The 72,089-nt window shown below is 44.3% G+C and overlaps 2 protein-coding genes, 1 long non-coding RNA gene, 1 other non-coding gene and 4 pseudogenes across 4 annotated transcripts; 4 read left to right on the top strand and 4 right to left on the bottom strand.

The window, feature by feature from the left end:
• The window catches only part of LOC109746346 (wall-associated receptor kinase 1-like), a 4,770-nt pseudogene extending 612 nt beyond the window's left edge, over window positions 1–4,158 (top strand).
• Window positions 4,159–17,594: 13,436 nt separating this feature from the next.
• On the top strand, window positions 17,595–18,485 carry LOC141026253 (uncharacterized). The gene has a single exon (XM_073502265.1). It carries the CDS (start codon window positions 17,595–17,597, stop codon window positions 18,483–18,485), a length of 891 nt encoding a protein of 296 aa, XP_073358366.1.
• A 6,904-nt stretch (window positions 18,486–25,389) lies between these two features.
• On the top strand, window positions 25,390–25,531 carry LOC120967627 (small nucleolar RNA Z247). Its single transcript, XR_005761353.1, has one exon. It is a non-coding gene; the product is annotated as a small nucleolar RNA Z247 (small nucleolar RNA).
• A 17,458-nt stretch (window positions 25,532–42,989) lies between these two features.
• LOC109776166 (uncharacterized) lies at window positions 42,990–46,183 on the top strand. Its single transcript, XM_040393177.3, has 3 exons — window positions 42,990–43,821; window positions 44,553–45,094; window positions 45,193–46,183. Exons 1-3 carry the CDS (start codon window positions 43,113–43,115, stop codon window positions 45,925–45,927), a joined length of 1,986 nt encoding a protein of 661 aa, XP_040249111.1. The 5' UTR covers window positions 42,990–43,112; the 3' UTR covers window positions 45,928–46,183.
• A 137-nt stretch (window positions 46,184–46,320) lies between these two features.
• LOC109776165 (uncharacterized) lies at window positions 46,321–49,903 on the bottom strand (annotated as a pseudogene).
• A 2,892-nt stretch (window positions 49,904–52,795) lies between these two features.
• On the bottom strand, window positions 52,796–55,505 carry LOC141026333 (uncharacterized). Its single transcript, XR_012188285.1, has 3 exons — window positions 53,766–55,505; window positions 53,295–53,688; window positions 52,796–53,071 (listed from the first exon to the last, which is right to left on the bottom strand). It is a non-coding gene; the product is annotated as an uncharacterized lncRNA (long non-coding RNA).
• Window positions 55,506–59,084: 3,579 nt separating this feature from the next.
• On the bottom strand, window positions 59,085–61,854 carry LOC141026332 (uncharacterized; annotated as a pseudogene).
• Window positions 61,855–65,397: 3,543 nt separating this feature from the next.
• On the bottom strand, window positions 65,398–67,815 carry LOC109776160 (uncharacterized; annotated as a pseudogene).
• Between the last annotated feature and the right edge of the window lie 4,274 nt (window positions 67,816–72,089).

Raw genomic sequence — 72,089 nt, 5'->3', positions numbered from 1 at the left:
GTACATTGCCATTCATGGGGTGAGAAAATCTTCCTGACCCTATGCTCCAGCCATGTAGACCCCATCATGAAAAGGTCTCTATCCTTCAGCCCCTGTAGAATAGTCCAAGTACGGAGTCATCACGTACATGCATGGATAACCTGCACAGGAGATGAAACACATTTATTGTTAAAAACCACATCATTTCTGTTAAGTCACAATGCCCAGCATAAGGCAGCCGCCCTCACAAAAATATGTGTCGAAAATTATTTATCAATATCCCGCAACCAATTACTACCTCTGTCCTAGTTTATTGGCCCCCCTCGCATTTTGTGTCAAAATTTGACCTTAAATTTGACTAATAAAATGTTAATGCATATAACCAAAAATAATATCATTGGGAACTATGTTCAAATACAAATCCAACAATATAATTCTTGGTGACATGCATTATTATTTTCTTAGTTAAATTTATGGTCAAATTTTGACACTAAATACTAAAAAGACCAATAAACCAGAACAGAGCTAGTACCTAACATGTTACGTGCACTACATGAGGATACAGATTTGAAGCTACTTGAACTGTGTCACACGGCACAACCGAACTTACACTAAAATATAAGTGTTTAATAGAATCATCATGCTGGCAAAAGACAAGATGTCTTGCTATCTTGCCAGTTGCATCGTGCCAAGTTATCTCCAATTATGTGTATAATGATTTACTATGTGGTAATTAATTAATGATTTTTGACACGGTGCTGTAATTAATTAATGTTGCTTTCTATTGGATCGTAAATTAATGCAGCCAGAGTGGAGTCAAGTTTGGAATAGATCACTGGATAATACGGCGTTTGAGCTCATCGATATATCCATTGCAAATGGTGAGGCGCGAGCCTATGGCGCGGTATCATCTGTCTGCAGCCAAAATCGAAACGATTACATAAGCAATAATCAAATGATGCATTTGGGCAACAAGATAAGTCCGTTCCTCCTGTCGACAGAGCGCAATGTTCTCATCGGCGTCGGCTGGAGAGTCCAGATTAGGGTCTATAGCCATCTATGGTCGCCGTCAGTACCTGGCAACTCACAGAAGGAATTAATGCTCTCCTGCATTTCAGATCTCATGGAGCCGCAGTTCCTCGCGTTCGCGACGGGGCTGCTGTGAAGCTGCCTTGCCGGAAGCGCTTCCCATCACCGTGCTTGGTCTGGCGTTCACTGTGAGCCAAACAAACACGTTGTTTAAGACCAACCCGTGCTCCTACGCCATGGTGGTGGAGAGCTTATGGTACAACTTCTCCACGCCAGACATGTATGGCTACGAGGTCCTACCCAATAGATACCCGAGGGGCGTCCCTTTCGTGATCGATTTCTCCATCCCGAACGGTTCATGTCCGGCGAAAGGCCAACCGCCACCTCCAGACTACGCCTGCGTCAGCGGCAACAGCTCCTGTGCCAACGCGACTAGTGGCCAGGGGTATGTCTGCAAATGCTTGGACCATTACGATGGCAACCCTTACATCGTCAATGGATGCCAAGGTGGGATTATTTTTTTCAGTTTGCACATCCAGACTCTCTCTTTTAATTTTACGCCACAATAGCTCATATAGAAACTCCATCTTAATTTCATTCCTTTGTATTTCTCCTTTTCAGACATCAATGAGTGCAAGCTCCGCGATTTGTATCCTTGCTCCGCTGACGGGGTATGCAAAAATAGGTTAGGAGGCTATGATTGTCCATGTAAACCAGGAATGAAAGGCGACGGCATTAAAGGAACCTGCGCAGATAAATTCCCCATAGCAGCACGGGTGATTTTGGGTAAGCACAACTTTAGGCTATGACTGTTTTTGTTGTTTTATATACTCATATCTAGCAAATAGTACAGGATCTGAATCTACCCTTTCTTCCTCTCTGTTTGTAGTTCGTGCATAATTGTGTTGTTATATCTACTTAATGTTGCTTAATCAGCATGCGTCCCCTCAGACATATTCCCGGATAACTAGCAGAACAGGGTAGGTATCGTCTATCTGGTGGTGGTAGTGGGGGTTTCTACTAGTACGTCCGGAAAAGGCCAAAAAAGAACAAAATTGTTGCCGTGGCAGGGATGCAACATAATGTTTATTTTCACTTTATATTTTTCTTCTTATACCTAGTACCCTCCAGGCCTCTACTAAGCCTGACCTACTAAGATATGACAATCTGGAACAGTGGTAAAGCTAAACAGATGGTTAACTGGTGCCAACAATTTTGGAGAGGCCCGGAACTCAGACTTCCAAATACGAAGGTCTTAATACACCCAGAACTAAACTCATGGGTGTTTTCTAGATCTCCTCGTCGGTACATATAAGCGTGGTGATGGTTTTACTGGGTGCTGCGTGAATATGATTGGTTTTTTATTTATGAGGCGGAAGGGGGTAGGGATGGGTGTTTATTGTGGCAAGTATGAGTCAGAATGGTGGAAAGAGAAAAACAAACTCCTGGATGTAAGCCTCGGGTGTTCTCAGATTTGGGTTCTACTCAGCTATCACACACGGTTCCTCACACTAAGCCATATGTGATAGTCTTGTACTCCCTCCGTCCCATAATGTAAGACGCTTTTTGACACTATTATAGTGTTAAAAAACATCTTACATTATGAGACGGATGGAGTATTATTAGTGACCAATAAAGTCAGACGGTTCACAAAATCATTTGTGATAATGTTTTGTTTCCCACACGGATGTCTTTGAAAAGGGCTCATGCTCATGTCTGACACTAATGACAAATCAATGATATTAATCAGCGTGTGGGCAAATTCCCAACATGGAAACTCGGCACAAATCCCTATGTACCATTCGATAGTCAATATTGGGTCTTGGGGTGTAGCCACGTACCCCTGAGCAAGAAAATACATGCTATCGTGGAAAAAAGCAAAGCAAGTTAACAGAAGAGTTGTTCCCTTCTTATATTTCTTCTGCACACAGAATACTTATTAGAAATTCAGTTATATGAAATCTTTTTATTTATGTGTCCATGTAGGTGGAATAGGTGGTGTTTTTGTCATTGCAGCAATATCATTGCTTATTCTTCTTCACAAAGAGAAAAAGAAAACTAGAGAATTTTATGAGAAGAACGGTGGGCGAACATTAGAGAAGGCAAATTTCATAAAACTGTTTGAGAAGGAGAAGCTCAAGCCAATTTTGAAGAGTAGCAATTTTATTGGAAAAGGTGCCTTCGGTGAAGTTTACAAGGGCCTTCTTGATAATGAACAAGTCGCTGTTAAGAAACCTATTACTGGTAGTGTGCTGGAGAATGAACAATTTGCAAATGAAGTCATCATTCAATCTCAAATCATCCACAAGAACATCGTTAGGCTTGTGGGTTGTTGCCTAGAAGTTGATGCCCCGATTCTAGTCTATGAGTTTCTCTGCAATGGTAGCCTCGATGACATTCTTCATGACAACAGGAAGGTGCCTCTGAACTTGGGTGTGCGTTTAAGTATTGCCGCAGAATCAGCTGATGGTCTGGTTTATATGCACTCAAAAACCAGTACCAAGATCCTACATGGTGATGTTAAACCAGCAAATATACTTTTGGATGATAAGTTTGTGCCAAAGATCTCGGATTTTGGCATATCAAGGTTGATTGCGAGAGACATACAACATACTGGATCTATCATTGGTGACATGAGTTATATGGATCCAGTATATCTGCAAACAGGGCTACTAACAGAAAAAAGTGATGTCTACAGTTTTGGAGTTGTCATCTTGGAGCTTATTAGTAGGAAGAAAGCCACACATTCCGACGGCGGTAGCTTAGTAAACAATTTCCTTGAAGCTTACAAGAAAGAGAAGAAAGCAACTCCATTATTTGACGAGGAAATTGCGGTAACAGAAGACTTGAAGATTCTTGATAGCTTGGCCTCTATCGCTGTGGAATGTCTTAACCTTGATGTGGATCAAAGACCATGGATGACAGACGTAGCAGAGCGTCTTATCATACTGGATCGATCCCGTAAGTCACAATTTACGCTGCATGTTCCAGTTTGAAAAACATGTGTACATGTATGGGGTAGGGAAAAAAAAGGCAACTATGAATGGGGCAACGTCTATCTTATTGCTGTTGTGAACAAAATCATAGTAATGTATCTCTTTGTGTAACTGTGTGTTTCAAGTTACCAAATGTATGAGCTAGTTAATTAAACACTTCTGCAGCTGTTTATTATAAGCAACTGAAACTGAAATACTGAATGCACCCCGTACATCGACAGCATCCTAACATCCTGGTATATATGTGCTGACAAAGTAACTTAGTACATGGAAGTTTCTCTTTTTTGTTTCTCTCAAATAAAAAACATATAGACTTCAAATTTGGCTCAATAAACTTTGGAACTACAATGTGTGAAAAAAGTTTCAGATTTTTTGGATCATAATAAATATGTAAAATGTGATTTGTCGGTTAAAACATACTACATCTGTTTAGAGCAACTCTAGCAGACCCCGCATCCGCCCCCGACCTGCAAAATAACCGTCAAAATGCGGGTACGGGCCGGAAAACCTGCCCGACCAGAACCCGCATCCCGTCCCGGCCCGCAAAAAATTTTAAGCGGCGCGGCAAAATCCCGACACCAACCCGGGAAAACGCGGGTTTCCCCCTCGCGGCTGCGGTGCCCTGCATCCAAAATCCCGACATTTCAGCCCCGCGCGCTTTCCCTCCTCCTTCTGCCGCCGCCCGCCCTTGCTTCCGCCCCGCCCGCCGCCGGCGATTCCGACCATATCTGCGGGCGGAATCGCGCCGAGGGGCCGCCCCACACCCTCCCGCGCCGAGCCGCTACCCCGACCCCCCGGATCCGGCTAGAAGAGCCGCCCCTCGTCGTCGCCGCCGCCGGGGATCGGCCACCGTCGATCGCGCCCCCTCGTCGCCGCCTGGGATCACCAGCCACCGGTTAGTCCTTTTTTTGTGAATCACTACTAGAAAAAGGCCTGTTAGTGGCGCACCTATTTTGGCCATTAATGGCGCATTACAGGTGCGCCACTATCATCACGCCATTAGTAAGTAATACTAATGGCGCACCCCTGGTGCGCCATTAGTATTGCAGGTAACTGTGGTGCACCTTGTAGTGCGCCATTACTATTGCTACAGGTGCGCCACTAGTAACTTTTTTTTGAAATTTTTTGATTTTTTTTCTGAATTTCGAGGCGGGAAAATAGTAGTGGCGCACTGTCTAACCCCCACCGTGCGCCATTGCTATTTTTGAATTTTGAATTTGGATCTGGATCGCGATTTTTTTGCTCGTTTTTTTTGCATGATATTTTTCCAAATTTTGTTCTCGTTTTTGGATCTTGTATGTTCTTTTGCCGTGTTCTTTGCCGGAGAGGAGTTCGCCGGAGAGGAGGGCCGAGGTCACCGGAGAGGAGGAGGAGGAGGTCACCGGAGAGGAGCTCGCCTACATCGCCGGAGAGGAGGAGGAGGTCGTCGGAGAGTAGTTCACCGGAGCACCGGAGAGGAGGAAGGAGAAACCATGAGGGGAGGGGAGGAGAGGAGGGAGGAGGAGCTCACCGGAGAGGAGGGAGGAGGAGATCACCGGAGAGGAGGGAGGAGGAGGTCGCCGGAGAGGAGAAGGAGGTGGTCGCCGGAGAGGAGGAGGGGAGTATGGTGGAGGAGAGAAGGGGAGATGGAGTGAAGGAGAGGAGGAGATGGAGTGGAGGAGAGGTGGAGTGGAGGAGAACAATGAAGAGGTAAGGAGGAGAGGACCCTGCCCAGCCATATATACGGCATCGTAATGGCGCACCGTCGGCAGGTGCGCCATTACTAATTTTTTTTTTATTTTTTTGATTTATTTTGAATTTTGAAGGCGGGGAGATAGTAATGGCCCACCGTGGGCCGGTGCGCCATTACGAACTTTTTTTTTTTTTTTTTGATATAGTTTGAATTTTGAAGGCGGGAAGATAGCAATGGCGCACCATGGGCAGGTGCGCCATTACTGAGTTTGATTGTTTTTGAATTTTTTTGCCTCTCCAGATCTTAAAAGCCCCGTAACTTTTTTTCTGCTAGGCTTTTGTGGATTTTGAAAATCTTGAACAGGGTTCCCCCAGTTCAATTCAGATGTAACTTTTCGAGTAGATGATTTTTCATATAAAAAACTTTTTCATCGGAGTTCGTATGCAAAAGTTATGCCCATTTTACAAATTCTCGAGAAATTTTGCAAAAAAGTAGAAAATTCATGTTTGTAAATTTTGCTAACAACTAGACCACATATCACATGGGAATCTTATTTTCTTTTATTTTTTTGACATTTCTATCATTTTCTTTTATTTTTATTTTTAAACTGAAAAGGCGGTCCAAGGGGGGTGCATTTGCTGAATTTTTTGTATGGCTCAGATAGTAATGGCGCACCATGTAGTATTGTTTAGGGATATATACAATATGAGAACTACGTGTAGAATGACACTTGTAGAACCATGCTTAAGAGGCTTCTGTAAAAATGACAACGTTTTGAACCACAATGCCTTCTCCCTCTTGTTTGCAGAACCTTGCATAAGAAGAATGTAAGTTTTAACCAATTGTCGCTTTATTATTTAGTGACCAACATCTGCATCCATCATGTTTTTCCTAATTTGTTCAGCACTACAAATTTTTTCTCATCAGTTCAATATATATTTTCCTTTTCTAAACTATTCAATGTACTGATTATACATTTTAAAATTTCTTTTTCTATATATTTCATTGCATACATGTGTCTTTGCACTTATCGTTGTGTCCATACAAATTATGTAATGATTTGCACTATTTTATAACTCTCACCTTTTGTATCATTGTGGTAGCTGAATTTGAGATTTACACATATATATTTTCATGCAACAGAAACAACCGAGTCTTCTATTCTTGAAACCGATATTTTCGTATACTATACTATTCAATCTGCAAGTTGAACCAACTGAAATGACGATTATTCTGCATCCTGATATGAACTTCACAGACACATAGACATGTTCTGTGGACAGACGTCTAATAATTTATTTATTTTTTGAATACGACGTCTAATCATTAACAGTTGTCCAGAAGTACTAAACCAAAGCGAATAAAAAATTGCACAGAAGAGAAGATGATATTCATCATGCAACATGGTTGTCCAGGCCTATGTCGTTATGCTAGAATATTCTTTCCTGAATCCATTTGCCCATTAATTCGGGAGGAGGTGATTGCGTTCGGTGGGATACCGGATCCGATGTCTGAGGGACGACGGGTAAGTGCCCGTCTCCAGACACAGCCGGAAGTGGACGACATTCAGCAGCGATGTGCCATGAGGGTGTAGGAGATATGCCCTAGAGGCAATAATAAATAATATTATTTATCTCCGAGTTCATAATTATGTTTATGTTCCATGCTATAACTGCAATGATTCTCGAGTCTACAATATCCACGAGGCTCGGAGGAAGACTCAAATGCACGTGTGGAATAATAAACGGTAAGAAGTATTCCTAGTCTGGCCTCTAAGACTAGCTCAAGTGTTGCATGATGATTCTGTTTTCCTAGTCATGGGCATGTCTATGCCAGCAACTTTGAGGGCACAATGTTAAGAGAACATTTGTGTTGAATCGACCCGGATTGACGTTATGCTATGAGATTCATTCGTCACAAGTTTATTGGTACATAACACAGAGATGGTTAACGTTTGCATGATTCCTTAGACCATGAGAGTATCGAGTTTCTTCATGCTTGCTTCATGAACTTTGGGGTTTGTTAAACGTCATCCGTAAATGGATGGCTATTACGGCGGCTTACGGGTTCATGGAAAAGTGTGTCAAGTAACTTGATAGCTCAAGATTGAGATTTGCTCCTCCGACGATGGAGAGATATCTCTGGGCCCTCTCGGTGTTACGGTATCCATCATCGTCTGGCCAGACACTTTGTGATTTGATCACGGGGATGCCGGAACACGATAACGAGAAAAGAGAACAATACCGGTAACGAGGTAACTAGCATAGTGGACAAGTTGTTGATCCACGGGAATGCCAACATGTCTCACCTCGGGTATTTGTAACATATCGCGAAGCAACAGGAATAGCACACGGCAACTGGAGGTTCACTCGAATATTTATTCGTGTGGGTATAGGGGTCAATATGGGTGTCCACGGCTCCGATGTTGATCATTGATCGGAAGGGGTTCCGTGTCATGTCTATACTTCACCGAACCTATAGGGTCACACGCTTAAGGGTCATCTATCTGCTGAATACTAGACAGGGAGTCTGAGAGAAAATCACCGAAAAAGTTTCGGACACCGAAAAGTTTCGGACAGCGGAATCGTACCGCAGAGAGAGGTCATCGGATAAGTTTCGATGATACCGAAAAGTTGTTTCGGGATACACCATTAAGTCAAATTGGTTTCGGCACATGCCTGATAATTCTTGGAGGATGCCAGAATCATTCTGGAAGCTTTTTGGAATTTTCTAAGATAAAAACCGGAAATGTTCCGGAGCTGCCGGAGCCACTTCAGATGCGTTTCGCAGATGAAAATCACTAAAACCGGAATTGTTTCGGAACGCGTTGAAAACCATTTTAGTGGGTACTGGAAATGTTCTTAGCCCACATAAATATTTTCAGTTCGATCAGACGCTGAAAAATGTCGTCGTGAATAGTGAAAATCAGCTTTATGGTTACTTTATGGAAAGCCACCTTTTGGGGCTTTGCTCCAAAAGATTTTGGGGATGACATGGATGGATAGGAGCCATTTTTGGGCCCCTCATGGGGGTGTGGCTGGCCACATGGGGTATCCCCCTTGGGGACCCTCTTGTTCCTTGGTTTCACTCCTAGGTCCTTGTGGAAGGACTTCATTCATGTGCATTTTGGGTTTTTTGTGAAACTACCCTACCCCCTTGGGATTTCCTATAAATAGAGGTGGAGGGGCAGCCCTCCACACTCATCCCTCGCTCTCATACACATGCCATGCATTATCTGGCTTCTTTTCTCCCTCCCACGAAAAGAGTTTCGTAGAGCCGTAAGGCTGTCTGGGTTCCGGCAGGAACTAGTTCTGGACGGCGAAGCCCTGCCGGATAGATGACACCGTATGTGTGCAACTCTGTAGAGAGATCGTAGTTTCGGTCTTAGTTCGTGAGTGCCTCCCGAAGGGCTGTCCGTGTGACCGTCCGAGTTTCGAAGGTCCTCCCGAAGGGCTGTCCGAGTGACCGTTCGAGTTTCGAAGGTCCTCCCGAAGGGCTGTCCGCGACACCGTCCGGGGGGCTGTTTGACCGCCTCCTGGAGGGCTGTCAGAGGAGCAGATGAGGGTATACATCCTCGCGGTTGGGAGGTTGTAAATCCTAGCTGCGGGGATCTGCACCGCCGATCGTCATCGACTCTACTTCCCGCTGCGCTACGAGTCGGCAACGAAAAAGATCAAACCATGTATGCAGTCTCCATAGTGGTCCTGGGCTAGTGCGTAGGTCGGAAATTTTTTGTTTTCTGCTGCGTTCCCCGTCAGTGGCATCAAGAGCCGTGCTATGCGTAGATGCAGGTTTCGATCTAGAATACATGGAGATGTATGGGTATTGCATAATATAATTAGGTAGTGGATGAGATCTATTGCTGAAAATTATTTATGCGGGTGACAGATGAAATCTGTTACCCGAGGTTCTTCTTGCTTCCCTAGAATTTGCGTTTGCTCAATCTCGAGACAGCATGGTGGAATTTGACAAAGTTCTGGCAATCCGTGATCCTGATTGATCATGGAAGTGCTATCAGTTCTTTGGGTTCTGCCGTAGTCAAAAGAAAGATGAAATTCGCAGATGAAAGGGCATTGCAGATATGATCTGCATGGGGGTCATGCGTATGACGAAGTTTAGTATGGGGCTCGAGATTTAATTATCCCGTGTTTCATACACCCCGAGATGTTAATCTAGCAACTTGAATAATCATACTTGATGATAAAACATTGGTCGCTGCGGTTTAAGTCAAAACCTTAGAAGCCACGTAAAATAAATTTTGCATAAACCGATTAGAGGCGTCTAACTTGGTTTTGCAGGATGTGCATATGATGTGGTATAGCAGTGCTCATACTAATTCGATTATGTATGAGATGACTATATGATGTAATTTGATTAACATGACCTGCGTGTCATGATTCGGCATGATGGTTGGAGCCATATGATTGCACTTTAATGACCTGCGTGTCAACCTTGTTGTAATGCATTATTTTGTTAGCTATAGAGATAGCAATATTATCTGGTGCATCGACAAGGTGGTGGCAATCTTCGCGAAGGTGAACACCGACGCGAATGCCGAAGACGAAGAAATGAAAGACTTCTCCGTCAGAAAGGGCTATACCATATCATGCTATTATGAATTGCCTGAGATGTTTATCCCTTATGATGCACCCTTCTTGATTGCGCGGTAGTCGCTTTTATTAGGGTGATCTCTCACTTAAAATACCAAGTAGTTAGTGTTCTCCCAAGTGTAGCACCGTCACGGCACCTATCTTTTCGGGGTGCGCCGTGTCACACGGGTACGAACGATTAGAGAAGTGTGAGGCGGGTGAGTTGATACCTCGCAGCGAGATCACTTGGTTGTCTTGACGTTCAGGCATGACCGTCATGAGCTCGGAACACACGCATCGAAAGATGAACAAGAGTCACATAGAGATGTGATTGGCAAGTTGGCCTACCAGTTGAGATTTTTCGTCATTAGTGGTGTTACACCAATGGCGAACAATTGAAATGTGGGTCTTGTATCACTCACAATCAATTTTGAGAGATATTGATTTGAGTGGGAGCGCACTGTTGAATTAACATGTTTAATTTCTTAGTGCAATTAATTATGAACATTGTCTAAGTGTTATATGCAAAATAGTTGTAGAATAATGGCTCGCGTTTCCACCTTCCCTGTTAAAATTGAATAGCTGTTAAATATCTGGTTAAAACTTTACGATTGGTAGCGTAATATGAGGATTGTCCTCAAAAGTGCCGAGAAGGACTTTGCCCTATCGCATGCTTTCCGTATCCTCCCGCTAATGCTATGGATCATGTGACTCTCGTCCTTTGATCCAAAAGCTAGAATTCTGTTATGCTCAAGTGGAATATGTTTGCTTCCATGAAACCCACACTTCGAAAGTTGGGATAGTTATATGATATTCATGGAACTGAAAATTATTTTCAGATACAAACAAAGCAATGTTTGTTTGCAAGTATTAGTAAAAGTGTTTACTATGCATTTGACTGTTGGGAAAGGGATCCAGAAGAACGCCTGTCATATAATGAAAGGTGAATAAAACAACAACTTAAAGAGAAAGGAAGTGTCCAAAGGGTGTTAGTATGACTTACGCGCCTAGGAAGTCCGGGGCTAATGCCACTCTTAAGTTGGGTGCTTCTTCTGAGAGTAGGAGAAATACTAAAAGTTAAACTGCTAGAAGTATAAAGGCAAAAGGAAAGAAGACTGAAATATCCAGCTCATGTATGAATGTCATACAAGTTTTTGATGTATAGAAGGCTGGTCAAAGATATAGTTCTTGCGAATTATGGTTAAACATGTTAATCACTAATTCTTGGGTATTGTGAGTTCATCACAAAAATGCCCGCTCGATTGCATTCTGTTGCAACTCGATGTAAGAACTACTATGGCCTGAAAGACTAGCTAGAAATGAGGTTAAGGTATACACAGGGAACATAGTAAATGTTACTATACCTTCCATCGGTGTATTGCCGTCTGTATTTATTTTCATAATTCATTTAGAGTTTTACAAACTCTATCCCATTTCATAAGGCATCTTGCAAGAAGGTTGTTCATAAGAGAACTTTTTATGTTCGATGTTATGAATAACACAAGGGCCATACTTTCATTATGAATGAGATGTATGTTATGAATATTGATAATAATACAATACCTCTGGGTTTACTTTCATAATTCATTTTAGAGTTTCATACACTCTAGCCCATTGCACAATGTTTGTTGCAAAAGAGTTGTTCATAAAAAGAACAATTGTTGTTAAGTATTATGAATAACATAAGGGCCATACTTCCATCATCGATGGGACGTATGTTATGAATATTGAGGGTAATATGATACATCCATAACACTGACGCTAAATGTCGCAAGACTAAAAGAATACCACACAAGTGTGGCACTACATTTGGTCACATTGGAGAAACCCGCATGGAAAATTCCATTATGATGGATTTTGAAGTCTTTTTGATTTTGAATCATCTGACACTTGCAACTTTCCTCCGAAATGTGAAGTGACTAAAATACCGTTCACAGGCCATAAGGAACAAACAACAAACTTATTAGTGATCATACATTTGATGTGTGTAGTCCGATAAGTGTTGTTAGTGGTGGATTTATTTATCTTCAGAAATGACTAAAGTAGATATATGAATATTTACTTGATGAGACGTAAGTCTGGATCTTTTGAAATCATTCGAAAGGTTCTCAAAAATGAAGTAGAAGTTATTGTAACAAGAAAATTATGTTTCTGCAATTTGATTGCACAAAGGAATATTTGAGTTACATGTTTAGCGAATGTCTGATGAGTTGTGAAAGGGGTTTCATAAACTTGCACCTCCCGGAACACCACTGCAAGTGGAAAGTCCGTGGAGATGTAATCAAACCATTTATGACATGGTAAGGTCAAAGATGACATAAATAAATTTGCCATTATCCCTTTTAAAGTGATGCTTTAGAGACTGCGGCTTTTACACTGAAAAGAGCTACATCGGGTCTGTTGAAATGAAGCCATGGTATGGTATGCCCAACCATGTTATATCTTTTCTTAACATTTGGAATATGGGGCTCGTGTAAAAGGTTACAAACCTATTCCAAATCAGACAAGTGCTACTTTGTAGGTTATACCAAAATGTTGGGTATTCCTCCCTCACTATACCGAGGCAAATAGTTTTGCCGCGAAACGGTGTGCTTTTAAAGAGAATGGTTCTTTCTAAAAGGTGAGTGGGAGAATAGTGCAACTCGACGAGATAAACAGTATCTTCATCAGACCAAAGGAAAGAGACCTTGGAAGAAATTCCAGAGTTTCCTACTGCGACTGATACAGAAGTCTCTACAATAAAATGTATGAACTTCGGTCGAACTTGCAGCTGAACCACGTAGGCAAGGCTCGTGCAAACCTCTCAGGTGCGCAAACGAGATATTGTTGTTAGACAACATTATACCTACGATACACAAGGAAGCGTTGATGGGCCCTGACTCCGGAATTGGCTAAATTCCAATACAACCCGAGTTAGTTTCCATATAAGTGATTCAAGATTAAAACCTTGATACACCTTTCGGAAGACTTAGAGTCTAACGAATATTTATGGAACTTAAAACTGATACGGATAAAATGTTTTATCCATAAAGCTCGACTTGTTGAAATAATACGATGAGGTTGTTTTCATCGTAGCGATGCTTAAAGTCGGTTCGGGTTGAACTAGCAATTAATACATATTTCAATCATGAGATATGAAACGTGGATGATAAAAGGATTTCCATCTGATGGAAATGAAAGCTAGGACTTGTATATGATACAGTCCAAAGTAATTTGTCGATCCAGAGGATGCTAGTAGGTATGCAAACTTCAGAGTTCCAGCAATGGACAGAAGAAAGCAAAATGGAGTTGGAATCTTCGTGTTTTGATGAAATGGTCAAAGGGGTTTTGATTTCATCAATGGGTAACGAAGATGCTTGTAATTCAAGAAAGTAAGTGGGAGCGTAATAATATTTCTAAAAACCTTATGTGCTTGGCACATTGGTAATTGGAAATAAATTTCTTGACACAAATTAGGACTTCATTTGAAAATAGTTTTTCGATGAAGTGCTTAGGCTAAATAGCCTCAATATTAGGCATGATGATCTATGGAGATAGATTTACCTAATGGGGCTAAGCAATGAATACATATTGACAAGATGCTAAAACCTTTTAGCATTTAAAACGCCAAGGAGTGATTCTTGCCAAAGTCACATGGAAAGAGTTTTTGCAAGACTCGGTGTCCCAAAACACTGATGAGTAAAATACATGATGCAAATTCCACACACTTTTGTGTTTGGATTAATCATGTATTCCATGGTATGTAAAACAACCAGACATGTCCGATACTCCCAAGGTGTTGCGAGTATGGATACCAAAGTGATCAAATTACTGATCATGGGACAACAGTGAAAGATGTCACAGAGTACTAGAGTAAGTACTGATGACATGGTTTTCTCGCAAGCAGAGATCATGAAGAGTTCGTTGTAAAATGTTACATCGATAGAGTCTTCATCTTTTCTCCATGCGATTTTCGATTTAAATTAAGGGTTTTGTGTAACACACAATGTGGTGGCACAGTTAGTTGGAATTTGTTCAAACTAGTTACTGTGGCGAATTCTATAACAAGGGCTAAGTATGTTGACGCTTTAGAAGCGACAAAGAAGATGTTGAATCATATAGTTCATTCATGAACTTAGTATAGTTCCAAGATGGCTTTTGACAATGGGACACTACTGCAGGTAGTTGCTCCATAACTCAGTCTGAGGAATCCAGGTTCGACCTGTGATTCACATACATACAAAGCCAAGTCCACACAAAATATGAATTTTGTGAAAACGTGAAAACGCGAGGACATGCAAAGATACACACGGAACTGAAGTCGTCAGATCCGTTGGACATCAGGCTATACCACAAGCGAAGCATATTTACACCGGTGTGCCACAGGTGTGAAGTGCATTAGCATAAGCTAGATTATTGACTCTAGTGCAAGTGGGAGTCTGTAGGAGATATGCCCTAGAGGCAATAATAAATAATATTATTTATCTCCGAGTTCATAATTATGTTTATGTTCCATGCTATAACTGCAATGGTTCTCGAGTCTACAATATCCACGAGGCTCGGAGGAAGACTCAAATGCACGTGTGGAATAATAAACGGTAAGAAGTATTCCTAGTCTGGCCTCTAAGACTAGCTCAAGTGTTGCATGATGATTCTGTTTTCCTGGTCATGGGCATGTCTATGCCAGCAACTTTGAGGGCACAATGTTAAGAGAACATTTGTGTTGAATCGACCCGGATTGACGTTATGCTATGAGATTCATTCGTCACAAGTTTATTGGTACATAACACAGAGATGGTTAACGTTTGCATGATTCCTTAGACCATGAGAGTATCGAGTTTCTTCATGCTTGCTTCATGAACTTTGGGGTTTGTTAAACGTCATCCGTAAATGGATGGCTATTACGGCGGCTTACGGGTTCATGGAAAAGTGTGTCAAGTAACTTGATAGCTCAAGATTGAGATTTGCTCCTCCGACGATGGAGAGATATCTCTGGGCCCTCTCGGTGTTACGGTATCCATCATCGTCTGGCCAGACACTTTGTGATTTGATCACGGGGATGCCGGAACACGATAACGAGAAAAGAGAACAATACCGGTAACGAGGTAACTAGCATAGTGGACAAGTTGTTGATCCACGGGAATGCCAACATGTCTCACCTCGGGTATTTGTAACATATCGCGAAGCAACAGGAATAGCACACGGCAACTGGAGGTTCACTCGAATATTTATTCGTGTGGGTATAGGGGTCAATATGGGTGTCCACGGCTCCGATGTTGATCATTGATCGGAAGGGGTTCCGGGTCATGTCTATACTTCACCGAACCTATAGGGTCACACGCTTAAGGGTCATCTATCTGCTGAATACTAGACAGGGAGTCTGAGAGAAAATCACCGAAAAAGTTTCGGACACCGAAAAGTTTCGGACAGCGGAATCGTACCGCAGAGAGAGGTCATCGGATAAGTTTCGATGATACCGAAAAGTTGTTTCGGGATACACCATTAAGTCAAATTGGTTTCGGCACATGCCTGATAATTCTTGGAGGATGCCAGAATCATTCTGGAAGCTTTTTGGAATTTTCTAAGATAAAAACCGGAAATGTTCCGGAGCTGCCGGAGCCACTTCAGATGCGTTTCGCAGATGAAAATCACTAAAACCGGAATTGTTTCGGAACGCGTTGAAAACCATTTTAGTGGGTACTGGAAATGTTCTTAGCCCACATAAATATTTTCAGTTCGATCAGACGCTGAAAAATGTCGTCGTGAATAGTGAAAATCAGCTTTATGGTTACTTTATGGAAAGCCACCTTTTGGGGCTTTGCTCCAAAAGATCTTGGGGATGACATGGATGGATAGGAGCCATTTTTGGGCCCCTCATGGGGGTGTGGCCGGCCACATGGGGTATCCCCCCTTGGGGACCCTCTTGTTCCTTGGTTTCACTCCTAGGTCCTTGTGGAAGGACTTCATTCATGTGCATTTTGCATTTTTTGTGAAACTACCCTACCCCCTTGGGATTTCCTATAAATAGAGGTGGAGGGGCAGCCCTCCACACTCATCCCTTGCTCTCATACACATGCCATGCATTATCTGGCTTCTTCTCTCCCTCCCACGAAAAGAGTTTCGTAGAGCCGTAAGGCTGTCTGGGTTCCGGCAGGAACTAGTTCTGGACGGCGAAGCCCTGCCGGATAGATGACACCGTATGTGTGCAACTCTGTAGAGAGATCGTAGTTTCGGTCTTAGTTCGTGAGTGCCTCCCGAAGGGCTGTCCGTGTGACCGTCCGAGTTTCGAAGGTCCTCCCGAAGGGCTGTCCGAGTGACCGTTCGAGTTTCGAAGGTCCTCCCGAAGGGCTGTCCGCGACACCGTCCGGGGGGCTGTTCGACCGCCTCCTGGAGGGCTGTCTGAGGAGCAGATGAGGGTATACATCCTCGCGGTTGGGAGGTTGTAAATCCTAGCTGCGGGGATCTGCACCGCCGATCGTCATCGACTCTACTTCCCGCTGCGCTACGAGTCGGTAACGAAAAAGATCAAACCATGTATGCAGTCTCCATAGTGGTCCTGGGCTAGTGTGTAGGTCGGAAATTTTTTGTTTTCTGCTGCGTTCCCCTTCAGAGGGTGGCTAAGCTTCAGGATGCTGCACTCTCTACTGGTATGTCCGTCAACATATCTAACTCTTTATTGCATTTTTCTAATGAGGAGATTATAAATAATGCAAACCAATTGGGAGTTTCTCTCGGGGCTACAGATAGTGAGATTTCCAGTTCGGTGAATGATTTGTTAGATTTGGAGGCGGAGCGTGCCTTAGAAACTATTCGTAATCTTGTAGCGGTTAAACCCATGAATGACAATGAAATTGATGCATTAGGGGTTAGCGTGCTCAACAATATGTGTGTGGATTTAGCACCATCCAATCATGAGTCAGAGCACGATGATATGCCCATAGAGAATGCAGTTGTTTGTTCCGCTGAGCCCGGTTATGAGGATCGGGAGTCAGGACCTAGCAAACCCAAGCGTAAGTGGAAACGGAAAATTTACCCTGATTCTGCAGTTCGTAGGAGTGCTAGGATTCGGACTACTAAAAAATTTCATGATGAATGATGAAAGGAATCTTTTGGAATAGCAGAGGTCTGAAAGACTTGGCTAAAAGAAGGTTTCTTGCTGAGGCTTCTCTGGAGCATCGTTTAGATTGTATTGCTCTATCGGAAACTGGTAGAGATAACTTTGTGCCCCAGTTCCTTTCCTCTCTTGCGGGTGGTGTTGATTTTGATTGGCATTGCCTCCCTCCGCGAGGAAGATCGGGTGGTATCTTGCTGGGTGTGAGATGCGATTCGCTTGAAGTCCGGAGTGTAGTCATGGGCGACTTCGCGGTTAAGTTTCGAGTCAGGTCTAAGGTTGATGGTTTCAACTGGGCGTTAGTGGCGGTTTATGGTGCCGCACAGCCCGAGCTTAAACCGGATTTTTTAGCGGATCTTGTTCGGATTTGTGGGTCCGAGCAGCTTCCAATCTTAGTTGGGGGAGATTTCAACATCATTAGGAGGAGAGAGGAGAAGAATAATGATAACTTTGACGGCAGATGGTCGTTCATGTTCAATACTATTATTGAAAGCCTGGATCTGAGGGAGATACAGCTTTCTGGTAGAAAGTTCACCTGGGCTAACTCTTTGCCCAACCCGACGTACGAAAAGCTTGATCGTGTTCTTGCGAGTGTGGAGTGGGAACAGAAGTTCCCGCTTGTGACGGTTCAAGCTCTTTCCTGGGGTTTTTCCGATCACACACCCCTGTTCGTTGACTCAGGGGAGCCGAACCACGTGGGAAATAAAAACACCTTTTCTTTTGAGATGGCCTGGTTCGAACACGAAGGGTTCCTAGACCTGATCGCTCGGGAATGGGCGAAGGGTGTAGGCGGTAGGACCGCGGTCGAGCGTTGGCAAAATAAGATTAGGAGTTTGAGAAGCTTCTTACCGGGTTGGGCTAAGCACCTTAGTGGGATATATAAGATTGAGAAGGACAGGCTTCTCTCTCTTATACAGAATCTGGACGTCAAGGCCGAATCCACGATTTTGATGCCTGCTGAGCTCCAGGTTAAAACTGAAGCAGAGAAGAGGTTGAAAGAACTTCTCCGTGAAGAAGAATTGAAGTGGGCTTTGCGGGCTAAGGTTCGCAAAGTGGTCCAAGGGGACGCAAATACTCAATTCTTTCATCTGATTGCTAATGGTAAGCACAGAAAGAAGAGAATATTCTAGCTTGAACAAGATGAGGGCACTATTTTAGGACAGGATAACCTAAAAACATATATAACCGAATATTATAGGCAGTTATTTGGACCTCCGGAGGATAGCTGTGTATCTCTCGATGAGTCCAGAACTGAGGATGTGCCTCAACTTTCGGCTGCTGAAAATGATATTCTGGTTGCCCCGTTTTCGGAGAAGGAGGTGTTTGATGCTATAGCACAGTTGAAAAATAATAAGGCTCCCGGACCGGATGGATTTCCGGTAGAGTTCTACAAGAAGTGCTGGCATATTATTAAGGGGGATTTTCTACCTATGTTTCAGGATCTGTTCTCTGGACAGCTTCAATTATTTCACTTGAATTTTGGAACTATCACACTGCTTCCTAAGAAGATGGATGCTGTGAGAATTGAGCAGTTCAGGCCGATTTGCCTACTCAATGTTAGTTTTAAAATATTCACCAAGGTCGGGACTAATAGGCTCACACAGATTGCGCATTCTGTGGTGCAGCACTCCCAAACTGCCTTCATGCCGGACAGGAACATCCTTGAAGGGGTGGTCGTCCTTCATGAAACGCTCCATGAAATCCACTCCAAGAAGTTAGATGGTGTCATTTTTAAGGTGGATTTCGAGAAAGCGTATGATAAGGTTAAATGGCCATTTCTCCAGCAGGCATTGCGTATGAAAGGTTTTGATGAAGCCTGGCAACGCCAGGTTGAATCATTTACGCAAAAAGGGAGTGTGGGAATTAAAGTGAATGACGATATTGGTCATTACTTCCAGACACATAAAGGCCTTAGACAAGGAGATCCGATGTCCCCTATCTTGTTTAACATTGTGGTTGATATGTTAGCCATCTTGATAGGTAGGGCTAAGGAGAATGGTCAAGTGGGTGGCTTGGTACCTCATCTGGTTGATGAAGGTGTATCCATCCTTCAGTACGCTGATGATACAATCATCTTTATGGAGCATGACCTGGCCAAGGCGAGAAATATGAAGCTGGTGTTATGCCTCTTCGAACAATTGACCGGGTTAAAAATTAACTTTCATAAGAGCGAGCTGTTCTGCTTTGGTAGAGCCAAAGACGAACAGGAGGCTTATAGGCAATTGTTTGGGTGCGACTTGGGGTAATTACCTTTATCTTACCTAGCTATTCCAATCCACCATAGAAAGCTGACCAATAGAGAATGGAAGTGCATCGAAGACCGGTTTGAGAAGAAACTGAGTTGCTGGAAGGGCAAGCTCATGTCATATGGAGGCCGATTAATTCTGATTAATTCGGTGCTCACGAGTATGCCTATGTTTCTCTTATCGTTCTTTCAAGTCCCAGTAGGTGTTAGGAAAAGACTGGACTTTTATCGATCGCGTTTCTTCTGGCAGGGTGATGATCTAAAAAGAAAATACAGACTTGCAAAATGGGATATCATCTGTAGACCGAAGGACCAAGGGGGTCTTGGTATTGAGAATCTTGAAGTTAAGAACAGATGTCTTCTTAGCACGTGGCTGTGGAAGCTTTCTTTTGCGACTGATGCCATGTGGGCACAAATCCTTTGCAGCAAGTACCTACAGACAAAGTCCTTATCCCAGGTAACAGTCAGGCCAACTGACTCGCCTTTCTGGAAAGGCCTGATGAAAGTCAAACAATCTTTGTTTAATAGGACAAAGGTTGTCATTGGCAACGGCGCTAGTACACGCTTCTGGGAGGATACTTGGCTCGGCGAGACACCCTTGGCCATTCAATATCCGTCTTTATATCGCATTGTTCAACGACGTGAGGTTTTCGTTGCTACGGTGTTTCAATCCATCCCCCTTAATATTCAGTTCAGACGGTCGTTAGTGGGCAATCGTTGCGAAGATTGGCTCCGTCTAGTTCGGAGACTAATGGATGTCCATCTTTCTCAACAACCCGATGAATTACGCTGGAAACTGACTAGGTCTGGAGTATTCACGGTTAAATCAATGTATATTGATGTAATTAATTCGAGCTCCATTCCTACCTCCAAACATGTTTGGGCTGTCAAAGTTCCCTTGAAGATAAAAGTGTTTATGTGGTTCGTCCATAAACAGGTTATTTTAACCAAGGATAACTTGATTAAGCGTAATTGGACAGGACCTACGAGGTGTAGCTTCTGTGATCGGGACGAGACGATCAAGCATCTCTTTTTTGATTGCCCGTTTGCCAGAGTACTTTGGCGGACGGTTCACATTGCTTTTAATATTACTCCACCGAATTCTGTCACTACGTTATTTGGGATATGGCTCACTGGGATTGAGCCTGAATTAGCGAGACATATTCGTGTTGGAGTTTGCGCTTTGTTGTGGACTATCTGGACTTGCAGAAATGATTTGGTTTTTAACAGAACATCACGTATTCACTTTTTGCAGGTTATTTTCCGAGCCACGGCCGTGATCCGTTCATGGTCGCTACTCACTCCGATGGAGGCCAGGGAGCATTTGGTTACTGGATCTATCCGCTGGGAGATGGTAGCTCGGGATATCTTCAACCGGTTTGGATGGCGGTCATGTAATAGGATAGGAAATTAGTTTACCTATCTATCTTTAGCCAGCCGGTTGTGGCGTCTTATCTTGGCTAGTCTGTGTGTCCAGCCTCTGTAGCTCTGTGTGAGCTGCCTTTTTATTACTTTTCAGTCGGAGACTTTGGAACCTTGTTGGAACCTTTTATTTCTTTAATAAGATGGCCGTATGCATCACTCTGATGCAGAGGCCGGGGAGATCCCCCTTTCGAAAAAAAAAATTGCCCATTAATTTAGTTATGTTCTGAAATGTACTCAAGGTACCTCATCGTGTTCTATGTATTTGCTAGGATACAATACTCTCTAAATATATTTGTAATCCTTTATCGTTATTTCAGCAAATGCCTTTGTTTTAAGCACAGAAACTTGGCATGATTCTTTCTGTTCGGGAAGTTTCAGAGGAGAAACTTAAGAGTTAAAGTGAAATAAGATAGAGAAAGAAATGAAAAGCAAGTTTCCTAGAATGTAACTTAAGAATAGGTTACCACAAAGAAAAACATCAAATGGAAGAAGAACCGGTGCGGCTGGAAGTGGAACAATGTAATTGCAGTGGTATATGTAACTAAAAAAATTCAAAATAGAACGAGGATTATGTGCAAGATGTCATAATCTGTCATACCGCAGTAAGGACATGAAATAAAGAGTCGATGAATTTGCAATCGAAAGAACCATGACAATGCAACATAACAGGAAGATGATAATAGTTGGATGGATGTAAAACGAGTTGAGAAACAAGACGATGAAAGGAGTGGAAGGAAGGAAGCATATGACAGGAAAGGCAAGAGTATTGCATCGTGACAATGCAGCACATCGACCAAGAGAGAAGGTGAACATGAATAATGGATAAAAAGCCGAACGAACAGAAGCACCGGCTGAGAAGAAAAGGGGAAGATGAACAGAACATACAGAAAAGCGACATATAATTAAGAACGGTTGCACGAAGTATTACAACAAGTATATTGCACCGTATTCACAGGACAACTAGTTTTGATCTATTTTTCTTCCAATAAATGCGAAAGTAAGTTTGGGAGCACGCCGCACATGGACGACTGCACGCAAATTGGGCGCCTGTAACCTTTGCTTTAACCTAGTGCGGTCGCTTCCTGTGTCTCTGATCTCGCTGTCGTCCGACCGGCGTGATTCAATGCTGATTTGACAAGAGGGTAAGTGCTAGCTCCCCTACCCGGGAGCGCTGCACACTGAGGCCAGCTAGCTAGCTGTGGTAACAGTAAGTCCTCGTCGTCGTCGTCAAGTCGTCTGTGCATACCGACCGAGGCTGGCGCTTGCACGGAGGGACGGACGGACATGTGTCGGCCGGTGTGCAGCGATCGTTTCAAACTAACATCAGGATGCAGCGGCCAACCGCAACGCATCTGCGCCTGGGGCCTACGCGGCTCGCTTGGGCCGTGCATTGATGTGTGTCCAAGCGAGTGCAGCCAACAGGCGAGCTATAGCTATAGGGTGGTGCAGGGCCAAGTCAAATCGTCTGCCATGAACAGCAGCGAAAAGAAAGGCTTTATTACTTAAAAGTATTACACTCTGCCTTTGCATAATTAAAATGCACATAGCCAAATAAGGTTTCTCACACAAATGTAAAAAAAGCGAAATATAAAGAAACATGTAGAGTACGTATAACACCTAAAGTGGAGAGACCAATCCTAAGATAATGCTGCCACCCATATTGGGTAAAAGTATCCCTCATCATAGCCTCAAATCGTGTACACACCTTCATAAACAGGTCTCGATTCTCCAGGCGTTGTAGAGAGAACCATAAGCGAAAAGTCTGGTACATCTGTTGATAACCTGCAACAGAGAAATACTTTTATCGTTAAAAACCTTATCATTTCTACATAGCTAAAGCAACCAAATAATGGCAAGCGCTCTCATCCTGAGAAGAGTTCTAAATCTGTGATCAATCTCATGTAACCAGTTGCCAAATACATTAGTAACGCTATATAGAGAGGATACAAGCCAGACCCTATTTGGATGACTGATCATATACAACAAGCCAATTTACATTGGAAAAATAAATGTTTTATTGTCTCCTCATGATGACAAAAGACACATCATAATATGATTATTTTTAATAAAAATAACTCCGCGATGAAGATACCATTTCATGAACAACCTTACATGTAGTGCAAAGGTGCAGGCTGAGCACGAGGCAGCAGCAAGCCGTGTCGCCTCTGGGTCCGTTCCGCCAGAGAAGAACCAAAGTGTGCCGTGTTCACACCTCCTCTGCTCCTCACTCACACCCATCTCTGCCCTGGACTCTTGAGCGCACCGCGAACGACTGGTTATCTGCTCTCCTACGTTCCCCATCGTTTTAGCTAGCTCAGCTCCACTGCCCTAAACCCAACCAAACCCATCCATCGACGCCCCGCAAGCTGTTTTAGCCCTCTGTTATTCCCCTCACTAGATCACCTCTTGTGTGAACGTTCTTGCTCCAGCCAAATCCACCCATCCTGTGTGTACGAGAGAACATCGTCAGGACTAGTAGCTCCCGCGTCGCCCGCAACTGGCGACACGGGGGAAACCCTTGTCGCCGTCGACAGCCTTCCACCACCAGCGCCGGCCCCCTCGCATTGCGCCCGGGGATGGCGGCGGCGCGGCGGGTTCGACCTTCCCCTCGCCCTAGACCGACTCCTCTAGATATAGCAGGTCGCAAAATTCCCAAAGGAGGACTCTATAGCAACCAGGTAGTATACATGGACACTTATTTTATTTAATAAATTGGTGGAGGTCAATGAGAACAATTAAGATCTGCATCATTCAACCTTTATTTATTCTGATATTGCAGAATAGTGGAACCAAAATACGTGACATGCCCAAATTTGTTGGTGCTAAAAGGACATTGGTCGTCAGGATTGCTATGAAGAAATTGATGAAACGCGTAAAATGGATCGAGTAAAAGAGGGGACACAAAGTTTGTGTATTGGCTCGGTCCTAATTGCTACCGTGACGTTTGGTGCAAGTTTCGCCATGCCTGGATCGGAGGTTATAGAGCTGATGATCATACTAATGGAGGCACACCAACACTTGCTGGAAGGTATGCTTTCGATGCATTCACGGTGGCCAATGCACTTGCCTTTGCTTCGTCCGTCATGGCTACAATTTCTCTCACTTTTTCTGGATCACGGATGATACACTCTCGTAGCCGAGCGGTGCACTTACGTGCAGCCTACTTGCTCATGTTAGTATCAGTTACAAGCTTGGTAGCTGCCTTTGCACTTGGTACTTATGCGATGTTAAACCCTAGCCGCCACCGCCGCTTCTGCAACGCGCCGCCCCCGGGGCGGTCGATCTTCATGATTGCCACCAGGGGCCGCGCTGCCCGTACCTACGATTTGTCCGTCGGTCGTGTTGATCGGCTGTCTTAGAGAGCCTTTTCCCCGATCGTTTGATAGGGTTTTTCTCGTGCAGGTCGTCTTTATCGGCGCTCATTTTTGGTTTTGCAGTCTAACTTGATTTGCGTCGCCCACGGCCGCCCGTCGACCCTCGCACGCCTCTACTCCAATACTGGCGCGACTACCCGGCCTCTTCAACGACTAAGCGGCCTCGTGCGACACGGCAGCCTGACGGCTGTCGTCCACGCATCCGTTTGCCCGCTGTCGCCTGTTAGAAAGTATTGTACTTTGGGTATAGGGTATTGTATAAACCGTACTCACCCGTAGGTAGGGCTAGATTGCGTGTGTGTTTTTGTTGTAATCTGGTAGTTAGGTTGTTAGGGTTTCTCCTCATATCTTGTATAGTTTCTTGAGGATCAATCCATGACCTAACTACCGTATCTTTGTAACCTGTCCTTCACTATATAACACGCAGCGCATCCCTGCCAGAGGCATACGCTTCCACGCAAACTTTCATGGTATTCAGAGCCTAATTCCTCTACCGCATCCAACCTAGTAGTCATGGCTAGCTCCAGCACCGCCGCCGCCGCTCCATACGCCCTCATCCCCATTGCTGACAAGCTTCACCGCGGCAACTATCTCGTTTGGCGCGCGCAGGCCTTAGCCACCATCCGCGGAGCCCAACTGATCGACCACCTCAACCCCGATCACCCGTTCCCGGAGCCCAAGCTTGCCGACAAGGACGGCAAGCCCACTGATGTGCCAAATCCGGCGCATCACATCGCTCTGGCGCAAGACTCCCAGGTGCTGAGTTTTATCTTCAATTCAATCTCTGCTCCTGTGATCATCCAAGTCGCCCACTGCACCAAGGCCGCCGCGGCATGGACCGCGATCAGGGAGATGTTTCTCTCCCAAACGCAGGCCAACATCGTCAACACGCGGATCGCCCTCTCCACCACCAAAAAGGGCACCGCGACCATCGCCGAATACATCGGGCGCATGAAGGCGCTAGGCGAAGAGATGGCTTCAGTAGGGAAGCCGCTCGACGATGATGACATGGTCTCCTACATCCTCGCCGGACTCGACTTCGACTACATCTCGTTCGTCTCGTCCATCTGCGCTGCAAGAACCGAGCCCGTCAAGGTAGCTGAACTTTATTCCCAGCTGATCGTTTTTGAAAAGCGTCTTGCCATGTTTGAAGGAGGAAACCAGTCCTCTCAGTCCTCGGCCAACACCGTGTCCTGTGGCCGTGGTGGCTACGGTCGCAGAGGCGGCCGTGGCAATGGTGGCCGTGGCAACGGAGGAGGTGGCCGCGGCAATGGAGGCCGTGGCAATGGAGGCGGTGGCCGCGGCAATGGAGGCCGTGGCAACGGCAACGGAGGAGGCAACGATCTTCCTGAGGTTGTCTGCCAGATCTGCAAGAAACCAAACCACACCACCGTCGAGTGCTACCGCTGCTTCGATATCTCCTTCGCCAAGAATGAAAAGAGTGCAGGATCAGCCACCAACTCGTCCTATGGAGTGGACACAAATTGGTACCTCGACACGGGGGCCACAGATCACATCACCAGCGAGCTCGACAAGCTGACCGTCCGCAGTAAGTCCACTGACAACAATACCTTTCTTGAAGTTCACCCACATTTCTTTTTCCTTAAGGAACAAGGAACGAGGAAAACCCTTCTCCACTGTAGGTGTAGACATGGTCTCTACCCCCTATCATCGGCTCCGTTGAGTTCAAGCAAATAGGCGTTTGGTGTCAATAAAGTGTCCACGGACAGGTGGCACAGTCGGCTAGGGCATCCTTCATCCACTATCGTTTGTCATGTCCTTAGCCACAACAACATTCCCTTTTCTAGTAGTGAGTTGAATAAAGAGGGTGTTTGTGATGCTTGCCAATTGGGCAAGAGTCATCAACTTCCCTGCCCAAATTCGTTCAGTGTATCTAAAGCTCCCTTAGAGCAAATTTTCTCCGATGTATGGGGGCCTGCCCGTGATCCTATCAATAGAAAAAACTACTATGTGTCTTTTATTGATGATTATAGCAAATTCACATGGATCTATCTTCTCAAGCACAGATCTGAAGTTTTTAAGATATTCCATGAATTTCAAGCGTTAGTTGAAAGATGTTCAATAGAAAAATTATCACCATGCAAACAGACTGGGGAGGCGAATATGAACGCCTAAACACCTTTTTTCGCCGACTAGGAATTACCCACCATGTCTCCTGTCCACATGCTCATCAGCAGAATGGATCAGCCGAAAGAAAACATCGTCACATTGTAGACGTGGGACTTTCCCTCTTGGCTCATGCCTCTATGCTCCTCAAATTTTGGGATGAGGCATTTCTCTCTGTCACATATCTGATAAATCGCACACCCAGCAAGGTGATCAACTATGAAACTCCCCTGGGCCGTTTGTTTCATGAACAACCAAACTATCATTCACTTAGAGTCTTTGGATGTGCTTGTTGGCCAAATCTCCGCCCATATAATTCTAGAAAATTAGAATTCAGATCCAAACAATGTGTTTTCCTCGGATACAGTAACCTTCACAAAGGCTTCAAGTACCTTGATGTTGCTGCCGGCCGAGTTTATATATCTCGTGATGTTATCTTTGATGAGACGGTTTTTCCGTTCAAAGCACTCAATCCAAATGCAGACACCCCTCTTCGCTCTGAAGTTTTGTTGCTTCCTGAAACTACTCCCTCCGAGCCTATTGATCACGGGGAAGAACGTGTATTTGATCAACATGCTAAATTTCCTTCTAATCCTGGTGAAAATCCAGCTCCTATGTATCATTTCATGCAGCCAAAACAAGGCAAAAATGCCACGGAGCACGAAGCTGATCCAGGTGCTATCAGCGCCGATCCCGAGGTTGATCCTGGCGCTGATTCTGGCGCAGGTGGCGCAGGTGCAGGCAGCCCAGGCGAATCTGCCCCGGGTGAGCGCACTCCACCCAGAGAACGACGCGTGGGTGCGTCGGGCGCTGGTTTCCCAGGTGGGCCAACCGCTGGTGCGCGGGACCAGCCGACCCTCGCGTTGCACGCCGCCTCTCGATCGCAGCCAGGTGGCCCAACCTGGCGTGGGAGCATCGGATGGCGTAGAAGTGATGAGACAGGATGGCGGGTCCCCTGCTGCTGGCAGCGGGATCGATATGGGATCTCGCACCGCTGACGACAGGATCGAAGTGGGTCTCGTGCGGTGTGTCTCCTTCTGCCGGATCCTCTGCGCTGGATCCTCATCCAGCTCCTGATGTGCCGACTCGGAGAACACGATCAGAACATGGTATTGTAAAACCACAAGTTCGTACAGATGGTACGGTCAGGTATGACAAGCTTATGGTTCGGTTTGGGGGTTTAATGACCACTGGTGAACCAAGTAGTCTACATGAAGCTTTAAATGATACAAAGTGGAAAATGGCTATGAATGATGAGTATGGTGCTCTTATTAAAAATAAGACATGGCACCTAGTCCCACCAACACAAAACAAAAATGTTATTGATTGCAAGTGGGTTTACCGTATTAAGAGAAAGGCAGATGGTCAAGTTGATAGGTATAAGGCAAGGCTGGTAGCAAAGGGGTTTAAACTGAGATACGGTATAGACTATGAAGATACCTTTACTCCCTTTGTGAAAGCAGCTACTATCAGACTTGTTCTTTCTGTTGCAGTATCAAGAAACTGGAGTTTGAGGCAATTGGATGTTCAGAATGCGTTCCTCCATGGCGTTCTAGAGGAAGAGGTCTATATGAGGCAACCACCTGGTTATGAGGTAAAAGGCAAGGAAAATTATCTTTGCAAACTTGATAAGGCCCTATATGGATTAAAACAAGCACCTCGGGCTTGGCACTCCAAGTTAAGTGAAAAACTTCAAACACTTGGTTTCAAATCATCCAAGGGAGATACTTCCTTGTTCTTTTATAGGAGAGGAAATATCACTATTTTTATGTTGGTCTATGTTGATGATATCATTGTCGCTAGCTCATCACAAGATGCAACCGTAGCATTGTTGGTAGATCTTAAGAAGGATTTTGCCTTGAAAGATTTAGGTGATCTACACTACTTCTTGGGAATTGAAGTCAGAAAAGTAAAAGATGGAATACTTCTCACCCAAGAAAAATATGTTTTAGACATGCTTAAGCATGCAAGAATGGTAAATTGCAAGGTTTCAAACATGCCTCTCTCTACATCAAAAAAACTGTCAAGAGAAGGAGAACCATTGGGGGCCGAGGAGTCAACCAAATACAGGAGTATGGTAGGTGCTTTGCAGTATATAACACTGACAAGACCTGACATTTGTTTTCTTGTCAACAAGGTATGTCAGTACTTGCATTCTCCTACTTCTCATCATATGACAGCAGTTAAGAGAATTTTGAGGTACCTCAGAGGTACTATGAGTACAGGTCTAAAATTTACAAAGTCAGCTTCCAATATTGTTAGTGCTTTCTCTGATGCTGACTGGGCAGGATGTCCAGATGACAGAAGGTCAACAGGAGGTTTCTGTGTGTTCTTTGGTCCTAACTTGATTTCTTGGAGTGCACGTAAGTAAGCTACTGTCTCCAGATCTAGTACAGAGGCTGAGTACAAATCTTTAGCTAATGCTACTGCTGAGATTATTTGGGTTCAAGCTCTGCTACGTGAACTTGGAGTTATGCATTCACCAGTTGCACGCCTCTGGTGTGATAACATTGGTGCTACATATTTATCAGCAAATCCAGTATTTCATGCAAGGACAAAACACATAGAAGTTGACTATCATTTTGTTCGAGAAAGAGTAGCTAGCAAACTGCTGGACATTCATTTTATTCCCACAGGAGATCAAGTTGCAGATGGTTTTACCAAGGCCTTATCATGGCGGAAGTTAGAAGATTTCAAGGCCAATCTCAACTTGGTGAAGCTGTGATTGAGGGGGCATGTTAGAAAGTATTGTACTTTGGGTATACGGTATTGTATAAACCGTACTCACCCGTAGGTAGGGCTAGATTGCGTGTGTGTGTTTGTTGTAATCTGGTAGTTAGGTTGTTAGGGTTTCTCCTCATATCTTGTATAGTTTCTTGAGGATCAATCCACGACCTAACTATCGTATCTTTGTAACCTGTCCTTCGCTATATAACACGCAGTGCATCCCTGCCAGAGGCATACGCTTCCACGCAAACTTTCATCGCCTTCATCCGATCAGGATCCTGCACCAATCATCAATTCTACCAATCCCTCTTACATGTTTCATGAGAAGACCATGACAGAGATTTGACTGAACTCATATCCAAATTACTAACCAGGACAAATTTTACATGTCCAAAATGTCTCAAACAAACTTTTAGTGTTACACTGTAATCACTAATGACTAGGTACGACATGTGAAGAAACACCATCAACATATAATCTTGGCATAGGGTGCAATGAAGTAAATTGCAAGAAACAACCACTTTGAAGCCTAGGTTAGCAGAAAACATCACTATACATTTTCGTTGCAGAAGACACCATGTCTAGTGTAATCTTTTTGCCAAAACCACGGATCGGTGGATTTGGCTCTGTTGAGCGCCTTTATGACAGATGGGACCCGTTTTCTGCTTACGTGGCGTAACTTTTTGTGCCAGATGGGTTTTAATCTAAAATTACAAACTAGCCCCTAAGCTAAAAATGGAAAACACAACTAGCTCCGGACGTGCAGGAATAGGCAGACAGCGGAGATCTGCCAGAGGGGATGCCGGGCTGGTGGTGGAGGCGAGCTCGGATCGAACAAGTGAGCCGGGCACACTGGTTCGACGCGGACTTACATGGACGTGCGACTGTTAGGTTGCTGCAGGGGAGGTCGACGTGGCAAAGGTGTGGCTGCGGACGTCAGAGGCTGAGGCAAACAAGCAGAATGGTTTGATGTGTTGTCCATGCCCTAAATGTGGGAATACGAAGTCTTACTCTGACCGGAAAATCCTTCACACCCACCTGCTTTACAAGGGTTTTCATGCCACACTATAATGTTTGAACGAGGCACGGAGAAATAGGGGTTATGATGGAAGACGGCGAAGAAGAAGAGGACGATGACAACTATGTGCCCCCTGAATACGGTATGCTGCAACGGGGGAAGCTGCTGAAGATCAAGAGGAACCATACGATGTGCCCAATGATGCTGCAACGGGGGAAGCTGCTGAAGATCAAGAGGAACCAGTGCCCGATGATGATGATCTCCGCCGGGTCATTGTCGATGCAAGGACGCAATGCGAAAGTCATAAGGAGAAGCTGAAGTTCGATCGCATATTAGAGGATCACAAAAAAGGGTTGTACCCCAATTACGAAGATGGCAACACAAAGCTCGGTACCGTACTGGAATTGTTGCAGTGGAAGGCAGAGAATGTTGTGCCTGACAAAGGATTTTAGAAGCTATTGAAAATATTGAAGAAGAAGCTTCCAAAGGATAACGAATTGCCCGACAGTACATACGCAGCGAAGAAGGTCGTATGCCCTCTAGGATTGGAGGTGCAGAAGATACATGCATGCCCTAATGACTGCATCCTCTACCGCGGTGCGTACAAGGATCTGAATGCATGCCCGGTATATGGTGCATTGCGGTATAAGATCAGACGAGATGACCCTGGTGATGTTGACGGCGAGCCCCCCAGGAAGAGGGTTCCTGCGAAGGTGATGTGGTATGCTCCTATAATACCACGGTTGAAACGTCTGTTCAGAAACGAAGAGCATGCCAAGTTGATGCAATGGCACAGTAGGACCATAAGAAATACGGAAGTTGAGAGCACCCACTGACGGGTCGCAGTGGAGAAAAATCGAGAGAAAGTACTGGGCTGAGTTTGCAGCTGACCGAAGGAATGTATGGTTTGGTTTAAGCGCAGATGGCATTAATCCTTTCGGGAAGCAGAGCAGCAATCACAGCACCTGGCCCGTGACTCTATGTATGTATAACCTTCCTCCTTAGATGTGCATGAAGCGGAAGTTTATTATGATGCCAGTTCTCATCCAAGACCCTAAGCAATCCGGCAACGACATTGATGTATACCTAAGGCCATTAGTTGAAGAAATTTTACAGCTGTGGAATGGAAGCGGTGTACGTACTCGGGATGAGCACAAACATGAGGAATTTAACCTGCACGCGTTGCTGTTTGTAACCATCAACGATTGGCCTGCTCTCAGTAACCTTTCAGGACAGACAAACAAGGGATACCACGCATGCACGCACTGTTTAGATGACACTGAAAGTATATACCTGGACAAATGCATGAAGAATGTGTACCTGGGCCATCGTCGATTTCTTCCGACCAACCATCAATGTCGAAAGAAAGGCAAGCATTTCAAAGGCGAGCCAGATCACCGGAAGAAGCCCGCCATGCGTACCGGTGATCACGTACTTGCTATGGTCAATGATTTACACGTAATCTTTGGAAAGAGTCCCGGCGGACTACCTGTTCCGAATAACGCTGAGGGACACACACCCATGTGGAAGAAGAAATCTATATTTTGGGACCTACCCTACTGGAAAGACCTAGAGGTCCGCTCTTCAATCGACATGATGCACGTGACGAAGAACCTTTGCGTGAACCTGCTAGGCTTCTTGGGCGTGTATGGGAAGACAAAAGATACACCTGAGGCACGGGAGGACCTGCAACATTTGCACGAAAAAGACGGCATGCCTCCGAAGCAGTATGAAGGTCCTGCCAGCTACGCTCTTACGAAAGAATAGAAAGAAATCTTCTTTGAATGCCTGCTCAGTATGAAGGTCCCGACTGGCTTCTCGTCGAATATAAAGGGAATAATAAATATGTCAGAGAAAAAGTTCCAGAACCTAAAGTCTCATGACTGCCACATGATTATGACGCAACTGCTTCCGGTTGCATTGAGGGGGCTTCTACCGGAAAACGTCTGATTAGCCATTGTGAAGCTATGTGCGTTCCTCAATGCAATCTCTCAGAAGGTGATCGATCCAGAAATCATACCGAGGCTAAGGAGTGATGTGGCGCAATGTCTTGTCAGTTTCGAGCTGGTGTTCCCACCATCCTTCTTTAATATCATGAGGCACGTCCTAGTTCATCTAAGTCGGCGAGATTGTCATTCTGGGCCCGTATTTCTACACAATATGTTCCCCTTTGAGAGGTTCATGGGAGTCCTAAAGAAATATGTCCGTAACCGCGCTAGGCCAGAAGGAAGCATCTCCATGGGCCATCAAACAGAGGATGTCATTGGATTTTGTGTTGACTTCATTCCTGGCCTTAAGAAGATAGGTCTCCCTAAATAGCGGTATGAGGGGAGACTGACTGGAAAAGGCACGCTAGGAGCGGACTCAATAATATGCAGGGACAGGCATTCTTGGTCTCAAGCACACTACACAGTTCTACAGAACTCTACCTTGGTGACCCCGTATGTCGATGAACACAAGAACAATCTGCGCTCCAAACACCCGGAGCAGTGTGACGACTGGATTACATGTGAACACATCAGGACTTTCAGCAGTTGGTTGGAAACACGTCTCAGAGGTGACACCACTGTTTGTGATGAGTTGTACTCGTTGTCCAGGGGACCATCTTCGGCTGTATTGACTTACAAAGGATACGAGATAAATGGGAATACATTTTACACGATCGCCCAAGATCAAAAGAGCACCAACCAAAACAGCGGTGTCCGATTTGATGCAGCAACCGAGAGGGGAAAGGACACATATTATGGTTACATAATGGACATATGGGAACTTGACTACGGACATGACTTTAAGGTCCCTTTGTTTAAGTGCAAATGGATCAATCTGTCAGGAGGCGGGGTACAGGTAGACCCACAGTACGGAATGACAACAGTGGATCTGAACAATCTTGGGTACACTGACGAACCGTTCGTCCTAGCCAATGATGTGGCACAGGTTATCTATGTGAAGGACATGTGTACCAGACCGAGAAAAAGAAAAGATAAGGAAGCGAATACATCATACGATGAGCCAAAGCGCCACATAGTTCTTTCAGGAAAAAGGGACATTGTGGGAGTGGAGGGCACGACAGACATGTCTGAAGATTATGAAAAGTTTCATAAATTCCTCCCTTCAAAGTCAAGGCTGACCCAAGCATCCTGATAAACGATGAAGATTATCCATGGTTACGGCGCAATAAGCAAATGACACAAGCGAAGAAAAAGTGAAGACTTTCTCCCGCAACTATTATGATGATACCATGCCAACTTTGTAACAGACGAGTATGATACCATTGTCCGTTTTGTACACGAAGTGCATCCTGTTTTTGCCGTAACCCTCTCAACTTTCTTACACATACTATGTGGAAGAAATGATGATACCATGCCAACTTTCAACCTTTTCAGAGTTCATTTGAAATGCTTTTCAATTTCACGGTCTTATAGCTCAAAATTATCAATAAATGCATGAAAAATAACAAATGAAGTCAGAAAGGGTTGAAAATTGATGATGTGGCTTTGAATGGTGCATTTTGAACATAAAAAAAGTCAGGAGTTCAAATAAATTTTAAAAAATGAAATCCCTTTGTAATAGACGAGTTTCCGTATGAAATCCTGATACTTCGAAAGAGATTGTCAGTTTTGTACACGAAGTGCATCCAGTTTTTGCCGTAACCCTCTCAACTTTCTTGCACATGCTATGTGGATGAAATGATGATACCATGCCAACTTTCAACCTTTTCAGAGTTCATTTGAAATGTTTTTCAAATTTAGGGTCTTATAGCTCAAAATAATCAGTAAATGCATGAAAAATGGTGCATGAAAAATAACAAATAAAATAAATAAGTAATTAGAAACAAAATAATATAAACTTTAATAAAATATATAAGTACAAACAAAATAAAATAAACTTTAATAACATAAATAAAATTTATGAAACTAAAATTATCAAAATATTTTCTGTTCAAAACATTATAAGCAACCTCTAGTATTATTGAAACAAAAATTATGTAAAATTGATGCAACTAAAATTATCGAAGTATTTTCTGTTCAAAATCATTGAAAGCAAAAAGAATTTTCATAAAGAACTTTTTTTGTTAGAAACTTTAATAGCAAAAAGAATTATCATAAAGTAAAATAAATAAGTAATTAGAATCAAAATAAAATAACATAAATAAGTTTTTTATTGTAAGTAGAAACAATACAAAATAAATAAAGCAAAAAGTGAAACAAAAAAACAGGCAAAAAATAAAAAATATGCCACCTAGTGGGCCACCACGGCCTGAATACGACTAGAAACCCATCGATGGGCCAGGATACAGGCCCGCAGAAGGCCCAGTAGGCCCATCAGGCATAGCAGTGACAATTCGGCCCGTAAGCCTGCAATGGAGAGGAGCTCGAGAGGGGAGCGGCAGTGGGGCTTATAAACCACTACGCGCCCCTCTCAACTATCGAGGTGGGACTAAACTTTCGACGCGGGCGCAGCAGCACAAGGCCTTTGGTCCCGGTTGGTGGCACCAACCGGGACTAAAGGGGTGGCATTGGTACCGGTTAGTGCCAATGCACCTCCTTAGTCCCGGTTGGTGCCACCAACCGGGACCAAAGGCCGCCGCTTCCCGCCCTTTGGGCTGCTGAAAAGAGGCCTTTGGTCCCGGTTGGTGACACCAACCGGGACTAAAGGGTGGCATAGGTACCGGTTTGTGCCACCAACCGGTACCAATGCTCTCCGTATATAAGCAGGACTTGTAAATTTTTCAGTTTCATTGACCATTTGCCCCCCGACGACGCCGCCAGGCTGCCCGTGCTCGTCGTCGCCGCCCCGCGCCCTTGCTGCCCGTCCTCGCCAACGCCGCCAGGCTGCCCGTGCTCGCCGTCGCCGCCCCGCCGCCCGCTCCTCGTCACCGCCCACTCCTCGTCGCCGTCGCCCCGCGCCGTTGCCCTGCCCCGACGCGCCGCCCCGGCCCGAGCCCCTGCCCCGACGCCGCCCCACGCCACCGGCCTGCCCCGGCCACACGCCGCCGCCACGTTTGGTCTGGCCGCCGGCCTCTCTGTTTTTTTCATATATATGATTTTTTTTCAGATTATATGCATATGTGTGATTATATGTACGTGTGTATATATGATTATATGTCCTGTTTTTTTTTCAGATTTTTTGTTCATATATATGATGATTTGTTTTTTGCATTTTTATAAAAATGTATATATATATATATATATGTTCTCTGTGGATATAAAAGTTAGAATTTTAGTACATTTGGGTACATTTTAGGTTAGTTTTATCTATATATATTCTCTGATTTAGTACATTTTAGGTTAGTTTCATTTTTAGAAAAGTTTTATATATTTAGGAAAAGAAGGAAGAGAAGGAAGAAGGAAGAAGAAGAAAAAGTTCTATATATGCAAAAGTTACATTTTTAGAAAAGTATTATATATCTAGCTAGGAAGATAATGAAGAAGAAGAAAAAGAAGGAGAGGAAAAAGGAAAATAAGAAGAAGAAAAAAGAAGAAAAAGAAGAGGAGAAGAAGAATATTCTATTTTCTCTTCTTCTCCTCTATTCCTTTCTTCTTCTCCTCTTTTTTTTTCTTCTTTTTTTCTTCAATCTTCTCCTCTATTAATATCTTCTTCTCCTCTTTTTATTTCTTCTTCATCTTCTTATTTTTTATCGGATATGTCGTTGTCGATATACCCCGTGTCCTGATAACTTCAACACGGGGGGGGGGGGGGGTTCAACCTACCCCCTCCCCAATAACATTATTTTCCCATGTATGTATGTCGTCGTTGTCGATATAACCCCCTCCCGGATAACTTCGACCGTGATAACTTATACCACGGGAGCACCCCCCGGCCCTCTCGCTCGACCAAAACTCTCGAGGACACCCAAACCCTAGAAAAAAACGATGTCGGTCTCCTACCCCCTCCCGCCGCGCCCCTACCCTTGAAGCGTTGCGGAGGCCACCCCAAACCCGGAAGAAGCTAGGTCTACGTTTGCACTAATATATCCACCTGCTGTCATGTTTGTGTAATAATTGCCATGTTGTAATATTTGCAGAAACAATGGAGCACGGACGAGACGAGGAAGAAGAAGAGGTGTTGGGGGACATAATCTTAGCCGGAGGTGATGTCTTGTCGTATCTTAACGACAATGATGGTCTGGAAGAACAGGGTGAAGAAGCAGGCTACGGTGATCGAAGAGTGGAGGAGGAAAGACATGATTATGATGGCTCCGGTGACCCAATGCTGGTGCAAGAAGGAGCCCGTGGTGACGGCTCCGGTGACCGAACAGAGTCCGGCCAGGTAAATATATTAGTTAAGCCTGTGCTGACTAGCTAATTGATGCATTCATTGTTTTGGTATGTACACATTAATTAACTCTCGTCTTTCTTCTTTTTTCTAGCCCTCCGGATCAAGCACAACTTCGGTAAAGAGACGAGGCCCGAAGAGAAAGTTACGCTCGGATGAAAGGTTTGAGATCACAGCAATCGCGCGCGACGGCCAACTGATTGAACCCATCCGGACAAAGGAAGCATTTGCTGCTCAGTGCGGAGTTCTTGTTAGGGACAAGATCCTGATCAGCATCCACCAATGGTATAAGCCTAAGAAGGAAGACCCTGAGGTGTCTTATGTCAATGATATGCAGAAAGATGATCTTTGGACTGAGCTGAAGGCAAATTTCACCCTACCGCCATAGGAGGATCCGGAGAAGCCAGTTAAAGAGCAATTAATCAAGTCTCATGCTCTTAAGAAGATGGCAGACCTATTCAGGAGGTGGAAGAATGAGCTGAAAACGTTTGTCGACAAAGAAGAGACACCAGAATTCATCGGCAAATATGAGAAGATCAGAGATCACTGGCCCGCATTTGTGGCCCATAAGACATCGGAAAAGAGTAAGAAGTTGTCAGCGGCAAACAAGAAAAATGCTGCGAAGAAGAAGCTTCACCATCGCACGGGGTCAGGTGGCTACCTCAAAGCCCGGCCTAAGTGGGCCAAGGCTGAGAATGATCTGCTTGATAAAGGGATCGAACCAGAGACAATGAACTGGCCAGACCGTTGCCGGACTTGGTTCTTCGGGGCTGGCGGAACCTTGGACCCTGTATTAGGGAAGTGCGTTTGGACGGACAAGCTTTTGAGAATATCAGTCAAGAGGCTTCAGCACTATATCGATGCAGCGCAGCAAGGGACGTTCGTTCCAGACAGAGAGAACGACGAGCTCACAATGGCCCTCGGGAATCCTGAGCACCCTGGACGGACACGAGGCACGCCAGGCTCCGTTTCGTGGAAGACTGGTTTTCCAGACGCAGGCGGTTACAAAAGCCAGGAGAGGAGGAAAAAAGTGGAGCAGACCCAAATTTAGAAGCTGCACGAAAGGGTTCAAGCGCTAGAGGAACGAGATGTAGCTCGCAGCAATCGACCTGCCGAAACTACCCCCGAAGCTACCCCGCCATCTCAGCGGAGAAGTAGCGTGGCTTCCACCGAGCTGCTTCAGCCGGAGCATGTCTTGACGGCTCCTGCTAGCTACCCCGTGGATGCTATTACGGAGTCTCAACATTGCCACCTTATGACGCAATGGCAGAACTTCAAAGTCAATGCGGCTGTCGGCTCTGTTCGACCTCCTAAGCCCGGTGCAACTTTTCACTGTCGTCCGATTCCAGAAGGATATGCTAGGGTGACGGTGGACGAAATAACGGAGGGATTTGAGGACCTCCAGCTTGACCACCCTACCGGTGAAGGGGAGACTCGGCTGGGTTCTGCTCTGAAGACTCCATGCCTATGGCGGAAGGAGCTCATCAACCTTCTGAACTGGACGCCTCCGGCGAGTAAGGGCACTCCGCCTCCTCCTCCGGCGAGTGATCAGGGCACTCAGCCTCCTTCTCCGGCGCGTGGCGGCACTCCGACTCCTTCTCCGCTTGCGCCGGCGCGCCCGAGCAGCCTGCCTCCTCCTTCTCCGCCTCGTCAGCAAGGGCGGAAGAGACCCGCCGCCGCTCCGGCTGCTCCGGCACGTCGTAGTCCTTCTCCTCCGCCTCGTAAGCAAGGAAAGAAGACACCCGCAGCCGCTCCGTCTGCTCTGCCGGCGTCTAGCAGTACAATCAGAGGCGGGAGGCAATACAGATTCGGTCCTTCTCTGAAGACTCCAGAGAAGTTACCATACGAGAGGACCGAGGAGGAAACCACGAAGATCGTGCGAGCCGAAGTGACGAACTTCTTTGAAGGGGTGAAAGCAAAGAAACATCCACCTCCGGAGGAGAAGGTAGATCCGGTGAAAGCGAAGCGCACTCTGGCTGCCCTGACAAAACCACCAAAGTCTCCACCGTAAGGCAACTATGAGCGCATTATTGTAAAGACATTTGTCGAAGCGGAACGGTCGGGAAGTACTGTCAGTGATCAAAGGTTAAAAGAACGATGAGCTGGGAAAAAATTGCCTAGCTCGGCGAACAAGCAAACCAATCGTGCCCCCCGCTCAAGGTGTCTAGCGACATCGTCGCTAAAGATCCGAGGATGGTGCCCGGTTATAGCAATCTTGGAGATTACCTGCCCGACGATGTACATTATGATTTCTTGGAGGTGGACGAACACAAATACCATTACGGGAAGCCTCTCGTCAAAGATGAAAGATCTCTAACAACGATGATGCGAAGATTACATGATTGGTACATGAAAACCTGTAGAGAGTCTGGGGGGAGGAATACTTTGACGCTGAGATTTAAAGAGGAGCATGACCTCGTTGGAATTGAACTGTTGAATGTTCCATTTGAGGAGTTCTTCCAGTTTTTCAATCAAAAGGCCCTCGATAAATCAACGGTAACTTGCTATTGTGTGTAAGTAGTACTACTTCTGTCATTAAGTCTCTCTATATAGGTCAGCTCTTTCATTGCATGTATTTATAATTATCCTCACTATATTATGCAGATTGAAGATCGCCGAATTGAAGAAAAGACAAATCGGTGATATTGGGTTCATTAACACAAATCTCATAGATGCAACTCAGGTTAAATATCATGCCGAAAATACCGAGGCCAACTTGCTACGATCCTTGGTAATAAATGAAAACAAAGATATAATACTCTTTCCTTACAACTTCAAGTGAGTGTTACTGTCTTGTGCATATTCGGTTTCCCTTATTAGTCCAGGTTATAGTAATGTAATTGATGACTTATGCATGCGTGCGCAGTTTTCACTATATTCTCCTAGAGATTAAGCTTGAGCAGGGAGTAGTAACCGTCTTAGACTCGAGACGAAAAGATCCCCAGAACTATGCGGACATGACTCAAATGCTCGAGAAGTAAGTTAAATCGATCATTATCCACCATATCAGCAACTTTGTTCATTTCCTGATATCAAATAATTGTTTTCTTTGTCTGGCAGGGTTTGGAGAAAATTCACCAAAAAAGCTCCGGGACTGCCGAAGAAGCTGCAATTTAGACAGCCGAAAGTATGTACTATAGTAGCATGTTCCGCGCATCTCCTAGTGATTCAAGCGCTAGTTTCATCAATACCATTTAGCATGCTTGCTTATCAGTTTGATTGACCTCTATTTCTTGTAAAGTGGTTGTGGCAGGAACAAGGGAATGATTTCTGTGGATACTACGTTTGCGAGTCCATCCGCCACACGACCTGTGAGCGGGGCTACTCTGACGAACAATATGAAGTGCGTAAGCAATAATATTCACAATTTTATTTTATTACCATCATTTGTGTTGAGTTTCATTTATTCATATATATATATATATATATATATATATATATATATATATATATATATATATATATATATATATATATATATATATATATATATATATATGTATGTATTGACCCTCTTCTTCAAATTAGATCTTTCGGATGTGGGATGAACTCCTAGCAGCAGATCGTATGCGAGCAATTCAAGAGGAATTGACGGCATTCTTCCTTGACCACGTGATCGCTGAAAACGGAGAATACTATGTGGACCCTGTGGTCATATATAATTAGGAGATTATATTGTAAGAGATAATTATTGTATATATGTAGCCGGTAGTGTCGGATAGATATACGAGAACTTGTTGTTCGACCAATCTCTCGGAGAAGGAGAGGTGGTCGATATCACTTCTCTCTGTATGCATATGTTCATGACGATCTTCTGTTTTCTTCATTTGCTTACTAGCTAGCGTGTCTAGTCCTCTCTATACGTATATAGTACGTAGCGTCGACCAAGCACGGAGATAAGAGAGGACACTTCTCTCTATTAATTAGCTAGCTAACACAATATATGAAACACCTAAATTAAACCCCCAAAACCCCCAAACCCCCCCCCCCCCCCCCAAAAAAAACAAAAACCCCAGCCCCTGAAATGCTGACGCGTGGATGCCTATTGGTCCCGGTTAGTGCCACCAACCGGGACCAAAGGCCCTTCTGCCTGGGCTCGCCGCACCGGCCACGTGGAGGCCCATCTGTCCCGGTTCGTGTAAGAACCGGGACTAAAGGGCTAGGACATTAGTAACGACCCTTTAGTCCCGGTTCAAAAACCGGGACAAAAGACCCTTACCAACCGGGACAGATGACCTTTTTTCTACTAGTGATAGTACAGTCTTAATATATGCTAAAGTTATGTGGAGGTGTACAATACAGTAAAAATATGGTCAGTTGGAATCTTTTATGTGGGATACAAAAAAGTAACCTACACTATACGCGGATACATCATGGTTGGCATGATACTTTTGGACACACATGAATGTGCATCTTTATCGACAAGCGTCATGTGCTGTATGGAATTTTTGTCCGTTGAGCATCACACACATGCAAATATTTTACTTGCCATACTGAACTTGGACTCTATGAGATTTTCACACTATTAGAGAAGCCTTTTTTCCACATAGGAATCTCTTTTTGAATCTGCATTAACTAGTTGTCACCCAATTAAGTAGCTACAATACTGAACATGTCAAAAAAAATTTGTTAAAGCAGGAAGTTGCATCGAATGTCAAGGAGCTATAGTGCTAGACAGGCCCAGAAAAATAATAAAAATGCTAAATTAGCAACTTGCTCCAAATGTCATCCAAAGGAGCTACTGCATGATTTTTTAAAAAGGTTAAAGTACGAACTTGCTGCGAATGTCACTGAAGGGGCTATAGTACTGGACCGGCCTAGAGAAATAATAAAAATGTTAAATTAGGAACTTGCGTCGAATGTCATCTAAAGAGAACTTGCATCGAATCCCACTCAAGGAGCTATAGTACTGGACATGCCCGGACAAAACAATACACATGTAAAATTAGAAACTTGCATCCAAAGAGCTACAGTACAGAGAGATGTTAAAGTAGGAATGCGCGTCGTATACCACCCGAGGAGCAATAGTACTGGACAGGCCTAGAGAACTAAGGAGCTTTAGTAGTAGACTTGCCCCGAAAAATAAAAATGAAAGTGTTGAAGTAGGTGTTTTGCATGCAATGTCACCCAATAAGCTACCTTTTCAATTTCAAATTATGGTGCATATTAACTTCTCCTAAGTCAAACTTTAAAAAATTTATCAAGTATATAAGAGAAATATTTACAACACAAATTAATATAATTGAATCAATCATAAAATGTAAACTGGTATCGCGAATATTAGATCAATATTTGATGAAAGATAAATTTGGAAAATAAGCATGTCCTGTCCTATATCAATGGTGGTAGTTAGTCGCACATACAGCTCCAATTCCAAGCACCGCAAAGCGTTCAACTCCCAAGAATCCTCGTCAGTAGTAAATACAAATCTGTAACTAAAAGCTGAGCGTATGGCATTTTTTATCGAAAAAGTTGTGTGGACGGGTCTTAGAGGAGGGTGGGGGATTATCTAATTAGAGACCGTCAGTTGTAACCTGTAAGTAAAGTGTGCGGACGGCGTGAAAGTTTTATGCATAGTAGGAGAGAGAATGACTATTATACCGGACAAGACACGGTTCTTTACGGGTCAACCGCGGTCGTCTCCTGTCCTGCTCAGTTCTGACCCACCAGTCCGCGGCGCCTAGTCTCTTGCTTGCTTTGCTCTCGTCCGTTTTACATATACCCATTGAGAGGCACAGCTCCAGAGCTCATCCGTCTCAGCTGCACCATCCTTTGCGCCACTACATTGCAGTCCCGACTAGCTCCAGTTAATCCTCTCCCATTTCCACTCCCCACCTCGTTCGTGTCGGCGATGTCGTCTACCACTGGGCAGGCAGCTCCTAGTCCTAGCTCACCTGCTGTGGCTAATCCTGCTCCTCCGGCAGCGACCACCATGGAGCCCAAGATTTATTATAAAATTCAAAATAAATATCATTAGATTTATTATAAATTACAAATCGACATTGCAGAAATCAGATATCGTAAAAGTTAAAAGTTGGAAAATATGCATGCCCTATATCCACAATGGAGGTAGGCAGCGGTATATACCAGCTCCACTAGTCCTAGTACCGCAAGGTGTTCGAACTCCCGAGATTCCATGTCAGTTTATTACTTTATTTCTATTATAATAAGGGACCTTGTCAGTTGTAGATCTAAATCTGCCACGAAAAGCATGCGTCGGTGCTAAAGTTGTGTGAACGGTTTTTAAAGGCGGAGAGGAGAAGGATTATCTTATTACAGACAGCCGATTGGTTGTACTAAGTCTAAAGTATGCGGTGGTGCTTGCGAAAGGTTTATGTAAAGTAGGAGGGAGAAGAGAGGGGCTATTTTATTGGCGATGACACGGCCTTGACCCCAAGTCGCCGCGGTCGTCCCCTCCTCAGCTCACCCACCCACCCCTCTGCACCCCTTGCTTGCTCTCGGCCGCACACTCCTCTACTTCACCACATCCATACATTTGCAGTCCAGACCAGCCCCAGTCGATCCTCTCTCATTCCCACTTCCACCTTGTTCGTGTTGGTGATCAATGGCGTCGAGCACCGGGCTGACAGCTCCGAGCTCACCTGTTGGGACAAATACTACTCCTCCACCGGCGACCACCATGGAGCCCAATATGGACGCCGGGCTGCTAGCATTGGCTTGTTCCGGATCTTTCCACGATCTGGAATCATTCCTCGACGGGAAACCAGCCGCCTACACCATGGGAAGCTCGGCCACGCAGCCACCTGATCTGTACGCCGTTACCGTTGGAGGTAACACTCTTCTCCATGTGGTGGCCGCCAGCCATGGCGACTCTGAGGACTTACTGAACAAAGCTAATCTCGTCTACGGCAAGGCACCCAGCCTCCTCTTCGTGCAAAACAGCCAGGGAGATACGCCCCTGCACTGTGCTGCACGGGCGGGGAACATCCCAATGGTGTCTCGTTTCATTGATCTTGCCAAAGGTCAGGGCATTAACAATGCTAAGGGGCTGCTGGAGACACAAAACAAGCTCAAAGAGACAGCCTTGCACGAGGCCGTCCGCTTTGGGAGCAATGATATGGTCAACTTGCTCATGACCCATGATCCAGAATTGGCCACTCTTCCTGAAGAAGGTACTTCACCGTTGTACCTCGCCATCTTACTGGAAAATGGAATCATCGCAAAAACACTCTACGAGTTGAGCGGCGGGGTTCTTTCATACTCTGGACCAAATGGACGAAATGCATTGCACGTTGCTGTTCAGCGGAGCCAAGGTACCGACTTTAATCTGAATTTCACCTACCATTGTTAGATATATGTAGCACTCCCTCTATATCAAAATAGAAGACGTTTTTTGAGACTATGATAGTGTCAAAAAAGTCTTATATTTTGATACAGAGGGATACTGTTTAGCATATATTTGCCTCATTACTATTTTACCATTTGCGTCCAGGCTGTTAGTGTGTTGTTAGGTTCAAAATTTACATTAATGAGACATCTAAGAAGAATATTTAGTTAGTCCTGAAGACAGGTCATCTTTTTTGGGGACGTAACCCTTAGAATATGATTTCGTTAATGAAATTGAGGCGAACTCATATCGCAATAAAAGGAAAAAATGATCCAAACGAGGTTGAGGTTATAAAATTTAGATATTCTATAATATTATTCGACCAAGAATATGTGTTGTATGCAACAGAAAAACTACTTTATTTCACCAATACTCGGTTCTGATACCATACAAAACTTGGAGAAGAGGTGTATGAAGAGACTCTGTTTCATTTCATCCAGTTTGCAACTCTTTGATCAACAATAAATAAAGTTAGTAGACCAAACAAGTCAACATCCTGAACCATAATACTCGACTAACCACCGTGTGTAAAAATCTAGTGCACATCACCTTGACTTCTTATACTGATGCATGTACACATTTCCTTTAGCATCCTTTCATAGTGTTTTTTTTTGCTCTCTAATATTGATTGGTTTAACGGAAAGACACCACTCACAGATCTCACGAAGATGTTGTTAGAATGGAACAATGACCTTACACTACAAGGGGATGCAAACGGAAGTATACCTCTCCAATTTGCTGTTATAACTATTCTGTGCCCAAGGAAAAGATACAGCCAACCCATATGTTTAGAATTATTGAAAGTCAATCCAGATGCACTGTATCAACCAGACCACAATGGATCATTTCCGACACACGTGGCAGCATCCGTTGGTGCAACATCGATCATCACTGATTTTCTTATGAAGTCACCCAATTGCGCTGGCTTGCTTGATGCTAGGGGAAGGACATTTCTTCATGTTGCTGTTGACAGAAGTAAAGTAGGGATTGTCAACTATGCTTGTCGAAACATATCACTATCATGGATTTTGAATATACAAGACAAAGATGGGAATACTGCACTCCACATAGCTGTAAGAAAAAGAAGTGTGAGAATGTTTTGTTCTCTGTTAGGGAATAGACAAGTACACTTGAATTTGATGAATGAGAAAGGGGAGACTCCATCAGATATAGCCCGTCAAAATATTCTTAGTGAAATGGTATGTATCAACATTTTAATATTTAAACACGGCGTTGGAGGTGGACAAGAGTAATTGAGATTTGCATGGTTTAATATTTATTTATTCTAATTTTGTAGGAAAGTGGAGCACAAATACTCAGGGTACTCAACTATATCGGTGTTAAAAGGGGTATTTCTCACCAGGGTTTCTTGAATGAATATGACACTGACCAAGCAAGACAGGATGAAGTACATTTCTTGAGTCAAATGAAAGAGGGGACACAAAGTCGTTGTATTTGCTCCGTCCTAATTGCAACCGTGACGTTTGGTGCAATGTTCACCATGCCTGGAGGTTATAGAGATGAGGGTCACACTCATGCAGGGTCACCAATTCTTGCTGGAACGTTTGGTTTTGATATATTCTTCATGGCCAACACACTTGCCTTTGCTTTCTCAACCACAGCTACAATTTTTCTCATGTTTTCTGGGGATCCCACGGTACCCCTTGGGATCCGGAAAGCGCTATTTCGAAGGTCCATCCCCATCATATTGATATCAGTGTTTTGCATGATGCTTGCCTTTGCATTTGCTGCAGTTATGATGTTAGCTCCAGTTGCTCGTATGTCTGCATATGCAGTTCTCCTCAGTGTTAATCTCCTACTGCTGTATAACTGTTGGGAAGCAGCAGTCAAGTCTATTTTTCTGTTCGCAGCACTCTGTAGGAGAAATGGGATATGGTACGGGATAGTCTGGGGATGGCCATTGGCAGCATTCTTATTCATGTCACTTTTTAATTTGGCCCGGCTTGCCCTGCTGAGTCACGCCGGTGGCAAGGTGGAACCACCGGCACAACCACCGGCACCATTTGCTTGAAGAGGGTCAAATACGCCTACAGTACACAAATGGAGCATACTATCTCTTGTAACAGTGGCTGTTTCTCACACTACCAGCTGGAGATTTAGACATTTCCTTTTTTCAACAGTTTTGTACCAGTGTAAACAACGATTCATGTATTTGCCTGCAACTGTATTTTGTCTCGTCCGGATGATATGTACGACTCGCCTAAGTTAAATTTAAGGAGCTGTATTAATTTCTGTTATGAATTAATCTTTTAACAGTATTTTGAGTATACATTTTTCTAAACTGTTTGCGGAGCCTTGAAATTGCGGTCATGCCAGCTCAGCGCACGTGTACATGACGACTTGTAAAATTTGCCATGCGACCTATGACGCAAGGAAAAGGCTGGAAGTTGAAACCGAGGTCAGATAGTTCGTTTCTTCAAAATACAAGGTTAAAGATTTGAATAAACTCACAAAAATTACTAACCAGGACAAATTTTACATGTCCAAACCAGTGTTACAGCAGCAGTCCTCCAGCGACGATGCATTCTATCAAATTAACTGACGGCTATGTATGACATTTGAAGAAACACCCATCAGCATGGGGTGCAACGGATTCAGATTGAAGTCAGAGCTGTAACCACACCACTGTTTGCAACTTCTACACAGGTGTGTCAGCTCGCTGTCTCCGCTTGAGTGCTGTCTTTGTCGCTTCTCTTGCGCTTCCTAACCCTCTTCGTCTTCGCCTCACCATCAGCCTTAGGACCCTAAAGGGAACATGTGCTCATTAGTGCTCATGCTTGTCAGATACATGTGCTTCCGGTGTAGGGTCATGCACATCCCAGTGCAACTGAAATCAGGAGCTACAGCACAACAAAAAATGTGCAATGGGGCTTCAGTAGCCTATCTAAGATTTAAGTTGTTGCATTATCTCTTATACATCCTACTCTGAGTTCTACACCTCAACATAAGCCATGCAACTCCAAGCTTGTTGTTGAAACATTGAATTAAGCACGTATAATCTGCATGTTTCAACTATTACATACAACTTACAGATGTAGATGCTATCTAGCGATGATTAAGTACCTGATTTTGAGCAGCTGACGGTTGGGGCTTCGGTTTCTTTTTCTTGCAAGAGAGTGGGTTTGGGCCCTGCAGAAGGACACACATCGGCTTCTCATAACTCCAAATGTTAGTGATGCCCACTAAACGTGCATATGACGAATATCCTGAAGAACAGTTTATGTAAATATAACCTTTGCTCTGTTCCTTTTAAACTTGCATTTCTCTGCCACTTGATGTGCGTTTCCATCGACAGATGTCTTTCCTTCCGATGACGCCTTCAATAGCTTCTTAAATTCTGATTTTCCATATGAATACGCTTCTCCTCATCCAACTGAGCAAACTTACGTTGCTGCACGGAGGGTTGCTCAACAAACAGGGAGTTCTTCAGACCGTATATCACAGGAACACAAGGAACCTACAGCATAGTAAAACATGCATGAACACGTTGCTGCACAAAAAGTTTAGAAGATAAGATGGCAAAAATCTTCATACCTCTCGTAGCTTTGCCCGGAGACCAGAATCCTGGGTGGCGACAAAGTAGTGCTCCGGATTCTTATCACCAACCAGGGACAGGATACAGTCCACAGCACTGACCACTTTGTCATGCTCGCAACCGAAGACACAAATAAAATTACAGAGGACAGACAATCAGCGCCTCCGCAAGTCACGATACTGCAATATCCCCACTGAATGTAGTAGTACTATGAATAAACTCAACACATCAAGAGAAGTCTCTCTCAAAAAAGAAAAACACATCAACAGAAGTCCATTGAACAATCCGTGTTTCAAACTCCTCTAAAACTATCCTTCCTGAATGACTGAACGTAGTAGTAGTAGTACTACATACAAACTGAAAGAACAAAACAATTGTGCAGAATTCCGTTACATGTTTTTCAGTTCGTGCATGAAGTTAAATAGTTGGAAATGGAACCAAACTAACCATTACATTATTTGCAGTTGAGAGTATTGAAGCAAACAAAGCAGTGCCAATTTACAGGATAAGCACAAACAGGGAGGTTCTGATTAACGAGCAGTTCAAATTGGTGTGACTCAAATTGGCTCTAATTCTATGAGGTAACTAAGGGCATGTCAAACGCGGACGCTTAGGACGAGCGCCAGGATCTGATTCCCGGCCAATTAGCGGTTAGTTTAGGAAATCCTGGTGTTTAGCTAGGCATCGAAGCAACATGATGCATCGAGCGCTTAGCCTCTTTTCTACCCGCTCGAAGCGCCCGGGTTCATTATTTATTAAACACAATTAGCGCCTGCCGTTGGAAGGCAAGGCGCTTAAGTATTTTTCTAATTTTATGATCTTTATTTTCTTTTCCGTAAGCGCCTATACTAGCGGCTGGCATTGTAGATGCCCTAATATGACAAGACAAAGTGATTCATATTCGAAATTGCATCAACGACCAATGCAATTTCATACTAGAATTTCAAGACTGTAAATAAAAAAAATAAAAAATAGGAGGATAGAATGGGAACTGGCGGTGGCGAGGAGCCGGGCGGCGTCGAAGGCCTGGGAGTAGGACTTGCCGAGGCGGCGGAGCTCGACCTGGACGCACTTGGAGGTGAAGAGCGGGGGCGGCCGGGCGGCGGAGAGGAGCTCGCGGAGTGCGTCGTCGGCGGGGAGCAGTTGGTGGACGAGGAGGTGGTGCACGAAGGTGCCGTCGACGAGCACCTTGTAGGGCTCGCGGAAACCGAAGCAGGTGGAGTAGAACTTTACCACCTTGCGGTGCCTCGACCGCCTCTTCACCCTAATCGTCGGCGGCGGCCGGAGGTGGCGGCTGCGCGTCGAGTGGAGGTGGAGGAGGCGCGAGGGCTTTGGGGTTTCGTATCCACCGCGTGGGTGCGTGCTGGGCCGGTGTGGGCCGGGCGGACTCTGTTCCCGGGCTGGGCTGTGTACTGCGGTCCGTGATCATCATGCTCAAAATTTAAGAACAAAACAAATAGGCCATTTTCCCCTAAAAAAAACAAATAGGCCATTTTCGTGTAACTGCTCTACGGGAATGTACCAGTGCACCCACTCTTGTGGTGTAACTAGTGCCCGGTATGTCTCAAAAAAAAACTAGTGCACCGGATCCCCTATTTTAAAATATATTTAGAAAATCTGAAAGAAATCTAACATATTGACACGTCATCAATATCTGATGTCATAAAATTTCGTATGAAAACTTGAATTATTTCTTGAGATAAAAAATAACAAATTTAACATCAATGTGACAATGAGCCAAATCTATAGCCCAACGTACATTGTGTATTATTCAGTGTCGAACTTGTCTTTTCTTCAGAATTTTTAGAACGTTTATAAATGTGCTAGCGAGTTCGGTGTCTTAGAAGGGAGAGAGGGAATGGATTGGTGGAATCATTGATTTATTGTTTGAGCCTCGTGGGCATGCATATATATAGGAGTACATGATCGACTTGGAGTGCAAGACAACCTGAAATTTCCTAGTATATCCTATCAGTCACAACGGTAGCAACGCAGATGGCGAGACTGGAGAAGAATACGAAAGTTAGCCTATGGACATCCCCCCCCCCCCCCCCCCAGTCGTAACGGTCGGTGCATCGCGAAGTTGTGGCTTGAGTGAAAACCGACACGGTTGCTCAAGCAAGGCGGTACCCCTTTGTGGCGATGTCGAGGTAGTCGAGAGCGTAGGATGGTGTAGTCGTGGTCGAGGTAGCCGTGCGAGGAATGTCGTGGTCGATGTCGAGTCGGGGTGGCCGGTGTCGAGGTAGTCGCCGTGGACCGGGAAGAAGAGCGGCGGCGGCGGCTAGGTCAAGAGCACAGCGGCGGTGCTTGAAGTAGGCAAGGAAGAACCCGACAGCATGACGAAGACCGGCACGGATGGTGGCTTTCCCGCGCCTAGGAAGACGGTGCGGCGCATACCACAAAGGACTCGACGCGCGTGGACGGCGAAGTGGATCGCGTGCCGCGACGCCATGGCCTGAAGAGGTGACGCAGTGGCCAAGCGCGGGTTAGGATGACGGCGGGGAAGACCTCAGGGTGTCGGCACGGTCACCAATTTTAATGAACTTTTTCCAAATTTTGAAAAAAGTTCATCAAGTTTGAAAAAAGTTGAACTTTTTTTTAAAATTTGGTGAACTTTTTCCAAAACCGATGAACTTTTTTTCCCAAATTCATGATATTTTTTTCAAAATCGGTGAACTTTTATCAAATTCATGACTTTTGTAAAGTTTGATGAACTTTTTTTGAAAACCAGTGAGCTTTTTATAACCCGTGAGCATTTTTATTTTTGAATTCTATTTTCTGAGTTTAAAAATATATCTAAAGTCAATGGTCAATGATTAACGGGTCTAGCACTACCAGTCAACCACGAAGCGATCGAGCTTTCTTTAGCGATCGAAACGGTCGAGCAAGGAAAACGGGGAAGCACGCGTCGTGCGCGAGCTCGTCCGCTCGTTCTCGGGCCGGCCCACGTAGACAGCCATGTGATCGCTGGTTTGTCTACTGGCGCATAAGGCTCGGGCGAGGAGGTCTCTGTTCTTTATGCTACCTTTGCAATGGATGAATAGATCAGAGGTTTTTCCAAAAAAACTTTGAAGTTGAAAAAAAGAGATCGCCGAAATATACCAATGATAGGTCTTGTTTTCAGGGTGCATCAGAGGAAAAGCCAACAATGGAGATGGACGGTAAATTGGATTCATGGTTTGGATTCATGGTTTGCGAGTGAAGATATATTCTAGTTTAAAGATAGTCTGGGCACGGCCATTGGCAGCATTCTTATTCATGTCACTTATTTATTTGGCCTTTTGTCTTTGGTGAGTCGCGCCGGTGGCAAAGTGGAACCACTGGCACAACCACCAACACCATTTGCTTGAAGAGGGTCAAATACGCGTATATTACATATATGGAGCATTACTATCATTTATAACCGTGGCTGTTCTCACAGTACCAGTTGAAGATTTTGACATTTCTTTTTTCAACAGTTTATGTGCTTGTACCAGTGTAAACAACGATTAATGTATTTGCCTGCGACCGCATTTTGGATCATCGATGATATGTACGACTCGTCTAAGTTAAATTTAAGGAGCTGTATTATTTTCTGTTATGAAATGATCTTTTAACAGTATTTTGAGTATACATTTTTTCTAAACTGTTGGAAAAGCCTTGAAATTGTGATCATGTTGGCTCAGTGCACCTATACATGACGACTTGTAAAATTTGCCATGCCATCTATGACGCAAGGAAAAGACTACAAGTTGAAACCGATCTCGGATCGTTGGTTTCTTCGTAATACAAGGTTAAAGCTTTGAATAAACTCACAAAAATTACGAACCAGGACAAATTTTACATGTCCAAACCACTGTTACAGCAGCAGTCCTCCAGGGACGATGCATGATCTATCAAGTTGACTGACAGTTATGTATGGTGCACCGGATTCGGATTGAAGCCAGAGCAGAGCTGCAACCACACCGCTGTTTGCAACTTCTATGCAGGTGTGTCAGCTCGCTGTCTCAGCTTGACTGCTGTCTTTGCCGCTTCTCTTGCGCTTCCTAACCCTCTTCCTCTTTGCCTCGCCATCATCCTTCGGACACCGAAGGAAATATGTACTCATCAGTGCTCGTGCTTTTCAGATACATGTGCTTCCAGTGAATAGTCATGCACATCCCAGTCTAACTGAAATTAGGAGTTACAGCCAAAAAAAAAGTGCAATCGGCTTCAGTAGCCTATCTTAGATTGAAGTAGTTGTATTATCTATTATATACCATTATATACATCCTACTCTCAGTTCTACACCTCAATATAAGCCATGCAACTCCAAGCTTGCTGTTGAAACATTGAATTAGGCATGTATAATCTGCGTGTTTCAAGTATTACATACAGCTTACAGATGTAAATCTGTCTAGCGATGATTAATTACCTGATTTTGAGCAGCTGACGGTTGGGGCTTCGGTTTCTTTTTCTTGCAAGAGAGTGGGTTTGGGCCCTGCAGATGGACACACATGAGGATCTCATAACTCCAAATATTAGTGATGCCAACTAAACGTGCATGTGACAAATATCCTGAAAAACAGTTTCTGTAAATATAACCTTTGCTCTGTTCCTTTTAAACTTGCTTTTCTCTGCAACTACTCCGGGTATATTTCCATCGATAGACATCTTTCCTTCTGATGACGCTTTTAGTAGCTTCTTAAATTCTGATTTTTTCCATATGTATACGCTTCTCCTCATCCAACTGAGCAAACTTGCGTTGCTGCACTGAGGGTTGCTCAATAAACAGGGAGTTCTTCAGACCGTATATCACAGGAACACAAGGAACCTACAACCAAGGAAAACAGACATGAGCACATTGCAGCAGAAGCAGTTTTTAACATGTCATAATACATTTTGCTAGTTTTTAAGTAGATACTATGGTATCTGTAGGCTGTATTATTGATCCTGAGCAGATTCTTTCACCAAAACAAAATTCAGAATATAAAATGGTAAAATTACAATGCTAGATAAGTGCAGCGGATCTTCATACCTCCCGTAGCTTAGCCCGGAGATTAGAATCCTGGGTGGCAACAAAGTAGTGTTCCGGATTCTTATCACCTACCAGCGACAGAATACAATCCACTGCACTGACCACTTTTTCATGCTCGCAGCTGAACACACCAACAGAAGTCCACAGAACAAGCAATCGTCAGTTCCTTGAGCTAATCAAGCCACAATAGAGTACAACTATCCTGACTGAATTTAGCAGCAGTACTAGTACCAGAAATTCATACAATCAAAGTGATAAAACAAAACCAATTTGATCCAAAATCCCATATGTGATTTCAGAGTTGGCGAAGAAGTTTTATCCTGTACTTGGGTTGCATGGAACCAAATTAACCAGTCGCAAACTTGGGGTGCAACGGATTCAGATTGAAGTCAGAGCTGTAACCACACCACTGTTTGCAACTTCTACACAGGTGTGTCAGCTCGCTGTCTCCGCTTGAGTGCTGTCTTTGTCGCTTCTCTTGCGCTTCCTAACCCTCTTTCTCTTCGCCTCACCATCAGCCTTAGGACCCTGAAGGGAACATGTACTCATTAGTGCTCATGCTTGTCAGATACATGTGCTTCCGGTGTAGGGTCATGCACATCCCAGTGCAACTGAAATCAGGAGCTACAGCACAACAAAAAATGTGCAATGGGGCTTCAGTAGCCTATCTAAGATTTAAGTTGTTGCATTATCTCTTATACATCCTACTCTGAGTTCTACACCTCAACATAAGCCATGCAACTCCAAGCTTGCTGTTGAAACATTGAATTAAGCACGTATAATCTGCATGTTTCAGCTATTACATACAGCTTACAGATGTAGATGCTATCTAGCGATGATTAAGTACCTGATTTTGAGCAGCTGACGGTTGGGGCTTCGGTTTCTTTTTCTTGCAAGAGAGTGGGTTTGGGCCCTGCAGAAGGACACACATCGGCTTCTCATAACTCCAAATGTTAGTGATGCCCACTAAACGTGCATATGACGAATATCCTGAAGAACAGTTTATGTAAATATAACCTTTGCTCTGTTCCTTTTAAACTTGCATTTCTCTGCCACTTGATGTGCGTTTCCATCGACAGATGTCTTTCCTTCCGATGACGCCTTCAATAGCTTCTTAAATTCTGATTTTCCATATGAATACGCTTCTCCTCATCCAACTGAGCAAACTTACGTTGCTGCACGGAGGGTTGCTCAACAAACAGGGAGTTCTTCAGACCGTATATCACAGGAACACAAGGAACCTACAGCATAGTAAAACATGCATGAACACGTTGCTGCACAAAAAGTTTAGAAGATAAGATGGCAAAAATCTTCATACCTCTCGTAGCTTTGCCCGGAGACCAGAATCCTGGGTGGCGACAAAGTAGTGCTCCGGATTCTTATCACCAACCAGGGACAGGATACAGTCCACAGCACTGACCACTTTGTCATGCTCGCAACCGAAGACACAAATAAAATTACAGAGGACAGACAATCAGCGCCTCCGCAAGTCACGATACTGCAATATCCCCACTGAATGTAGTAGTACTATGAATACACTCAACACATCAAGAGAAGTCTCTCTCAAAAAAGAAAAACACATCAACAGAAGTTCATTGAACAATCCGTGTTTCAAACTCCTCTAAAACTATCCTTCCTGAATGACTGAACGTAGTAGTAGTAGTACTACTACATACAAACTGAAAGAACAAAACAATTGTGCAGAATTCCGTTACATGTTTTTCAGTTCGTGCATGAAGTTAAATAGTTGGAAATGGAACCAAACTAACCATTACATTATTTGCAGTTGAGAGTATTGAAGCAAACAAAGCAGTGCCAATTTACAGGATAAGCACAAACAGGGAGGTTCTGATTAACGAGCAGTTCAAATTGGTGTGACTCAAATTGGCTCTAATTCTATGAGGTAACTAAGGGCATGTCAAACGCGGACGCTTAGGACGAGCGCCAGGATCTGATTCCCGGCCAATTAGCGGTTAGTTTAGGAAATCCTGGTGTTTAGCTAGGCATCGAAGCAACATGATGCATCGAGCGCTTAGCCTCTTTTCTACCCGCTCGAAGCGCCCGGGTTCATTATTTATTAAACACAATTAGCGCCTGCCGTTGGAAGGCAAGGCGCTTAAGTATTTTTCTAATTTTATGATCTTTATTTTCTTTTCCGTAAGCGCCTATACTAGCGGTTGGCATTGTAGATGCCCTAATATGACAAGACAAAGTGATTCATATTCGAAATTGCATCAACGACCAATGCAATTTCATACTAGAATTTCAAGACTGTAAATAAAAAAAATAAAAAATAGGAGGATAGAATGGGAACTGGCGGTGGCGAGGAGCCGGGCGGCGTCGAAGGCCTGGGAGTAGGACTTGCCGAGGCGGCGGAGCTCGACCTGGACGCACTTGGAGGTGAAGAGCGGGGGCGGCCGGGCGGCGGAGAGGAGCTCGCGGAGTGCGTCGTCGGCGGGGAGCAGTTGGTGGACGAGGAGGTGGTGCACGAAGGTGCCGTCGACGAGCACCTTGTAGGGCTCGCGGAAACCGAAGCAGGTGGAGTAGAACTTTACCACCTTGCGGTGCCTCGACCGCCTCTTCACCCTAATCGTCGGCGGCGGCCGGAGGTGGCGGCTGCGCGTCGAGTGGAGGTGGAGGAGGCGCGAGGGCTTTGGGGTTTCGTATCCACCGCGTGGGTGCGTGCTGGGCCGGTGTGGGCCGGGCGGACTCTGTTCCGGGCTGGGCTGTGTACTGCGGTCCGTGATCATCATGCTCAAAATTTAAGAACAAAACAAATAGGCCATTTTCCCCTAAAAAAAACAAATAGGCCATTTTCGTGTAACTGCTCTACGGGAATGTACCAGTGCACCCACTCTTGTGGTGTAACTAGTGCCCGGTATGTCTCAAAAAAAAAACTAGTGCACCGGATCCCCTATTTTAAAATATATTTAGAAAATCTGAAAGAAATCTAACATATTGACACGTCATCAATATCTGATGTCATAAAATTTCGTATGAAAACTTGAATTATTTCTTGAGATAAAAAATAACAAATTTAACATCAATGTGACAATGAGCCAAATCTATAGCCCAACGTACATTGTGTATTATTCAGTGTCGAACTTGTCTTTTCTTCAGAATTTTTAGAACGTTTATAAATGTGCTAGCGAGTTCGGTGTCTTAGAAGGGAGAGAGGGAATGGATTGGTGGAATCATTGATTTATTGTTTGAGCCTCGTGGGCATGCATATATATAGGAGTACATGATCGACTTGGAGTGCAAGACAACCTGAAATTTCCTAGTATATCCTATCAGTCACAACGGTAGCAACGCAGATGGCGAGACTGGAGAAGAATACGAAAGTTAGCCTATGGACATCCCCCCCCCCCAGTCGTAACGGTCGGTGCATCGCGAAGTTGTGGCTTGAGTGAAAACCGACACGGTTGCTCAAGCAAGGCGGTACCCCTTTGTGGCGATGTCGAGGTAGTCGAGAGCGTAGGATGGTGTAGTCGTGGTCGAGGTAGCCGTGCGAGGAATGTCGTGGTCGATGTCGAGTCGGGGTGGCCGGTGTCGAGGTAGTCGCCGTGGACCGGGAAGAAGAGCGGCGGCGGCGGCTAGGTCAAGAGCACAGCGGCGGTGCTTGAAGTAGGCAAGGAAGAACCCGACAGCATGACGAAGACCGGCACGGATGGTGGCTTTCCCGCGCCTAGGAAGACGGTGCGGCGCATACCACAAAGGACTCGACGCGCGTGGACGGCGAAGTGGATCGCGTGCCGCGACGCCATGGCCTGAAGAGGTGACGCAGTGGCCAAGCGCGGGTTAGGATGACGGCGGGGAAGACCTCAGGGTGTCGGCACGGTCACCAATTTTAATGAACTTTTTCCAAATTTTGAAAAAAGTTCATCAAGTTTGAAAAAAGTTGAACTTTTTTTTAAAATTTGGTGAACTTTTTCCAAAACCGATGAACTTTTTTTCCCAAATTCATGATATTTTTTTCAAAATCGGTGAACTTTTATCAAATTCATGACTTTTGTAAAGTTTGATGAACTTTTTTTGAAAACCAGTGAGCTTTTTATAACCCGTGAGCATTTTTATTTTTGAATTCTATTTTCTGAGTTTAAAAATATATCTAAAGTCAATGGTCAATGATTAACGGGTCTAGCACTACCAGTCAACCACGAAGCGATCGAGCTTTCTTTAGCGATCGAAACGGTCGAGCAAGGAAAACGGGGAAGCACGCGTCGTGCGCGAGCTCGTCCGCTCGTTCTCGGGCCGGCCCACGTAGACAGCCATGTGATCGCTGGTTTGTCTACTGGCGCATAAGGCTCGGGCGAGGAGGTCTCTGTTCTTTATGCTACCTTTGCAATGGATGAATAGATCAGAGGTTTTTCCAAAAAAACTTTGAAGTTGAAAAAAAGAGATCGCCGAAATATACCAATGATAGGTCTTGTTTTCAGGGTGCATCAGAGGAAAAGCCAACAATGGAGATGGACGGTAAATTGGATTCATGGTTTGGATTCATGGTTTGCGAGTGAAGATATATTCTAGTTTAAAGATAGTCTGGGCACGGCCATTGGCAGCATTCTTATTCATGTCACTTATTTATTTGGCCTTTTGTCTTTGGTGAGTCGCGCCGGTGGCAAAGTGGAACCACTGGCACAACCACCAACACCATTTGCTTGAAGAGGGTCAAATACGCGTATATTACATATATGGAGCATTACTATCATTTATAACCGTGGCTGTTCTCACAGTACTAGTTGAAGATTTTGACATTTCTTTTTTCAACAGTTTATGTGCTTGTACCAGTGTAAACAACGATTAATGTATTTGCCTGCGACCGCATTTTGGATCATCGATGATATGTACGACTCGTCTAAGTTAAATTTAAGGAGCTGTATTATTTTCTGTTATGAAATGATCTTTTAACAGTATTTTGAGTATACATTTTTTCTAAACTGTTGGAAAAGCCTTGAAATTGTGATCATGTTGGCTCAGTGCACCTATACATGACGACTTGTAAAATTTGCCATGCCATCTATGACGCAAGGAAAAGACTACAAGTTGAAACCGATCTCGGATCGTTGGTTTCTTCGTAATACAAGGTTAAAGCTTTGAATAAACTCACAAAAATTACGAACCAGGACAAATTTTACATGTCCAAACCACTGTTACAGCAGCAGTCCTCCAGGGACGATGCATGATCTATCAAGTTGACTGACAGTTATGTATGGTGCACCGGATTCGGATTGAAGCCAGAGCAGAGCTGCAACCACACCGCTGTTTGCAACTTCTATGCAGGTGTGTCAGCTCGCTGTCTCAGCTTGACTGCTGTCTTTGCCGCTTCTCTTGCGCTTCCTAACCCTCTTCCTCTTTGCCTCGCCATCATCCTTCGGACACCGAAGGAAATATGTACTCATCAGTGCTCGTGCTTTTCAGATACATGTGCTTCCAGTGAATAGTCATGCACATCCCAGTCTAACTGAAATTAGGAGTTACAGCCAAAAAAAAAGTGCAATCGGCTTCAGTAGCCTATCTTAGATTGAAGTAGTTGTATTATCTATTATATACCATTATATACATCCTACTCTCAGTTCTACACCTCAATATAAGCCATGCAACTCCAAGCTTGCTGTTGAAACATTGAATTAGGCATGTATAATCTGCGTGTTTCAAGTATTACATACAGCTTACAGATGTAAATCTGTCTAGCGATGATTAATTACCTGATTTTGAGCAGCTGACGGTTGGGGCTTCGGTTTCTTTTTCTTGCAAGAGAGTGGGTTTGGGCCCTGCAGATGGACACACATGAGGATCTCATAACTCCAAATATTAGTGATGCCAACTAAACGTGCATGTGACAAATATCCTGAAAAACAGTTTCTGTAAATATAACCTTTGCTCTGTTCCTTTTAAACTTGCTTTTCTCTGCAACTACTCCGGGTATATTTCCATCGATAGACATCTTTCCTTCTGATGACGCTTTTAGTAGCTTCTTAAATTCTGATTTTTTCCATATGTATACGCTTCTCCTCATCCAACTGAGCAAACTTGCGTTGCTGCACTGAGGGTTGCTCAATAAACAGGGAGTTCTTCAGACCGTATATCACAGGAACACAAGGAACCTACAACCAAGGAAAACAGACATGAGCACATTGCAGCAGAAGCAGTTTTTAACATGTCATAATACATTTTGCTAGTTTTTAAGTAGATACTATGGTATCTGTAGGCTGTATTATTGATCCTGAGCAGATTCTTTCACCAAAACAAAATTCAGAATATAAAATGGTAAAATTACAATGCTAGATAAGTGCAGCGGATCTTCATACCTCCCGTAGCTTAGCCCGGAGATTAGAATCCTGGGTGGCAACAAAGTAGTGTTCCGGATTCTTATCACCTACCAGCGACAGAATACAATCCACTGCACTGACCACTTTTTCATGCTCGCAGCTGAACACACCAACAGAAGTCCACAGAACAAGCAATCGTCAGTTCCTTGAGCTAATCAAGCCACAATAGAGTACAACTATCCTGACTGAATTTAGCAGCAGTACTAGTACCAGAAATTCATACAATCAAAGTGATAAAACAAAACCAATTTGATCCAAAATCCCATATGTGATTTCAGAGTTGGCGAAGAAGTTTTATCCTGTACTTGGGTTGCATGGAACCAAATTAACCAGTCGCAAACTTGGGGTGCAACGGATTCAGATTGAAGTCAGAGCTGTAACCACACCACTGTTTGCAACTTCTACACAGGTGTGTCAGCTCGCTGTCTCCGCTTGAGTGCTGTCTTTGTCGCTTCTCTTGCGCTTCCTAACCCTCTTCCTCTTCGCCTCACCATCAGCCTTAGGACCCTGAAGGGAACATGTACTCATTAGTGCTCATGCTTGTCAGATACATGTGCTTCCGGTGTAGGGTCATGCACATCCCAGTGCAACTGAAATCAGGAGCTACAGCACAACAAAAAATGTGCAATGGGGCTTCAGTAGCCTATCTAAGATTTAAGTTGTTGCATTATCTCTTATACATCCTACTCTGAGTTCTACACCTCAACATAAGCCATGCAACTCCAAGCTTGCTGTTGAAACATTGAATTAAGCACGTATAATCTGCATGTTTCAGCTATTACATACAGCTTACAGATGTAGATGCTATCTAGCGATGATTAAGTACCTGATTTTGAGCAGCTGACGGTTGGGGCTTCGGTTTCTTTTTCTTGCAAGAGAGTGGGTTTGGGCCCTGCAGAAGGACACACATCGGCTTCTCATAACTCCAAATGTTAGTGATGCCCACTAAACGTGCATATGACGAATATCCTGAAGAACAGTTTATGTAAATATAACCTTTGCTCTGTTCCTTTTAAACTTGCATTTCTCTGCCACTTGATGTGCGTTTCCATCGACAGATGTCTTTCCTTCCGATGACGCCTTCAATAGCTTCTTAAATTCTGATTTTCCATATGAATACGCTTCTCCTCATCCAACTGAGCAAACTTACGTTGCTGCACGGAGGGTTGCTCAACAAACAGGGAGTTCTTCAGACCGTATATCACAGGAACACAAGGAACCTACAGCATAGTAAAACATGCATGAACACGTTGCTGCACAAAAAGTTTAGAAGATAAGATGGCAAAAATCTTCATACCTCTCGTAGCTTTGCCCGGAGACCAGAATCCTGGGTGGCGACAAAGTAGTGCTCCGGATTCTTATCACCAACCAGGGACAGGATACAGTCCACAGCACTGACCACTTTGTCATGCTCGCAACCGAAGACACAAATAAAATTACAGAGGACAGACAATCAGCGCCTCCGCAAGTCACGATACTGCAATATCCCCACTGAATGTAGTAGTACTATGAATACACTCAACACATCAAGAGAAGTCTCTCTCAAAAAAGAAAAACACATCAACAGAAGTTCATTGAACAATCCGTGTTTCAAACTCCTCTAAAACTATCCTTCCTGAATGACTGAACGTAGTAGTAGTAGTACTACTACATACAAACTGAAAGAACAAAACAATTGTGCAGAATTCCGTTACATGTTTTTCAGTTCGTGCATGAAGTTAAATAGTTGGAAATGGAACCAAACTAACCATTACATTATTTGCAGTTGAGAGTATTGAAGCAAACAAAGCAGTGCCAATTTACAGGATAAGCACAAACAGGGAGGTTCTGATTAACGAGCAGTTCAAATTGGTGTGACTCAAATTGGCTCTAATTCTATGAGGTAACTAAGGGCATGTCAAACGCGGACGCTTAGGACGAGCGCCAGGATCTGATTCCCGGCCAATTAGCGGTTAGTTTAGGAAATCCTGGTGTTTAGCTAGGCATCGAAGCAACATGATGCATCGAGCGCTTAGCCTCTTTTCTACCCGCTCGAAGCGCCCGGGTTCATTATTTATTAAACACAATTAGCGCCTGCCGTTGGAAGGCAAGGCGCTTAAGTATTTTTCTAATTTTATGATCTTTATTTTCTTTTCCGTAAGCGCCTATACTAGCGGTTGGCATTGTAGATGCCCTAATATGACAAGACAAAGTGATTCATATTCGAAATTGCATCAACGACCAATGCAATTTCATACTAGAATTTCAAGACTGTAAATAAAAAAAATAAAAAATAGGAGGATAGAATGGGAACTGGCGGTGGCGAGGAGCCGGGCGGCGTCGAAGGCCTGGGAGTAGGACTTGCCGAGGCGGCGGAGCTCGACCTGGACGCACTTGGAGGTGAAGAGCGGGGGCGGCCGGGCGGCGGAGAGGAGCTCGCGGAGTGCGTCGTCGGCGGGGAGCAGTTGGTGGACGAGGAGGTGGTGCACGAAGGTGCCGTCGACGAGCACCTTGTAGGGCTCGCGGAAACCGAAGCAGGTGGAGTAGAACTTTACCACCTTGCGGTGCCTCGACCGCCTCTTCACCCTAATCGTCGGCGGCGGCCGGAGGTGGCGGCTGCGCGTCGAGTGGAGGTGGAGGAGGCGCGAGGGCTTTGGGGTTTCGTATCCACCGCGTGGGTGCGTGCTGGGCCGGTGTGGGCCGGGCGGACTCTGTTCCGGGCTGGGCTGTGTACTGCGGTCCGTGATCATCATGCTCAAAATTTAAGAACAAAACAAATAGGCCATTTTCCCCTAAAAAAAACAAATAGGCCATTTTCGTGTAACTGCTCTACGGGAATGTACCAGTGCACCCACTCTTGTGGTGTAACTAGTGCCCGGTATGTCTCAAAAAAAAAACTAGTGCACCGGATCCCCTATTTTAAAATATATTTAGAAAATCTGAAAGAAATCTAACATATTGACACGTCATCAATATCTGATGTCATAAAATTTCGTATGAAAACTTGAATTATTTCTTGAGATAAAAAATAACAAATTTAACATCAATGTGACAATGAGCCAAATCTATAGCCCAACGTACATTGTGTATTATTCAGTGTCGAACTTGTCTTTTCTTCAGAATTTTTAGAACGTTTATAAATGTGCTAGCGAGTTCGGTGTCTTAGAAGGGAGAGAGGGAATGGATTGGTGGAATCATTGATTTATTGTTTGAGCCTCGTGGGCATGCATATATATAGGAGTACATGATCGACTTGGAGTGCAAGACAACCTGAAATTTCCTAGTATATCCTATCAGTCACAACGGTAGCAACGCAGATGGCGAGACTGGAGAAGAATACGAAAGTTAGCCTATGGACATCCCCCCCCCCCCCAGTCGTAACGGTCGGTGCATCGCGAAGTTGTGGCTTGAGTGAAAACCGACACGGTTGCTCAAGCAAGGCGGTACCCCTTTGTGGCGATGTCGAGGTAGTCGAGAGCGTAGGATGGTGTAGTCGTGGTCGAGGTAGCCGTGCGAGGAATGTCGTGGTCGATGTCGAGTCGGGGTGGCCGGTGTCGAGGTAGTCGCCGTGGACCGGGAAGAAGAGCGGCGGCGGCGGCTAGGTCAAGAGCACAGCGGCGGTGCTTGAAGTAGGCAAGGAAGAACCCGACAGCATGACGAAGACCGGCACGGATGGTGGCTTTCCCGCGCCTAGGAAGACGGTGCGGCGCATACCACAAAGGACTCGACGCGCGTGGACGGCGAAGTGGATCGCGTGCCGCGACGCCATGGCCTGAAGAGGTGACGCAGTGGCCAAGCGCGGGTTAGGATGACGGCGGGGAAGACCTCAGGGTGTCGGCACGGTCACCAATTTTAATGAACTTTTTCCAAATTTTGAAAAAAGTTCATCAAGTTTGAAAAAAGTTGAACTTTTTTTTAAAATTTGGTGAACTTTTTCCAAAACCGATGAACTTTTTTTCCCAAATTCATGATATTTTTTTCAAAATCGGTGAACTTTTATCAAATTCATGACTTTTGTAAAGTTTGATGAACTTTTTTTGAAAACCAGTGAGCTTTTTATAACCCGTGAGCATTTTTATTTTTGAATTCTATTTTCTGAGTTTAAAAATATATCTAAAGTCAATGGTCAATGATTAACGGGTCTAGCACTACCAGTCAACCACGAAGCGATCGAGCTTTCTTTAGCGATCGAAACGGTCGAGCAAGGAAAACGGGGAAGCACGCGTCGTGCGCGAGCTCGTCCGCTCGTTCTCGGGCCGGCCCACGTAGACAGCCATGTGATCGCTGGTTTGTCTACTGGCGCATAAGGCTCGGGCGAGGAGGTCTCTGTTCTTTATGCTACCTTTGCAATGGATGAATAGATCAGAGGTTTTTCCAAAAAAACTTTGAAGTTGAAAAAAAGAGATCGCCGAAATATACCAATGATAGGTCTTGTTTTCAGGGTGCATCAGAGGAAAAGCCAACAATGGAGATGGACGGTAAATTGGATTCATGGTTTGGATTCATGGTTTGCGAGTGAAGATATATTCTAGTTTAAAGATAGTCTGGGCACGGCCATTGGCAGCATTCTTATTCATGTCACTTATTTATTTGGCCTTTTGTCTTTGGTGAGTCGCGCCGGTGGCAAAGTGGAACCACTGGCACAACCACCAACACCATTTGCTTGAAGAGGGTCAAATACGCGTATATTACATATATGGAGCATTACTATCATTTATAACCGTGGCTGTTCTCACAGTACCAGTTGAAGATTTTGACATTTCTTTTTTCAACAGTTTATGTGCTTGTACCAGTGTAAACAACGATTAATGTATTTGCCTGCGACCGCATTTTGGATCATCGATGATATGTACGACTCGTCTAAGTTAAATTTAAGGAGCTGTATTATTTTCTGTTATGAAATGATCTTTTAACAGTATTTTGAGTATACATTTTTTCTAAACTGTTGGAAAAGCCTTGAAATTGTGATCATGTTGGCTCAGTGCACCTATACATGACGACTTGTAAAATTTGCCATGCCATCTATGACGCAAGGAAAAGACTACAAGTTGAAACCGATCTCGGATCGTTGGTTTCTTCGTAATACAAGGTTAAAGCTTTGAATAAACTCACAAAAATTACGAACCAGGACAAATTTTACATGTCCAAACCACTGTTACAGCAGCAGTCCTCCAGGGACGATGCATGATCTATCAAGTTGACTGACAGTTATGTATGGTGCACCGGATTCGGATTGAAGCCAGAGCAGAGCTGCAACCACACCGCTGTTTGCAACTTCTATGCAGGTGTGTCAGCTCGCTGTCTCAGCTTGACTGCTGTCTTTGCCGCTTCTCTTGCGCTTCCTAACCCTCTTCCTCTTTGCCTCGCCATCATCCTTCGGACACCGAAGGAAATATGTACTCATCAGTGCTCGTGCTTTTCAGATACATGTGCTTCCAGTGAATAGTCATGCACATCCCAGTCTAACTGAAATTAGGAGTTACAGCCAAAAAAAAAGTGCAATCGGCTTCAGTAGCCTATCTTAGATTGAAGTAGTTGTATTATCTATTATATACCATTATATACATCCTACTCTCAGTTCTACACCTCAATATAAGCCATGCAACTCCAAGCTTGCTGTTGAAACATTGAATTAGGCATGTATAATCTGCGTGTTTCAAGTATTACATACAGCTTACAGATGTAAATCTGTCTAGCGATGATTAATTACCTGATTTTGAGCAGCTGACGGTTGGGGCTTCGGTTTCTTTTTCTTGCAAGAGAGTGGGTTTGGGCCCTGCAGATGGACACACATGAGGATCTCATAACTCCAAATATTAGTGATGCCAACTAAACGTGCATGTGACAAATATCCTGAAAAACAGTTTCTGTAAATATAACCTTTGCTCTGTTCCTTTTAAACTTGCTTTTCTCTGCAACTACTCCGGGTATATTTCCATCGATAGACATCTTTCCTTCTGATGACGCTTTTAGTAGCTTCTTAAATTCTGATTTTTTCCATATGTATACGCTTCTCCTCATCCAACTGAGCAAACTTGCGTTGCTGCACTGAGGGTTGCTCAATAAACAGGGAGTTCTTCAGACCGTATATCACAGGAACACAAGGAACCTACAACCAAGGAAAACAGACATGAGCACATTGCAGCAGAAGCAGTTTTTAACATGTCATAATACATTTTGCTAGTTTTTAAGTAGATACTATGGTATCTGTAGGCTGTATTATTGATCCTGAGCAGATTCTTTCACCAAAACAAAATTCAGAATATAAAATGGTAAAATTACAATGCTAGATAAGTGCAGCGGATCTTCATACCTCCCGTAGCTTAGCCCGGAGATTAGAATCCTGGGTGGCAACAAAGTAGTGTTCCGGATTCTTATCACCTACCAGCGACAGAATACAATCCACTGCACTGACCACTTTTTCATGCTCGCAGCTGAACACACCAACAGAAGTCCACAGAACAAGCAATCGTCAGTTCCTTGAGCTAATCAAGCCACAATAGAGTACAACTATCCTGACTGAATTTAGCAGCAGTACTAGTACCAGAAATTCATACAATCAAAGTGATAAAACAAAACCAATTTGATCCAAAATCCCATATGTGATTTCAGAGTTGGCGAAGAAGTTTTATCCTGTACTTGGGTTGCATGGAACCAAATTAACCAGTCGCAAACTTGGGGTGCAACGGATTCAGATTGAAGTCAGAGCTGTAACCACACCACTGTTTGCAACTTCTACACAGGTGTGTCAGCTCGCTGTCTCCGCTTGAGTGCTGTCTTTGTCGCTTCTCTTGCGCTTCCTAACCCTCTTCCTCTTCGCCTCACCATCAGCCTTAGGACCCTGAAGGGAACATGTACTCATTAGTGCTCATGCTTGTCAGATACATGTGCTTCCGGTGTAGGGTCATGCACATCCCAGTGCAACTGAAATCAGGAGCTACAGCACAACAAAAAATGTGCAATGGGGCTTCAGTAGCCTATCTAAGATTTAAGTTGTTGCATTATCTCTTATACATCCTACTCTGAGTTCTACACCTCAACATAAGCCATGCAACTCCAAGCTTGCTGTTGAAACATTGAATTAAGCACGTATAATCTGCATGTTTCAGCTATTACATACAGCTTACAGATGTAGATGCTATCTAGCGATGATTAAGTACCTGATTTTGAGCAGCTGACGGTTGGGGCTTCGGTTTCTTTTTCTTGCAAGAGAGTGGGTTTGGGCCCTGCAGAAGGACACACATCGGCTTCTCATAACTCCAAATGTTAGTGATGCCCACTAAACGTGCATATGACGAATATCCTGAAGAACAGTTTATGTAAATATAACCTTTGCTCTGTTCCTTTTAAACTTGCATTTCTCTGCCACTTGATGTGCGTTTCCATCGACAGATGTCTTTCCTTCCGATGACGCCTTCAATAGCTTCTTAAATTCTGATTTTCCATATGAATACGCTTCTCCTCATCCAACTGAGCAAACTTACGTTGCTGCACGGAGGGTTGCTCAACAAACAGGGAGTTCTTCAGACCGTATATCACAGGAACACAAGGAACCTACAGCATAGTAAAACATGCATGAACACGTTGCTGCACAAAAAGTTTAGAAGATAAGATGGCAAAAATCTTCATACCTCTCGTAGCTTTGCCCGGAGACCAGAATCCTGGGTGGCGACAAAGTAGTGCTCCGGATTCTTATCACCAACCAGGGACAGGATACAGTCCACAGCACTGACCACTTTGTCATGCTCGCAACCGAAGACACAAATAAAATTACAGAGGACAGACAATCAGCGCCTCCGCAAGTCACGATACTGCAATATCCCCACTGAATGTAGTAGTACTATGAATACACTCAACACATCAAGAGAAGTCTCTCTCAAAAAAGAAAAACACATCAACAGAAGTTCATTGAACAATCCGTGTTTCAAACTCCTCTAAAACTATCCTTCCTGAATGACTGAACGTAGTAGTAGTAGTACTACTACATACAAACTGAAAGAACAAAACAATTGTGCAGAATTCCGTTACATGTTTTTCAGTTCGTGCATGAAGTTAAATAGTTGGAAATGGAACCAAACTAACCATTACATTATTTGCAGTTGAGAGTATTGAAGCAAACAAAGCAGTGCCAATTTACAGGATAAGCACAAACAGGGAGGTTCTGATTAACGAGCAGTTCAAATTGGTGTGACTCAAATTGGCTCTAATTCTATGAGGTAACTAAGGGCATGTCAAACGCGGACGCTTAGGACGAGCGCCAGGATCTGATTCCCGGCCAATTAGCGGTTAGTTTAGGAAATCCTGGTGTTTAGCTAGGCATCGAAGCAACATGATGCATCGAGCGCTTAGCCTCTTTTCTACCCGCTCGAAGCGCCCGGGTTCATTATTTATTAAACACAATTAGCGCCTGCCGTTGGAAGGCAAGGCGCTTAAGTATTTTTCTAATTTTATGATCTTTATTTTCTTTTCCGTAAGCGCCTATACTAGCGGTTGGCATTGTAGATGCCCTAATATGACAAGACAAAGTGATTCATATTCGAAATTGCATCAACGACCAATGCAATTTCATACTAGAATTTCAAGACTGTAAATAAAAAAAATAAAAAATAGGAGGATAGAATGGGAACTGGCGGTGGCGAGGAGCCGGGCGGCGTCGAAGGCCTGGGAGTAGGACTTGCCGAGGCGGCGGAGCTCGACCTGGACGCACTTGGAGGTGAAGAGCGGGGGCGGCCGGGCGGCGGAGAGGAGCTCGCGGAGTGCGTCGTCGGCGGGGAGCAGTTGGTGGACGAGGAGGTGGTGCACGAAGGTGCCGTCGACGAGCACCTTGTAGGGCTCGCGGAAACCGAAGCAGGTGGAGTAGAACTTTACCACCTTGCGGTGCCTCGACCGCCTCTTCACCCTAATCGTCGGCGGCGGCCGGAGGTGGCGGCTGCGCGTCGAGTGGAGGTGGAGGAGGCGCGAGGGCTTTGGGGTTTCGTATCCACCGCGTGGGTGCGTGCTGGGCCGGTGTGGGCCGGGCGGACTCTGTTCCCGGGCTGGGCTGTGTACTGCGGTCCGTGATCATCATGCTCAAAATTTAAGAACAAAACAAATAGGCCATTTTCCCCTAAAAAAAACAAATAGGCCATTTTCGTGTAACTGCTCTACGGGAATGTACCAGTGCACCCACTCTTGTGGTGTAACTAGTGCCCGGTATGTCTCAAAAAAAAAACTAGTGCACCGGATCCCCTATTTTAAAATATATTTAGAAAATCTGAAAGAAATCTAACATATTGACACGTCATCAATATCTGATGTCATAAAATTTCGTATGAAAACTTGAATTATTTCTTGAGATAAAAAATAACAAATTTAACATCAATGTGACAATGAGCCAAATCTATAGCCCAACGTACATTGTGTATTATTCAGTGTCGAACTTGTCTTTTCTTCAGAATTTTTAGAACGTTTATAAATGTGCTAGCGAGTTCGGTGTCTTAGAAGGGAGAGAGGGAATGGATTGGTGGAATCATTGATTTATTGTTTGAGCCTCGTGGGCATGCATATATATAGGAGTACATGATCGACTTGGAGTGCAAGACAACCTGAAATTTCCTAGTATATCCTATCAGTCACAACGGTAGCAACGCAGATGGCGAGACTGGAGAAGAATACGAAAGTTAGCCTATGGACATCCCCCCCCCCCCCCCCCAGTCGTAACGGTCGGTGCATCGCGAAGTTGTGGCTTGAGTGAAAACCGACACGGTTGCTCAAGCAAGGCGGTACCCCTTTGTGGCGATGTCGAGGTAGTCGAGAGCGTAGGATGGTGTAGTCGTGGTCGAGGTAGCCGTGCGAGGAATGTCGTGGTCGATGTCGAGTCGGGGTGGCCGGTGTCGAGGTAGTCGCCGTGGACCGGGAAGAAGAGCGGCGGCGGCGGCTAGGTCAAGAGCACAGCGGCGGTGCTTGAAGTAGGCAAGGAAGAACCCGACAGCATGACGAAGACCGGCACGGATGGTGGCTTTCCCGCGCCTAGGAAGACGGTGCGGCGCATACCACAAAGGACTCGACGCGCGTGGACGGCGAAGTGGATCGCGTGCCGTGACGCCATGGCCTGAAGAGGTGACGCAGTGGCCAAGCGCGGGTTAGGATGACGGCGGGGAAGACCTCAGGGTGTCGGCACGGTCACCAATTTTAATGAACTTTTTCCAAATTTTGAAAAAAGTTCATCAAGTTTGAAAAAAGTTGAACTTTTTTTTAAAATTTGGTGAACTTTTTCCAAAACCGATGAACTTTTTTTTCCCAAATTCATGATATTTTTTTCAAAATCGGTGAACTTTTATCAAATTCATGACTTTTGTAAAGTTTGATGAACTTTTTTTGAAAACCAGTGAGCTTTTTATAACCCGTGAGCATTTTTATTTTTGAATTCTATTTTCTGAGTTTAAAAATATATCTAAAGTCAATGGTCAATGATTAACGGGTCTAGCACTACCAGTCAACCACGAAGCGATCGAGCTTTCTTTAGCGATCGAAACGGTCGAGCAAGGAAAACGGGGAAGCACGCGTCGTGCGCGAGCTCGTCCGCTCGTTCTCGGGCCGGCCCACGTAGACAGCCATGTGATCGCTGGTTTGTCTACTGGCGCATAAGGCTCGGGCGAGGAGGTCTCTGTTCTTTATGCTACCTTTGCAATGGATGAATAGATCAGAGGTTTTTCCAAAAAAACTTTGAAGTTGAAAAAAAGAGATCGCCGAAATATACCAATGATAGGTCTTGTTTTCAGGGTGCATCAGAGGAAAAGCCAACAATGGAGATGGACGGTAAATTGGATTCATGGTTTGGATTCATGGTTTGCGAGTGAAGATATATTCTAGTTTAAAGATAGTCTGGGCACGGCCATTGGCAGCATTCTTATTCATGTCACTTATTTATTTGGCCTTTTGTCTTTGGTGAGTCGCGCCGGTGGCAAAGTGGAACCACTGGCACAACCACCAACACCATTTGCTTGAAGAGGGTCAAATACGCGTATATTACATATATGGAGCATTACTATCATTTATAACCGTGGCTGTTCTCACAGTACCAGTTGAAGATTTTGACATTTCTTTTTTCAACAGTTTATGTGCTTGTACCAGTGTAAACAACGATTAATGTATTTGCCTGCGACCGCATTTTGGATCATCGATGATATGTACGACTCGTCTAAGTTAAATTTAAGGAGCTGTATTATTTTCTGTTATGAAATGATCTTTTAACAGTATTTTGAGTATACATTTTTTCTAAACTGTTGGAAAAGCCTTGAAATTGTGATCATGTTGGCTCAGTGCACCTATACATGACGACTTGTAAAATTTGCCATGCCATCTATGACGCAAGGAAAAGACTACAAGTTGAAACCGATCTCGGATCGTTGGTTTCTTCGTAATACAAGGTTAAAGCTTTGAATAAACTCACAAAAATTACGAACCAGGACAAATTTTACATGTCCAAACCACTGTTACAGCAGCAGTCCTCCAGGGACGATGCATGATCTATCAAGTTGACTGACAGTTATGTATGGTGCACCGGATTCGGATTGAAGCCAGAGCAGAGCTGCAACCACACCGCTGTTTGCAACTTCTATGCAGGTGTGTCAGCTCGCTGTCTCAGCTTGACTGCTGTCTTTGCCGCTTCTCTTGCGCTTCCTAACCCTCTTCCTCTTTGCCTCGCCATCATCCTTCGGACACCGAAGGAAATATGTACTCATCAGTGCTCGTGCTTTTCAGATACATGTGCTTCCAGTGAATAGTCATGCACATCCCAGTCTAACTGAAATTAGGAGTTACAGCCAAAAAAAAAAGTGCAATCGGCTTCAGTAGCCTATCTTAGATTGAAGTAGTTGTATTATCTATTATATACCATTATATACATCCTACTCTCAGTTCTACACCTCAATATAAGCCATGCAACTCCAAGCTTGCTGTTGAAACATTGAATTAGGCATGTATAATCTGCGTGTTTCAAGTATTACATACAGCTTACAGATGTAAATCTGTCTAGCGATGATTAATTACCTGATTTTGAGCAGCTGACGGTTGGGGCTTCGGTTTCTTTTTCTTGCAAGAGAGTGGGTTTGGGCCCTGCAGATGGACACACATGAGGATCTCATAACTCCAAATATTAGTGATGCCAACTAAACGTGCATGTGACAAATATCCTGAAAAACAGTTTCTGTAAATATAACCTTTGCTCTGTTCCTTTTAAACTTGCTTTTCTCTGCAACTACTCCGGGTATATTTCCATCGATAGACATCTTTCCTTCTGATGACGCTTTTAGTAGCTTCTTAAATTCTGATTTTTTCCATATGTATACGCTTCTCCTCATCCAACTGAGCAAACTTGCGTTGCTGCACTGAGGGTTGCTCAATAAACAGGGAGTTCTTCAGACCGTATATCACAGGAACACAAGGAACCTACAACCAAGGAAAACAGACATGAGCACATTGCAGCAGAAGCAGTTTTTAACATGTCATAATACATTTTGCTAGTTTTTAAGTAGATACTATGGTATCTGTAGGCTGTATTATTGATCCTGAGCAGATTCTTTCACCAAAACAAAATTCAGAATATAAAATGGTAAAATTACAATGCTAGATAAGTGCAGCGGATCTTCATACCTCCCGTAGCTTAGCCCGGAGATTAGAATCCTGGGTGGCAACAAAGTAGTGTTCCGGATTCTTATCACCTACCAGCGACAGAATACAATCCACTGCACTGACCACTTTTTCATGCTCGCAGCTGAACACACCAACAGAAGTCCACAGAACAAGCAATCGTCAGTTCCTTGAGCTAATCAAGCCACAATAGAGTACAACTATCCTGACTGAATTTAGCAGCAGTACTAGTACCAGAAATTCATACAATCAAAGTGATAAAACAAAACCAATTTGATCCAAAATCCCATATGTGATTTCAGAGTTGGCGAAGAAGTTTTATCCTGTACTTGGGTTGCATGGAACCAAATTAACCAGTCGCAAACTTGGGGTGCAACGGATTCAGATTGCAGTCAGAGCTGTAACCACACCACTGTTTGCAACTTCTACACAGGTGTGTCAGCTCGCTGTCTCCGCTTGAGTGCTGTCTTTGTCGCTTCTCTTGCGCTTCCTAACCCTCTTCCTCTTCGCCTCACCATCAGCCTTAGGACCCTGAAGGGAACATGTACTCATTAGTGCTCATGCTTGTCAGATACATGTGCTTCCGGTGTAGGGTCATGCACATCCCAGTGCAACTGAAATCAGGAGCTACAGCACAACAAAAAATGTGCAATGGGGCTTCAGTAGCCTATCTAAGATTTAAGTTGTTGCATTATCTCTTA

This window comes from Aegilops tauschii, chromosome 6, assembly GCF_002575655.3.
Source record: "Aegilops tauschii subsp. strangulata cultivar AL8/78 chromosome 6, Aet v6.0, whole genome shotgun sequence".
Classification (NCBI taxonomy): Eukaryota; Viridiplantae; Streptophyta; class Magnoliopsida; order Poales; family Poaceae; genus Aegilops; species Aegilops tauschii.
The sequence above is the reverse complement of the archived record's forward strand: the minus strand, read 5'-3'. Positions and strand labels throughout refer to the sequence as shown.

Coding starts and splice junctions, on each gene's coding strand:
- LOC141026253 (XM_073502265.1), top strand. CDS start 17,595: ATGGGCGACTTCGCGGTTAAGTTTCGAGTCAGGTCTAAGGTTGATGGT.
- LOC109776166 (XM_040393177.3), top strand. CDS start 43,113: ATGGCGTCGAGCACCGGGCTGACAGCTCCGAGCTCACCTGTTGGGACA. Junction 43,822..44,552: donor TGCTGTTCAGCGGAGCCAAG/GTACCGACTTTA, acceptor CACCACTCACAG/ATCTCACGAAGATGTTGTTA. Junction 45,095..45,192: donor AAAATATTCTTAGTGAAATG/GTATGTATCAAC, acceptor CTAATTTTGTAG/GAAAGTGGAGCACAAATACT.